The sequence below is a fragment of the Sorex araneus genome, chromosome 3 (genome assembly GCF_027595985.1).
Source record: "Sorex araneus isolate mSorAra2 chromosome 3, mSorAra2.pri, whole genome shotgun sequence".
Classification (NCBI taxonomy): domain Eukaryota; kingdom Metazoa; phylum Chordata; class Mammalia; order Eulipotyphla; family Soricidae; genus Sorex; species Sorex araneus.
In genome coordinates, this window is record NC_073304.1 from 216390808 (window position 1) to 216456822 (window position 66015).

At 60.1% G+C, this 66015-nt stretch overlaps 5 protein-coding genes and 1 non-coding gene across 15 annotated transcripts in view; 3 read left to right on the top strand and 3 right to left on the bottom strand.

Moving 5' to 3' along the window:
* Nucleotides 1–3961: 3961 nt before the first annotated feature.
* On the top strand, nucleotides 3962–26154 carry MLLT6 (MLLT6, PHD finger containing). Of its 7 annotated transcripts, XM_055130613.1 has the most exons (21): nucleotides 3963–4480; nucleotides 5737–5816; nucleotides 6207–6261; nucleotides 6468–6577; nucleotides 7786–7889; nucleotides 8136–8229; nucleotides 10325–10459; nucleotides 11423–11521; nucleotides 14951–15130; nucleotides 15161–15200; nucleotides 15791–16405; nucleotides 16985–17166; nucleotides 17384–17492; nucleotides 19459–19525; nucleotides 19697–19842; nucleotides 20416–20613; nucleotides 20704–20792; nucleotides 21971–22299; nucleotides 22606–22693; nucleotides 23206–23565; nucleotides 24150–26154. In XM_055130613.1, exons 1-21 carry the CDS (start codon nucleotides 4372–4374, stop codon nucleotides 24189–24191), a joined length of 3231 nt encoding a protein of 1076 aa, XP_054986588.1. In that variant the 5' UTR covers nucleotides 3963–4371; the 3' UTR covers nucleotides 24192–26154. The 7 variants fall into 7 exon arrangements, with proteins under 7 accessions (XP_054986587.1, XP_054986589.1, XP_054986588.1 ...); XM_055130612.1 differs by having other exon boundaries at nucleotides 3962–4480; nucleotides 10328–10459; nucleotides 14951–15200; XM_055130611.1 differs by having other exon boundaries at nucleotides 14951–15200.
* Nucleotides 26155–27766: 1612 nt separating this feature from the next.
* On the top strand, nucleotides 27767–30705 carry CISD3 (CDGSH iron sulfur domain 3). The gene is made up of 4 exons (XM_055133048.1): nucleotides 27767–27957; nucleotides 28176–28211; nucleotides 28594–28713; nucleotides 30366–30705. The coding sequence occupies exons 1-4, from the start codon at nucleotides 27919–27921 to the stop codon at nucleotides 30585–30587; spliced, it is 417 nt and encodes a 138-aa protein (XP_054989023.1). The 5' UTR covers nucleotides 27767–27918; the 3' UTR covers nucleotides 30588–30705.
* Nucleotides 30706–31804: 1099 nt separating this feature from the next.
* On the bottom strand, nucleotides 31805–42199 carry PCGF2 (polycomb group ring finger 2). 4 transcript variants are annotated; one of them, XM_055133047.1, is made up of 10 exons: nucleotides 42081–42199; nucleotides 36582–36732; nucleotides 36101–36197; nucleotides 35801–35856; nucleotides 35671–35721; nucleotides 35416–35578; nucleotides 35180–35234; nucleotides 34994–35089; nucleotides 32803–32883; nucleotides 31805–32363 (listed from the first exon to the last, which is right to left on the bottom strand). In XM_055133047.1, exons 2-10 carry the CDS (start codon nucleotides 36691–36693, stop codon nucleotides 31986–31988), a joined length of 1089 nt encoding a protein of 362 aa, XP_054989022.1. In that variant the 5' UTR covers nucleotides 36694–36732; nucleotides 42081–42199; the 3' UTR covers nucleotides 31805–31985. The 4 variants fall into 4 exon arrangements, with proteins under 4 accessions (XP_054989022.1, XP_054989021.1, XP_054989020.1 ...); XM_055133046.1 differs by lacking the exon at nucleotides 42081–42199 and adding an exon at nucleotides 40496–40628; XM_055133045.1 differs by lacking the exon at nucleotides 42081–42199 and having other exon boundaries at nucleotides 36582–37430.
* A 2823-nt stretch (nucleotides 42200–45022) lies between these two features.
* TRNAN-GUU (transfer RNA asparagine (anticodon GUU)) lies at nucleotides 45023–45096 on the bottom strand. Its single transcript has one exon. It is a non-coding gene; the product is annotated as a tRNA-Asn (tRNA).
* A 688-nt stretch (nucleotides 45097–45784) lies between these two features.
* PSMB3 (proteasome 20S subunit beta 3) lies at nucleotides 45785–53019 on the top strand. The gene is made up of 6 exons (XM_004608717.2): nucleotides 45785–45974; nucleotides 46261–46445; nucleotides 49412–49519; nucleotides 50511–50688; nucleotides 51703–51797; nucleotides 52909–53019. Exons 1-6 carry the CDS (start codon nucleotides 45972–45974, stop codon nucleotides 52955–52957), a joined length of 618 nt encoding a protein of 205 aa, XP_004608774.1. The 5' UTR covers nucleotides 45785–45971; the 3' UTR covers nucleotides 52958–53019.
* Nucleotides 53020–57389: 4370 nt separating this feature from the next.
* PIP4K2B (phosphatidylinositol-5-phosphate 4-kinase type 2 beta) overlaps nucleotides 57390–66015 on the bottom strand; it is a 32849-nt gene continuing 24223 nt past the window's right edge. The window contains exons 8-10 of the mRNA XM_004608718.2: nucleotides 61905–62163; nucleotides 61158–61261; nucleotides 57390–60669 (exon numbers count right to left, since the gene is read on the bottom strand). Coding sequence (XP_004608775.1) covers nucleotides 60589–60669; nucleotides 61158–61261; nucleotides 61905–62163 — 444 coding nt within the window. The 3' untranslated portion in view covers nucleotides 57390–60588. The remainder of the gene's footprint in view (nucleotides 60670–61157; nucleotides 61262–61904; nucleotides 62164–66015) is intronic.

Sequence of the window (66015 nt, forward strand, 5' to 3'; positions counted from 1 at the left end):
GTGTCCATGGCCTTCACGTTAGGGGAGAGGGACCCAAGTGCGCCCCATTTGACAGATTGGCAAACTGAGATGACGCTATGTCCCGTAACAAGTGAATGGTGGAGACAGGATTTGACACAAAATACTATACTCTTCCAGTAAAGCCATCTGAAAAGCAGAGTCCCTCTACAATAATCATCGTTGACTCTTGGCCCAGTGCTTGGGGAATTCCCCTCCCTCCCACCAGTTCCTCTTCCCTTGCGTCTCTCTCTCCCTCTCATCTGACTGAGGAAAACCCTGTTCACGCACACTCGCACCCCAAGCCGGGTGGAATCATAACCTTTGGTGGGGAAATCACCCATCCGGGTGCGGTGGCGGAACCTGACCGTGTCCCTGCTCACGTCAAGCCCAGCAGATCGGCAGCGCCGTCGCCAGGCTGGGCGGCCGAAACCGAGAGTCTCTGGGCCAGCACTGCCTTGCCGGCACGGATGCTGGCGCCCCCCCACCCCACTCTCTACCTAGCCAGCCAGCCCGGCTCTCCCCGCGTGGCTGGGTCACCTGGGCAAAGGATCTTAACCTCTCTGAACGCCGCCAAGGTCAGCGGCTTGGCTTTCGCGAGAGCCAGCGGTAACGCCAAGCAGCCGCCGAGCCGGGGGCGCCAAGGCGCGCTCCTTCCCCGCCGGCGCCCGGGGTTCGCTCAGGACCGGGGCGAGGCGGCTGCGCGCCGGCTCCCGGCGAGCCAGGAGCGAAACGTCACCGCGCCCGCAGCCGCCCCGGCGCGCGGCGAGGAGCCGCTCGGCAGGGCCCGCAGGCAGCCCCGCAGCCGCGCGCGCCGCCCGGTGCGCCCCGACCGCCGGGCCGGGAGGCGCGGGCGCCGGCGCGGTCGGGCCCGAGCAGCAGCGCGACGCGCGCTTCCGCCCCGCTCGGCTCCCGCGGCGGCCGCGGCGGCCCCACAATCCCCTTCTGGCTCCGGGGACGGGCGGGGCGGGGCGGGGCGGGGCGGGCCGAGCGGGCGGAAATAATTTTCTGTTTGGTCCTGGCGGCCCCAGTCCCTTCGCCGCTGGACGCGCAGCCCGGGCGAGGACGCCAGAGGCGGGAAGCGGGAGCGGGAACGCGCCGCCCGGGCACGCTCGGCGGCGCCGAGACGGGGCTTGCGGGCCCCGGGTGCCGACTGTGCACCCGGGTGTTTCGTTAGCGCCTCGCCAGGGGGTGCTCGCCAGGGGGGCGTCCGCCCGCGGAGTCGGTGAGGTTGAGTCACTCGCCGAAAATGGCACGGCTGAGGATCGGCGGACACCCCGTCACCGCCAGGAGAGCGCGATGAACTTGAACCGTCGCTGCCTCTCGTTTTGAGTGAGCATGTAGTAGGTGCTCAGGAAAAACAGGCGGAGAGGGCAAGAGCGCTTAACCGCGCCCCGGGGGTGTCGTTTCCACCCGCTCTGCCCTGCCCGCACATCCAGCCCCGCTCCACGAGGCCCCGTACCCGCGCGAGTCCTGGACGGGGCGTCCCGGATGAGGGGCTGATTTCCCAGGGCGCCGCCTGGCAGAGCTCCGGTTTCGCGGAGGACCAACTGGGTTCGAATCCCTGCTTGGCAGTCCTCAGGCTGTGATTCGGGCAAACCTCACCGTCCACCGGAGCCTCTCTTGTTCCACCCATCAAGTGGGGTAACTAGGGGGCCGGTGAGATGCTCGGGTGGGGAAGGCACTGGTCTTGCTTGCAGGCGACCAGGGTTCCCTCCCCAGGCCAGCAGGGATGGTCCCTGGAGCGCCCCCCCAGGAGTGATCCTGAGCTCAGAGCCCCCAAACCGACAGCCACCCAGAAGCTGTAGGGAGTTAGATTAAACGAAAGACGGTTCCGAATGCACTTGGTCAACTCACAAGTGTCGCTTGGGTTTAGCTGTGACACCTGTGAGCCGGTGCATCCGAAACAAAAGGCTGTGCAGGGCGCGCCCCGGTGGTCCCACTCCTCTCAGCAGGGACTTCTCCAACGAAACCCGAATTAGCGGCTCCCTTGGTCGTGGCGGGTCCCCTCGGCAATTATTCAACTTTTTCGAAACTGGTGCCCTGCTCAAGGGGCTGGCATTTGTGTTTGTGTGTGTGTTTAATTTCCCTGAAAATGTCTTCTTCCCAGTAAAGGAAAACGCTGGAAACTCGTGAGACGTCGCGTCTGGGTCGTGCTTAACTTTTCGTAGGAACGGATGTCTCGGATGTCTCGCGGTATCCTCGCAGGGATTCCGGCCCTGGGACCAGCGGGCGACACCCCCCCACCACCACCCCTTTGGCTCTTAGCCCCCACTCCCAGACAAGGAAGCATCACAGACAGCCCCCCGCCCCCACCCCACCCATGCAGACGGAGCCCCTCATCCTGGCAGTCCTCCCAGGTGCCGGCGGGAGAGGGGCGACCCGGCGGGGGCTGCAGCCCAGAATGCAGCTTCTCTCGACCTCCCCAAACTGCAGCCTCGCGGGGATTAAGGGAGTAAATCCCTGACGCCACAGACCAGGTCAAGGACAAGTTCTCCCCCGCCTCACTCCCCCCTCCAGGGCGGGGACTCACCCCCCCCCCCTTCCCGGATGAAAGGTACTAAATAGAGGCGGAGGGAGGGGTGGCGGCGGCCCCGGCCCCTTGATGTTCCGGTTGAACAGGTGCTGGTGAAAAGGAGGCGGTGCCGGCGGAAGAGTCGGCCAAGGGGCCAGTGCGCGAAGGGGGGGGCTGGCCTCCCCCTCCCCCTGTCCCCCTGCGGGTCTTCCCCCTCCGCTCCGCCGCCCCTCCCCCGCAGGAAGCGTCCCCAGCCTCGAGGTCTTTGAAGTGTCGCGGGTGCCCCGGAGAACTGCCTTCTCCCCACCTCTCGCCTCCAGAAAGTAACCTTTGGTCCTCGAGGGCCTCCATCCCCCCACCCCTCTGGCAAGTAGCGGGGTGTGACCACGTCCCCCTTTGCCCACACAAGTCTTGGGGGGGAATCATTTCTTCCCCAGATCCCCCACTTCAGGGACTTGCATCTTGTAGGGTGCTGTGTGTGAGTTAACGTTCGGGGTGTGCTTGGTGAGCATCCGCGCATCCGCAGTCGTGGGTCTGTAACTCCCGGGTTCTCTAAGTGCGCCCGCAGGGCTGGACCCAGGGTTAGTGTCTCCTCGAGGCAGGCTCAGGAGGTGTGGCTGGGAGGGGATGGGGGGGCGGTGTCGGTGTGCCTCCAAGCCCCGGAGTCGCAGAGAGCCTGCGCGTCCGTGAGCTGGACTGGAGGCGCCCCGAGGGCCGGGGTGCCCGTTTGTTCACTCTCCCCGCGCTGCGCCTCGCAGTCCCTCAAAATTTGTGGAAAGAACAAATGCCTGTCTTCCAAAGGGGCCTCCGAGCAAAGAGCCCTGCGGCTACCCACAGAGGACACCCCACCCCCCCGCCCCGTCCAAATCGGGAGATGACTCAAGGGGCGGGAGCGAGTGCTTTGCCTGCGGGAGCCGCGGGTTCGATCCCCGGCCCCGCCAGCCCCGCCCCACCCCAGCACCAACGGGAGCCGGGAGCGATCCCCGAGCACCTCCAGGTGGGGCTCCACATCCAAAAAGAAAAATAGAAAACTCCACCCTCCCCTCCAGAAAAAAAACCAAACACCCCAACACAAAACACCTCTCCCGGGACCCAGAGGGTGGAGCGGTCCGCGCGGCTCCAGCCAGTGGCCCCTTTCCTGCTCTCCGTCCCCCCCAAGTTTCCTGGCGGGGGGCGAAGGGCAGACCCCCGAGCCCGCGAGTTGGCGGGAGGGGGGGCTGCGGGGGTCGCACCCCGGGCCGGCCGAGGAGGGCTCGGCAGTGCCCGGCCCGAGTCGCAGAAAGAAAAGCGGCGAGCCAAAAGCTCCCTACCCAGCCGGGCTTTGTTCCCTGAACCGAAGACTTTACCCGGCGGCGGGCGGGCCGGGAGCGAGCGGAGGCGCGCGGCCATGGCTGCCGCGGCCGGGCAGGGGGGCCGGGGGGGCGGCGCGTGAGCGGGCGCGGGGCGGGCGCGGGGCGGGCGGGCGCCCGCGATGTGCCACTCGGCGCCTCCCCCGCCGGGCCCGGGCTGCGCGGCTGCCGGGCGGCGCTGGTAGCGGGGCGCGCGGCGCCGAGGGGGCCAGCCCGGCGCGCGCGGGGCTCATTGTTGGGGGGGGCCCGTCGGGGCATGAGGGCGAGAGCACCGCGGGGGGGGCGGCCAGACAGAGCGAGCGAGGAGGAGGAGGAGGAGGAGGGGGAGGAGGAGGAGGAGGAGGAGGACGCCGAGGAGGAGGAGGAAGGAGGAGGCAAAGAAAAGAAGCGGCGGCGGCGGCGGAGGAGGGAGCGAGGAGGCGCGCGGCCCCCCGCTCCCTCCCTCCCCCCTGACCCCCGACCCCCGCCGGCCGGCCCCCCGCCCCAGCCCCGGAGGGAGCTCATGGGAGTATGAAGGAGATGGTAGGAGGCTGCTGCGTATGTTCGGACGAGAGGGGCTGGGCCGAGAACCCGCTGGTCTACTGTGATGGGCACGCGTGCAGCGTGGCTGTCCACCAAGGTACGGGGGTGGCCCGCGGGGACGGGGCGGGGGGGGGGGCGACGGGACCCCCCCGGGGGTGGCGCGCGCGGGGCGCCCCCGGCCGCGCCCTCCGGAGACCTCCCGGGGCTCGCGCGCCCTTCCCCCACCCCACCTGAAGGGAAGGGAGGCGTGGGGGGGCTCCCCCCGCCGGGTCCTGGAGGACCGGGTCAGGCATTGTTTTCTTGCCTATTGTTCCAGCCCCGCGCCCCCCACCCCAAGTTGAGGGAGTTTGGGGACAGTCTAAGGGGGCCAGGCGTGCACTCTCCGCACCCCGCCGCGCTGGTGTCGCGGCCGTGGGGCCAGTGTTTACCTGCGAGGTGTCCCCCTCCTGCCTGGTTATTTTGGTCTCGGCTCCGGGAGGGAGAGGTCAAGAGGGGTCATCCCCCCCCTTCTGCTTCCGGAGGCTGGGAGGAGCGGAATCGGGAAGGGAGGGAAGGGTCCCCAGGGAGAGGGACGCCTCAAATCCTCCGGGAGGGCTGCGCGCCGGAGAGGTGGCGAGGGGCCCGGCGTGGAGGAGAGGTTTGGAGTTTCCCCCGGCAGCACATGGTTCGGGAGTTAACTCCTTGAGGAATCTTGCCGAGGGCGCAGGCTGGCATCTCCCGCCTGTCTGGCACAGCCAGCTGGGCCCCCACTTCCTGGGACAGCCCTGCCGGCAGGCGGCAAGGCTTCCCGCCGCACTCCATCCCTGCCCTGCACCTGCCTTTGGCCTTGACTTGAGACCGGTACCTGCTGCCCCGCCGAGGCCGGAGATGAGGTCCCTGGACCCCCGGCTTCCCCTGCCTCTTCCCTCACTGGCCCTTTAAGAAATGCCCCCCTCCCCCCCATAACAACAAAACGTGTTTGACTACCTAGAAAGTTGTGTGGGCTGGTTTTTATAATTCCCCAAGAGGAGGAATGGACCCCCGGCCTAGGCTGGAAAACTGGGCTAGAAAGATCAGGGTGAGGGCATAGGGGGGTAGGGGGGGGCTAGATCTTTCAGAAGTTTAAGGTCAAGGGTTTGACTTCCCACCCCTGCTGGAGTCTGGGATGTGTGCTTGCTGGCTGGTCAAGGGCTGTTGGGTACAGCTGCTGCTGACCTGGGTCCAGAGGGACCCCCAGACACGGGAGCAGCACCCCCGCCCCGCCCCCTGCTGGAATGCGCTGTGGTCCTTCCCTTCCGAGGCCACCCTTTCCCCCACTTTCCCTGGGCAGAGCCACTGGCTGACCGGGTTGCTCCTTGGCTCTCCTCCTCCCAGCTTGCTATGGCATCGTCCAGGTGCCCACGGGACCCTGGTTCTGCAGGAAATGTGAATCTCAGGAGCGTGCGGCCAGGGTGGTAAGTTGGTGGCCGCCCTCCCCAGCCCCTCCCCTGAGCACCTGTGTGTGTGGGGGGGGAGCTAGGGGGACTCGGGCTAGGGTGGGACTTAGCTATGTCACAGGACTTCCTGTTTCCTACACACCTGTCTGCACACCCATTGCCCGCAGCCCCACCTCACCGTCCCTCACCTCAGCCTCGGGCCTGTCATTCGTGCGTGTGTGTGAACTTTTCTGGTGGAGCGTAGACAACCTGTCAGAAACTAGAAAGCTGTCCACCCAGGGCCCTTCTGCTTCCTCTGAACCCCCTCTCTCCCAATATCCTTTCCCCCTGGGGCCCTTGGATATGTTCAGGGAGGACCCAGCTCCACAGGCCCCCCCTCAACCCCTGTGCCCCCCCTTGCATTGCCAGAGGTGTGAGCTGTGCCCACACAAAGACGGGGCATTGAAGAGGACTGACAATGGAGGTGAGGGGGTCCCTTAGCCCCACTGTGGAGGTCAGCAAGGGCCCCTGAGCAGGGTCGGGAAGGCAGGGACAGACGGGGGCAGGGTGGAGGCCGGCTTCTCCCTCCCCGGCTGTCCCTGGAGTAGGGGCCTGTGTGCAGTGTGGGGGCTGTGGGACCGGTGTCGGGCGCTCCCCGTCACTGCTGAGGCTGGCCTCACACTGCCCCAGGCTGGGCCCACGTGGTGTGTGCCCTCTACATCCCCGAGGTGCAGTTTGCCAACGTGCTTACCATGGAACCCATCGTGCTGCAGTACGTGCCTCATGATCGCTTCAACAAGGTCAGCGCCCCCCCCCCCATGGCCGTGCCCAGTACCAGCACCCCTCCCCACCTCCCGCCTCCCAGCCACTCCTCCCCCCCCCCCCGGGGTCCCTCCAGCGCTCTCTGTAGCCAGTGTGATCTGATTTTGTCCAGCTGACATGTTCGGGGAACTCAGGAGGCAGGGAGGCCCCTTCCACTGACGGGCCAGGGCTTATGCATCTGCTCTGGAACTCTCTAGTACTGGACTGTCTCATGGCCATCAAAGCCCCAAACTGCTCGCCCCTTTCTTCATTTGAAAAACACAGTGTGCCCATTCCTGGGTGTGGCACCAGACATGGGGCTCAATAGTAATGAAGACTGCCCTGCCCCATGGGGTTCACACTAGTGTCTGTGTGTGTGTGTGTGTGTGTGTGTGTGTGTGAGAGAGAGAGAGAGAGAGAGAGAGAGAGAGAGAGAGAGAGAGAGAGAGAGAGAGAGCGAGTGCTCGCACTGTCCATGCCAGTAACTAGGCGAACACAGTGAATGTAAGTGCTGTGAAGAAAGCAAACCAGGTACCCGATCAAGAATACCTCATGAAGAGCCAGAGAGATAGCTCAGTAGGTAGGGCACTTGCCTTGCACTTGGCTGACCCAATTTCAATCCCCAGCATCACATATGGTCCCCTGAGCCCTGGCATGAGTGATCCTTGAGCTCAGAGCCAGGAGTCCTCTCTGAGTAACGCCAGGTGTAGCCCCAAAACTAACAAACCAAAAAAAAAAAAAAACATCTCCTGAGGACTTCCTTTAGATAAGCTGGTTAGGGAAAGACATATTTTGCCTGGGTGCTGGAGATAGAACCAGCCTGCAGGAGGTGGGGTAGGGGTGCCAGGTCCCAGGCAGCAGGAAGAGCCTGTGCAAAGGCCCAGAGGCAGGAGGAGGCTGGCCAAAGAGTAAGACAGACAGACTTACCATCAAGGTGTCTGCTCCAGAATGCAGTAGCCGCAGACCTTGGGTGGCTGTATAGACCAATCATAGCTAAATAGCATTTCAAAGCCATTCCTCTGTCACACTGGCCACATCTGAAGCACTCACCAGCCTGCGTGGTTGGTCAGAGTAGCTTAGAGCATTTCCATCACCATCCACCTTCTGTCAGGAAGCCCTGTCCTAGCATGGAGGGGATGGGATGGAGCGGGGAGGCTCCAGGACACCCAGGAGGGGGAGGAGGGGACGATTGTCCTGTGTCCTGCAGACATGTTACATCTGTGAGGAGCAGGGCCGGGAGAGCAAGGCCGCCTCAGGAGCCTGCATGACCTGTAACCGCCACGGATGTCGGCAAGCTTTCCATGTCACCTGGTGAGACCCCCGACTGTCCCCGTGTGTTCCCCACCCCCTCCCCAGTTGTCTGGGATCCCAGGCCAGCTGGACCAGCCCCTTTCAAGGTTTGCTCAGGTGACTGGCTCGTTACTGACTCTGGCGGGTGGCAAGGACTGTGCTCTCATGGGTGGCCTTAGCATTGCTCCCTAGGGTCCAGGAGGATGGCAGGGAGTGGCTGGTCTCCTGTGTGGCTCTGTCCTTCTGAGACTGACACCTCTCGGTTAGTGCCCAAATGGCAGGCCTGCTGTGTGAGGAAGAAGTGCTAGAGGTTGACAACGTCAAGTACTGCGGCTACTGCAAATACCACTTCAGCAAGATGGTGAGTCCGGTGTGCCGGAAGTGCGCATGGGCCAGCCGGCCCGGGGTTAGCGGGCATGGGCCCTGGGCCAGGCGGGCGCCTGGTGGCGGGAGGACAGAGCTGGAGAGAGCTCAGTCCCTGCCCTTGGCTCTCTGTCGGCTGAAGACTGATTTGAAGTTCAGGCGTGGGGGGGGGGGCGGTTGGCAGGACCCAGCCTCCAGCCCTGCCCCTGCCGGTCAGTTTGGGCAGAGTGAAAGGGCAAGCGGAGTGGAGGCGGCGAGGGCAGTGCCTGCTCCATGGGGAGGACCGTGGCTCGTTTGGCACATGGGTTCCACGGAGGAATCGGCCTGATTGGAAAGGACTTGCAGGCAAGGGACCGACAAATCCTGAAGTGAACTGCAGCAGCCTGTGTGTGTGTGTGTGTGTGTGTGTGTGTGTGTGTGTGTGTGTGTGTGTGTGTGTGTGTGTGTGTGTGTGTGTGTGTGTGTGTGTGTGTGTGTGTGTGTAGGTCGGTGGGGGGGTTGAGGGGGCCTGTGTGTCAGGGTTGGGAGTTCTGCAGCAGAGCCTGAGCTGATGGGAATGGCTTCCTGGAACGATGACCTTGGCAGGCTCAGCTGGGGTTCAGGTGCTTCGGCTGGTGGCTGGAGACAGCGGGGAGAAGGCTGTGGGTGAGCTGGACTCTCAGGCTGTGTCCAGATAGACTGGCCACGCATGGGGCTGGCTGAGCAGCAGAACTTGGGGGTGGCCCGTGGGGTTCAGGCTCTTGGCTCTGGGCAGATAGAGCTTGAGATCTTGGGGTGCTGTGGCCAGGGTACGCAGCAGCTGTTGGTTGGATGTGCCTGTAGCTACCCCCTCTTCTTCTCGGAGATGTTCGGTCCAGGGAGTCCAGGTGAGCCATCCATGAGTGCCTTGGTGTCTGGCGTTTGATAACAGGACACGTAGGACAAGGGAGGGAAACTGAGTTTGGTTTCTAGATGGTACTGAGTGGCTGTGGTCAGGTGACTGTCAGGTGATGGCAGCTCTGGGTATTTAAGGCCTGGGCCTGGGTTCCCTCGGTGCCCACCTAGGTCAGGGGTCAAGGTGTAAAGGGAATGTCTGAAACTTTCTCTTGAAGGAGAGAGTCTAGAACTTTGCAAGGTTGTATGTATTGTGTAAGTGCGTGTGTGTGTATGTGTGTCTGTGTATATGCGTGCGCGTGCGCAGGGCTTACTTTTAGCTCTGTGCAGGGATCATTCCTGGCAGGGCTCAGGGGACCAAATGAGGTCCATGTGTGGTGCTGGGGATCAAACCTGGGCTGGCCATGCACAGGCAAGTGCTTTGACTCCTGCACTCTCCAACTCCCCCCTTACAGTGTTGGGGCCAGACCTGGCATTGTTGGGGACAGGGTTGGGAGGGATCTGCTGCCCATGCTCAAAGGTGGCTTCTGGTCAGAGAGAACCAAGGGACTGTATGGTGCCAGGCACTGAACCAAGCTCTGGCATTCAAGGCCTGCACTCCTGCCCTTTGAGCTGTCTCCCAGCCCCTCAGCAAGGTGACTTTGGGTGCCCATGTCTGGGTAGCGATTTATTGGAACAAGGGCTAGCGTTCCTCCTAACTTGGTGCTCGGGAAGTCAAGGGGGACCTGAGAGGCAGCAGTGGCAAGCAGGGGGGAGCTTAAAGGTCGTTGTGGGATTGGGATGTTGGCTGTTTCTTCCTCTTCTTAAGGGCACCTGTCCTTGGGGAGAATAGGATCTGCAGGTAGAGGGGGTGGTCGGTGACAGAAGGCGAGTGGCTGGAGGGCGGAGCAGGGCAGGCGTGCTGGGGAGTGGCATTTACCGGGGTGCAGGGCAATACAGGCCTTGAGAAAGGGGTCCCAGATGGCTGTGGGCGGGGGGCACCGTGGAAGGAGGTGGCCAGTGGGGTCTGGGCGGAGCTCCTCCGCAGCGTCCTGGCTGACTCTGTGTCTGGCTAAGTGAGGCTGTGCTGGGGGTTGTGACTTTGGCTGAGCCGAGCATCAGAGAGTACCGGGGTCCTCTGTGTGACCAGCAGGGTAGGAGGGACCCACCCCAGGCACCAGGCCCCGGGGCCCTCCTGTGAGCTGGTCAGAGGGCTGCAGGCCTCCTTGTTTTCTCCTCAGAAGACATCCCGGCACTCTAGCGGCACGGGCGGCGGTGGCGGCAGTGGCTTCATTACTGGCCGGAGAAGCCGCTCAGCTTCTCCGTCCACCCAGCAGGAGAAGCACCTTTCCCACCACGAGAGGGGCCAGAAGAAGGTAAACATTTCCCTCCTTCCAGGCCAGAGTGCTAGTACAGCAGGGAGGGCGTTTGCCTTGCATGTGGCTGACCCGGTTCCATCCCCAGCATCCCATATGGTCCCCGAGTACCTCCAGGCGTGATTCCTGAGTGCAGAGCCATGAGTAGCCTCTGAGCACCACTGGGTATGACCCAGAAAGCCAAACAAAAATTTTCTTCCTGTTTCGCCTTTGTACTCTGCATGCACGCACATGTGCAGATGCATGTGCACACATGCACACAGATGCATGCACACGCACTCATGTGCTTGCACACATGAGCTGACATGTATTCATACATGCATACATATGCACACATATGCACCACACACGGATGCATACATGCACACACATGCACTCACGCACAGATGCATATACACACAGGCACCCTCACATGTGCTCACAGATGCATGCACATGTACACACAGATGCACATGCATGCTCACACAGATGCATGCACACACATGTGTTCACACACAGATGCATACACACGAATTCACATGCACCCATACAGCTGCATACACAGAGATACATACACACATGCACACTCACATGCTCACACACAGATGCATGCACATGCATGCATTCACAAATGCATATACATGGATGCATAGACACATGCGCACTCACGTGCTCACACCAGATGCATGTGCACAGATGCTCACAATCAGGTGTATGTACACACACAAATGCACATGAGCAGGGGCATGCTCATGTGTGTGGCATGGTGGCACCGTGTGATAATGGGATGAGCTATTTTTAGCAGGCAGTTTTGGTGGGGGAGGGGTAGCTGGTTTTGTGAGGCCCTGACTCTCTACTCACCATAGTGTGTGTGTGGGGGGGTGCATGCCTAGAGAGCCTGCCTCTGAGAGGGTGCCTGCCCCACTTTCGCCATTGCATCCCTTGATTGTTCCCCACCCCACACTGCTCACTTCTCATCCCCAGAGTCGAAAGGACAAAGAACGCCTTAAACAGAAGCACAAGAAGCGGCCTGAGTCTCCCCCTAGCACCCTCACCCCACCCGTGGTCCCCACTGCTGACAAGGTAGGGCCGCGCCCCGCCCAGCAGCGGGAAGAGGGCTTCTGGGAGGGGTCCAGCAAGTGGGGGACCGGGCTGCTCCCAGTCAATCACCTCCAGCTTCCAGCCTAGCAGAGGGGCTGGGTCCTCAGCCCTACCCATTACTGGACAGCCAGCAGGGTATGGGGGTACTACCCTCCCTGCTGGCTGTCAGATGTCCCCATCCGCCTCTGTCCAGATCCGGCCTCAGTTCTGGGCTCGGGGCTGTGGACCCTGTCCTCAGGCTTGCCGTCCCAGTTCTTAGGACCTGGTGTCCCGGAGAAGTCAGGGAATGTATCCCCACTCTGGCCTGTCAAGACACTGCTGGTGGGGGGGGGCAGAGGGCGTAAGCACAGTGTGCAAGCGGGGCTGGCAGGATTCACCCCACCCTGCCCAGTAGGAGCCTGGTATGTGGGGCCTGGCTCAGAAACAGCCACCAGCTTCCTGAGCCAGCGCAGGCCCTGCCCCAGGCCAGGGAGTGGTTCATGCTGCCTGCACCCCCCACTCCGGGAAAGGTGGGGGGTTTGCAAAAATGCCTTTCTGCAGGGCGCCATGATCAGCCCTGTCCCCTGCACCCGCCTCAGGAGGTTGGCAGAGCCCTGGGCATCTTCCGAGGCCCAGGTATCAGGTTTCCAGGGTGATGTCACTGTCCCAGTAACCCTGTCCCCTCCCTGTTTCCCAAGGCTCACCTGGGAAAGCTCCATCCTGTGCCCTGTGCCCTCTCTCCCAGCCATCCTGGGTGCTCCCCAGGGGCCTGGGTGTCCTCCTGGACATGGTGGAGCCCTCAGCCCCCGCCCCTCTGCCCGCCCCAGCATGCCAGCTCCCCTCCCCCTCGCCCCTCTCCTCCCTGGCTCAGAACCACATCTGGCTCCCTTCAGAACTCCAGCTGTGGAAAAGAACAAAGAGGAGACAGAGACCCGGCCCCATCCCGGGAGGGGCAGCGCTGGGTGCTTCCCCGGCCAGCCTCGTGGTCCCTGCCAGGAGGAGGAGAGCCCCCTGGGGTACCAGGGAGCCCCACTCCTCATCCAGGCTGTCTTCTAGAACAGGGACAGTCAGGGCACGGGGGGATTAGTTGTATAATCCTCTAAATAATCCCATGAAGTGGCTATTTTAATAATAAATGAAGAAGCTGGGGCGCAGAGAAGTTGAATTTGCCTGAAAGCTATGAAGGGAGGGGTCAAGGTTCTGGGCCGGAGGGTTGGTAGGAGGCCTGGATAAGGCTCTTGGATCAGGTGCTCCTTATCTTGCCTGCAGCCAGCCCTGGTTCAATCCCCATATAAGGTCCCAGGAACACAGAGGGAGGAGTAAGCACTAAGTACCGTGCACTCCACCCATCCCCCCAAAAAATTGTGCCCACGGATCAGAGAGAGAGGTCGGTGGGCTGGAGCCCATGCCTTGGATGTGGGACATCTGCGTTCCATCCCCAACACCGCATACTGGTCTGAACACTGCTGGGAGTGACCCTTGAGCACAGAGCCAGGAGTCACCCCTGAGCACCACCAGCTGTGGCCCAACTTCCCCTTTCCTGCCCCCCAAGAGTTTTCCGTCCATGGCACTGCGGCATGTTAGCCACAGCCACCAGGTTTGTCACCAGTGACAGCTCACTCTGCCTGCCATCGTGCCCTGACAGGCAACAAGTAGGCACACTGCAGGGTGGGCGCGAGACCCGGGCCCAGGACCTGGCAGGGTCTGGAAACCGGGGGGCAGAGGGCTGTGTCTCGGGAGAGGGGCTTCCGAGCTGGAGTGTCCCCCTTTCCCACTGTTGTCGCAGTGACGGTGGCTCTGCTGCCCAGGCCACAGGGCTCATGGGACTTTTCATTTTTAATTAATTTTGTTTGTTTGGGGCCACACCCGGTGGTGCCCAGGGCTACTTCCGATCCTCCTCAGGAATCACTCCTGATGGTGCTTGGGGAAGCACATGTGGTGCTGCCGGGGACCAAACCGAGGCTGCCCACGTGCAGGGCCAGTGTCTTAACCCTGTCCCGTCTCTCCGACCCCATCGCTTGTCTCTTCCGGTGGCGTTGGCCGAGCAGAGCGGCTGGACCAGGCCCGTCACAGATGGGTGGCTTTGGGGTCATGCCTCATGCTTGCACTTCTGGGCAAGAGCCAGCTCCGACTACCCCACCCCCCACCGCCAAGCTGGACTTTTTGTTGTTGTTTTGGGTTGGGGGAGGGCCACACTCATTGGCGCTCAGGATCTGTTCCCGGCTCCGTGCTCAGGAGACCAGGCAGAGCTGCTGGGGTTGGAAGCAGATGTCAACCCTGGGCCTTCCACATGCACAGCCTGCCCCAGCCCATTGAGCCTTCCCTCCAGCCCGAGTCCTGTAAGGAGTCAGGAGCCATAGGTGGGGCCCTCTTAAGCCTCCCTAGATACTCCTTTTTCTTTTACTTTTCAATTTATTATTTTATTTTTCGGGGGGGGCACACTCCGCTGTGTGCAGGGTTTACTCTTGGCTCTGCACTCAAGGATCATTCCCTCCTATACTCTCTGGCCTCTCTGTCTCTGTCTCTCTCTCTCTCGCCCTCTCTCCCGCTCTTCCCCCCCGCTCCGTATCCTCCCCGCCTCAGTATCCTCTCTTTCTCTGTCTCTCTCTGTCTCTCTGGGTATCCTCTCTCCTTCTTTCCTTCCTTCCTTCCTTCCTTCCTTCCTTCCTTCCTTCCTTCCTTCCTTCCTTCCTTCCTTCCTTCCTTCCTTCCTTCCTTCCTTCCTTCCTTCCTTCCTTCCTTCCTTCCTTCCTTCCTTCCTTCCTTTCTCTCTCTCTTTTTGTTTTTGTTTTTGGGCCATACCCAGCTAGCTCCTGTGTCTATGCTCAGGAATCACTCCCGGTGGGCTCAAGGGACCGTATGAGGGATCCGATCTGAGTCAGTTGCATGTAAGGCAAGTGCCCTACCTGCTGTACTACTGCCCTGGCCGTCCATGGGTGTGTCTTTCTTTCTGTTTCTGGGCCACCCTCAGCAAGGCTCAGGGGTTACTCCTGGCTCTGCACACAGGAACCACTCCTGGCGGTGCTCAGGGAATCCTATGGGATGCTGGGAATTAAGCCCAGGTTGACCGCACGCAAGGCAAGAGCTCTCCCCGCTGCACCATCACTCCGGCCCTCCCCAAGTGTTTCTTAAACGAAGAACCCAAGAGAATGGACAGACATGACACTGCTGCATCTGTCCCCGCCCTCCTCTTCCCTGCGTGAGGGCCAGACAGCACTTCGGGTTTAGAGCACTGCCCTCTCCTCAAGGTCCACAGTTGTCTCCCCATCTCCTGGCTCTAGGGGCTCCCTGTCCCCCCATTCTCCCTGGCCTGGACTTCCTGAAGCCAACCAGGAAGGACATGAGAGTCCAGCTCCACGGCCACGTCCAGACGAGCCTACACCCGGGCAGCTAGCCTTGAACCTGCCTCCCTCCCCCGCCTCCATCCCTCAGGTCCCCTCGGCTTCTGCTTCCTCCCACCACGAAGCCAGCACTCAGGACACCTCGGAGAACAGCCGGGACCCCAAGGGGAAAAAGTCTTCCAGCCACGGCCTGAGCCACAAGGGCAAGAAACTGAGCAGTGGGAAAGGCACCAGCGGGTTCACTTCCGCATCCGCATCCTCTTCCTCCTCCTCCTCCTCCTCCTCCTCCTCCTCCTCCTCGTCCTCCTCCTCCTCTTCTGGGGGACCCTTTCAGCCTGCAGGTGAGTAGGGGTCTTCTCCAGGAGACGGCCCGCCCGTGAGCTGGTGCTTCTCCAGCAGCAGCTTCTGCTTGCCCCCATGCATACCGTTTGCTCTTCACCTGAGCCGGGGCCCTCCCCACACACTCCCTTCACTCCGGGGCCCACTTCTCCAGCTCCGTAGGGGTCTTCCCAGCTCCAGCTGCGAGGTGCCCAAGGTGCTGTTTTTAAACGCAGCAGCGTGGCTGGAGGGATAGGATGGCAGGTAGGGCACTTGCCTTGCATGCAGCTGGCTCGGGTTCGATCCCCAGCACTCCATACGGTCCCCCGAGCCCCACCTGAGTAGTTCCTGAGTGCAGAGTTGGAAGTAACTCCTGAGCATTGCCGGATGTGACCCCCAAAACGAAGAGAGTACCAGCCCTCCCTCCCATCCCATGAGGCCCTGAGGCCAGCCAGCCATTAGGGGTCGCTGCCGGTGGGCAAGCTGGAGGGGCACACTCATTCCAGGACACTGGCATAGTGGGGGGCTGGATCAAGACCCCAGGCAAGCCGAGTGCGGGGTGGCAGGTGGGTCAGGGGATCTGGCCCCACAAACTCCCTTTCCCTGTGTCTAGGCTCCTCCGTGCAGAGCTCCCCCGACTTCTCTGCACTCCCCAAGCTGGAGCAGCCGGAAGAAGACAAGTACTCCAAGCCCGCAGCCCCCTCCCCGCCGGGCCCCCCCTCGCCCCCCGCCCCCGAGCCCCACAAGGCTGACCTCTTTGAGCAGAAGGTGGTCTTCTCTGGCTTTGGGCCCATCATGCGCTTCTCCACCACCCCCTCTGGCTCTGCCCGGGCCCGGGCCCCCTCCCCTGGGGACTATAAGTCTCCCCATGTCTCGGGGTCCGGGGCCTCCGCAGGCACCCATAAGCGAATGCCCACCCTGAGTGCTGCCTCTGTGCCTACTGAGGAGCCCCCCGAGACAGGCCTGAAGGAGAAGAAGCACAAAGCCAGCAAGAGGAGCAGACACGGGCCAGGCCGCCCCAAGGGCAGCCGGAACAAGGAGGGTGCGGGGGCCACAGCGGCCCCCTCACTGCCTGCGGCCCAGCTGGCGGGCTTCACTGCCACGGCTGCCTCCCCCTTCTCCGGAGGGTCCCTGGTCAGCTCCGGCCTGGGTGGTCTGGCCTCCCGTACCTTTGGGCCTGCCGGGAGCCTGCCCAGCCTGAGCCTGGAGTCCCCCTTGCTGGGGGCAGGTGAGTGAGCACCTGGGGGGGGTTTAGTGGGGGCCCAGAAGGAACTCTGGTAGAAACTACTCTAGGGCGTGACTCAGGACAGATAAGGATGGAGCCCAAGGTCACCTCCAACCCTCTGAGGGGTGGCGGTAGAGATGGCAGATTGCCGGTAGGACTCCCTGAGTTTCGTTGGAGAAGCGAGTGAAGCTTGAAGCTCCCAGGCCTGGGGTAGGGAGGTGCTTGCCTGGCACACAGCCGGGAGTTCAGCTTCTGGCACCCCAAAGGGTTGCCCAGCCCTGCCAAGAGTGATCCCTGAGCGCAGAGCCAGGAGTAGGCCCTGAGCAGTGTTGGTATGGCCCCAACCCCAACCGCTGCCACCCCCCAAAAAGTGCTCCCGAGCCTAGGCAGGGCAGTCTCTGAGGCGGGCATGTCTGACACCCAGGCAGGAGTGGCGTTCCGGCTCCGGAAGGTTAGACTGGCAGTGAGGGTGGGGGTGTGTATGGCCAGATCCAGCCTGAGAAGGGCTCGGAGGCCCGACACCCTTGACCGTGGGCTCTGTGGGCAGTGACTTCTGCTTTTCCCGTGTCCGCGCGCCCACAGGCATCTACACCAGTAATAAGGACCCAATCTCCCACGGCGGCGCCATGCTTCGGGCTGTCTGCAGCACCCCCCTCTCCTCCAGCCTGCTGGGCCCCCCAGGGACCTCGGCCCTGCCCTGCCTCAGCCGCTCCCCATTCACCAGCACCCTCCCCTCCTCCTCTGCTTCTATTTCCACCACTCAGGTGAGGTCTTCCTCCTCCATCTCTGGGGCAGGAGGGGGACATGCTGCCAGGACCCCAGCCCTCGAGGACCCGGAAAGGTCGGACTGATCCCCACAGGAACGAACAAACGCTAGGGCTTCCCTCGTAGCCTGCCTGATCCCCACCACCCCCGTCTACACTGTTGCGCCCTAGATCCCAGAATAACCACCAGTGGGACTCTGCCTCCTTCTTCCCTTAGGTGTTTTCTCTGGCTGGCTCCACCTTTAGCCTCCCTTCTACCCACATCTTTGGAACCCCCATGGGTGCCATTAATCCCCTCCTCACCCAAGCCGAGAGCAGCCACACAGGTATGTGACCCCATCCCCCTTCCCAAAGGCCTGAGGGGACCAACCCGTGCCCCTGCATGTCACCCCCAGAAAGGATAGGAGGGTTTTCTGGCTGCCCCCTCCCTCCGGCCGTTGCCCAATCTGAGGGGAGGGTGTTATGGGGGCCAGAGAGATAGATAGTACAGTGGGTAGGGCACTTGCTTTGCATGCGACCAAACCAGGTTCAGTCCCTGGAGCCCCATGTGGTCCTCCAAGCCCACCAGGAGTAATCCCTGAGAGCTGAAGCAGGAGTAACCACTGAATACTGCCAGTGTGGCCCAAACAACAAAACAGAACAGAAAAGCGGTTTTCTTTTTTTTTTTTTTTTCACAGACAAGTAACTTGCATTTTAACCTTAAAACTGGGTGGGTGAGTGGGGGTTGCAGGGGAGGGCTGCAATGGGTAGGGTTCTCATCTTGCACTGGGCCCAGCCTGGCACCACATGTGGTCCCCTGAGCCCTGCCAGGAGTGATCCCTGAGTACAGCCCAGGTGCTGCACCCCAACAAACAAAAAATCCGAATGGGTGAGAGCTGGACAGAATCATTGCTCCATCTCCCTGGAGCTCACAGCAGCCAAAGTAAGTAGGGAGAGCAGAGTAGAGGGCAGGCTTGCTTATCCTTGCACCAGAGCTGCTCACTGCCTCTTAGAGGCCTTTGGGACCAGCACTTGCTGTGGTCCTGGCAGCTGGGCAACCCGCCCTCCAGACACTTAGGAGTTAAGGGAGCGGCTAGTAAGTGGTACAACCCAACCCTAACAAGCTGATTGGTGTAGAGGCACCTTCTGGCCTGCTAGGGAGGCGGGGCTAATGCCCACGCCTGCAGTTCAGGTAGCCTGCTTAAAGGGGCCTACTCAGCCCAGGATCAAGACCATCCCCACCCCCCAGGAGGTCGTTTTCCAGGTGGTTTCAGTAGTAGAACACATGCCTAGCATGTGTGAGGGAATCCCTGAGTTGGATTCCCTTCATCCTAACACTGCTGGTTGCAGGGTAACTGGCCCAATTTTGCCTCCTGACTGAATTTTTTAAAAAAAATCTGACAAAGTTGTCTATGATAATTGCTAGTTTGCTGCATGCCAGCTAAAACCCTTAGCACCTATTACTTTATTATACTTCTCATAACAGTCACCACAGAGAGGTTAGTTTCATGCCCAAGGCCACACAGCACATACCAGGTACCACTTCAATCTAGGTAGATCTGGCTTGATTCCAACTCTATGACTTTAGCTCTTCCCCTCCCCCCCAATTTTGGGTCACATGTGCTGGAGTACAGGGTTTATTCCTGGCTCAGCGCTCAGGGATCTCCTGGCAGGGATCGTGGACCATATGTAGTATCAGGACTTAAACTCCTCTCTGCGTGCAATTCAAGTGCCCTCCTTGCTGTACTATTGCTCCAGCCCACAATTCAATTCTGTAGCTTAAAAAAAAGATGGGTGGTGAGGGAGGGCTAGAGATGCTCACTGAGGACTTGGTGAGACCCAGTGTTTGATTCCAGGCACCACAAAAAAAGAAGAAAGAAACTGGGAGTTGGACTTGTAGTCGCTTGGGCATGGAGCTTTCCAGCTAGATTCAGAGCAAGCAGGGTGTCCGGGCTGGAGCTGCCAGTGGCTGACCCAGATCTCATCCTGGGCACCACAGATGGTCCCAGAGCCTGCCAGGAGTGATCCCTAAGCTGAGAGTCAGAAGTCAGCCCTAAACACAGCTAGTTGTGGCCCCAAAAACCAAACAACCAAGAAAGAGAGAAAGAGAGAGAGAGAGACAAGATCGCTTCTCTTAGCCTCCCAAGGGCTCCCAGCGCCTTCTGGAGCTCTCACTACTAATCTGGGATGGGAGATCCCTGGGAAGGGGATCTGCCATAAGGTCCCAGATCCTATCCCTACTTCTCTGGCAAGAGATCATCTGGGATCTGGAGCCCTTTCTCCACTGATTCCTGTCCCCCTTCTCCTTCCAAGAGCCAGATCTGGAGGACTGCAGCTTCCGGTGTCGGGGGACCTCCCCCCAGGAGAGTCTGTCTTCCATGTGAGGGAGGGGGCCCTGGGAGGGGGTTGGAACCACAGTCCACTGGGAAGGGGGCGGAGAGTGTGGGAACCCAGGGGGAGGGACCCGGAACCCCTGAAGGGGGAGTGTGGGAGCTGGGAAAGCATGGGGACTTGGGGGAAGCCTGAACCCAGTTTTCCCTTCCGAGACCAGGTCCCCCATCAGCAGCCTCCCGGCGCTCTTCGACCAGACGGCTTCTGCTCCGTGTGGGGCCAGCCAGCTGGACCCTGCGGCCCCCGGGACCACGAACATGGAGCAGCTCCTGGAGAAGCAGGGTGACGGCGAGGCCGGTGTCAACAGTGAGGAGGGGTGGCAGTGGGCTGAGAGACCTGGCCCCAGACCCGCCCCCAGTGCTCCCAAGGCCCCCAAAAGCCTTTAAACTAAACCCCCAGTGTTGGGAAGATGGCTGGAAAGCTGGGGGGCACCAGGGCGTGCTTTGGCTCCCCAGCCTGAGCACCCTTGGGTGTAACCCTATCGACTTTCACTCCTGCCAGTACGAAGCCACCTTTCCTCATGCATAGTTGCCCGCCCTGCTCTTCCTGACCCTGTATCCGCTCTGTCGGCTCATGCTTCTCCTGACCCAGACCTCACATCTGCCCATCTTTCTTAGGATTTATTTATTTTTTTCCCTTCCTTCCCCAACTCACCCGCGGCCGGGCACTTGCTTCTTGCCACCTCGGCCCCACCACCCTGAGCAATCTTTAGCAATCTCAGCGCCTTCACCCCAGCCTCTATGTCTCCCCGACCCATCCCCAGGTCTGCTAGGCTCGGTCTAGAACCGGGACCGCATCCCTCCAGGCCCCGCCCCTGGCCCCGCCCCTGGCCCCGCCCCAGCCCCGCGGGGCTCAGCGTGCCCCGCCCTCTCTCTGCAGTAGTGGAGATGTTGAAGGCGCTGCACGCGCTGCAGAAGGAAAACCAGCGGCTCCAGGAGCAGATTTTGAGTCTGACGGCCAAGAAAGAACGACTGCAGATTCTCAACGTGCAGCTCTCTGTGCCCTTCCCCGCCCTGCCTGCCGCCATTCCGGCCACCAACGGCCCCGTCCCTGCACCCTATGGCCTGCCTCCCCAAGGTGAGGGACCCACCCCGCCGCGGAGGACGGGGTCTCTGCTGGGCTGTCGCTCAGCCCCGCACCTTCGTCGCCCCTCATTCCCTCCCCCAGCCGGCAGCAGCGATTCCGTGAGCACCAGCAAGAGCCCCCCAGGGAAGAACAGCCTCGGCCTGGACAACTCGCTGTCCACGTCTTCCGAGGTGGGCGTTGCAGGGAGAGAGGGGGTGGGTAATGAGGGAAAGAGGTGGCAGGGGTCTCTGGGCCCATCTCGCTTCACGGCAGTGAAGGGACAGGCCCTGCACTGGTTAACTGATCGGCCAGTGTATGGGTTCATTCCTTAAATGCGAAGCAATTAGGAGGGACCTACTTTGTGCTTGGCTTAGTAGTCGGAGCCACAGTCCTGCTTCAGGAGCTAGGCTAAATCGGAGAAGACAGTCCATAATTACAAACCAGGGCGAGGGCCAGGCTAGGAAGAACTGGAGGCGGGGTGAGGGTGAGGGAGCGGGCGGGGGCGGGGGGGCATTCTGCTGTCAATGGTGTGAAGGTGGTTGGAGAAGGCTTTTCTGAGAAGTGTCAGTGAAGGGTTTATTACAGTGCCTCACACGAAATAATCCCTGCGTAATTGGTGGCGGTGGGGGTAGCCCACGCTATTGTTATATTGTGGTTATTACTGAAGTTAAAGTGGGTTTTGGTTCTCCCTGCCGCTTACTGTGCTGTGGGGCTTGGGCAGTAATGATCATAATAACAGCTCGCATTAATTGCACTTGCCCTTGGCCATGCCCTCTGTGCTGAAGGTCTCCCAGCGCTGGTTCACTGAGTGTGAACAGTAGCCTGTGAGATGGGTGCTGCTATTACGCCGCAGGTGACGGGGGAGCTGACTGCGCAGCCGCCCCGGCCACGGAGCCCCGAGCCTTTCCCTCCCGCTGCCGCCCTCTTGCCTTCCGAGTTTCTAAGCTTTAAGAATCAAGGCCCTGGACGTAGCTCAGGCACCTGCCTCGCATGGTGAGGCACTGGGTTCAATCCCGCGCACCACCCGAAAATAAGATACAGTGATCTACGGCTTCCCCCCTAACGTGGGACTGAGAAGCTCGTACAGGTGGAGCGTTGGCCCCGGGGTCCGCTCCCTGATGGTCAACCCTGTCCCTTTATTATGAACAAGGATGAGGAGGAGCGCTGGGCCCCCCCCACCCGGGAAGTGGCCTGTTGCAGTGACTAGTGAAGATGATTTGGGGATGGAGTGACCCTGGCTCCCTGGGCCTTGCTTCTTAGTCCTGGGGGGCTGTGCCTGGGCGCGAGGGGGGCGGGGAGTGTTAGTGGGTGCTGGGCCAGGGGCGGGGCCCTCTGCCCCTCTGACCCCCCCTTCCCCCTCCCTCCCCAGGACCCGCACTCAGGCTGCCCGAGCCGCAGCAGCTCGTCGCTGTCCTTCCACAGCACGCCCCCACCGCTGCCCCTGCTCCAGCAGAGCCTGCCCGGGGCCCCGCTCCCGCCGCAGAATGGGTTGGGCCGGGCATCCGGCCGGGCACCCGGGGCCGCGGGGCTGGGGGCGCTGCCCATGGCTGAGGGGCTGTTGGGGGGGCTGGCGGGCAGCGGGGCCCTGCCCCTCAATGGGCTTCTGGGGGGGTTGAATGGGGCCGCTGCCCCCAACCCTGCAGGCTTGAGCCAGGCTGGCGGGGCCCCCACGCTGCAGCTGCCAGGTTGTCTCAACAGGTGAGGGAGAGCTCAGCCCCGGGAAAGGGCAGGGGAGGCTGGCTCTGGGAGGGACCCCCCCCAAAACACCTGTGGTCCCCAAGAAGATGCCCCCACCCCGGCTTACAGGGTCTCCACCCAGGGGGCGACCCTAGATGCCGGCTGGCAAGTGGCCTCTCCCCCACCTCTCCTGGCCAGGCTCTTCCCTCTCACGCCCCTCCTGCCAGGTCTCTCGGGCCCTCTGAGGGAGTCGGGGGCTTCTCCCGGGGTGGCAGGGGGCCGCGCGGCCAGGCTCCTTCCCATGTGTGGGCTCTGTCCCCGCCGCAGCCTCAGCGAGCAGCAGAGACAGCTCCTGCAGCAGCACGAGCAGCTCCAGCAGCTGCAGCAGCTCCTCGCCTCGCCGCAGCTCACCCCGGTAACGCCCGCCCGCTGCCCTCCTCCGCCCTGCCCCGCAGCTGGAGCCTGGGGGCGCAAGGGACAGAAAGCGGGGAGCTGGACATGGCTTGACCTAGTTTTGTGCTTCTCAGCTTGGGGTGATACCGCCCGGGGCTACTTTCGTGACTGCCAGAACAGCTGGGGGGGGGGCAGGTAGGGCCCCAGGGAGTGGACACCCGCCGGGGCACCACTTTCCTGGCCAGGCTGAGGCAGAGGGAAGGTGGAGACAGGAGGTGGACGGAGGTGCCCCATGGGCCGGAGCGATAGTGCAGCAGGTTGGGCACTCGCCTTGCATGCAGCTCACCCAGGTTCGATCCCCGGCACCCCTTATGGTCCCCCGAGCCTGCCGGGAGTGATCCCTGAGCACCACCACTGTGGCTCCAGAACAAAACCAGAACAGGAGGCTGAATATGTCTGGCGGGGGCGGGGGGGCGCGGGTGTCTGCCCAAGGCTCCGGCCTGGCACCCCATCCCTGACTCTGGGCCCTTGCAGGAGCACCAGACCGTGGTCTACCAGATGATCCAGCAGATCCAGCAGCAGAAGCGGGAGCTGCAGCGACTGCAGATGGCCGGGGGCTCCCAGCTGCCCATGGCCAGCCTGCTGGCAGGAAGCTCCACCCCGCTGCTGTCTGCGGGCACCCCTGGCCTGCTGCCCACGGCATCGGCTCCACCCCTGCTGCCCGCCGGGGCGCTGGTGGCCCCTTCGCTCAGCAACAACACAAGTCTCATGGCCGCGGCAGCTGCGGCCGCAGCGGTGGCAGCCGCGGGCGGACCTCCGGTCCTCACTGCCCAGACCAATCCCTTCCTCAGCCTGTCGGGGGCGGACGGCAGTGGCAGTGGCCCCAAAGGAGGGGTGAGTAAGGCCAGGCTGAGCTGTCCCCCTTTTCTCCGGGCAGAGCGCACACGGCAGATGGTAGGGTCACAAGTGGCCCCGAGGCCAGCCTGCCGAGCTGAGAAAGACGCGCGCTGACCTCAGAGGAGATCTCGGGGTCAAGGCCCCAGGTTAGAAGGCACCTGCCTCCGTGAAGACCCATGCTGGCGGTGGCGCTTCCTCCCCCGTGCCCCACCTCAGGGCTAGAGCTGAAGACTGGGTCCCAGAGCCCTGCCTGGCTTGAAACTGCCCACTGTGGGGTCCGAGAGATAGAACAGTGGGTAAAGCTCATGCCTTGCAGGCAGCCAACCTTGGGTTCTATACCCAGAATGCTTTTGGGGCCCCCCAAGTCCCGCCAGGGGTGAGCCCTGAGCACTGCCTGGGCTCAAAAACCAAAGGGAAAAAGAACAGGAAGATGCCCACCTAGCCGGGCCCTTCACTCTGGATGACTTTCCCCCACTTCACCCCATTCTGCAGCCACCAGAAGCCCGGCGAGGGGGGCCTGGCGGGGTTTCCTGTGCGGGCTGCAGCACAGGGGACCCCAGCCCGCCTCCCTCTCTTTGCAGACCGCTGACAAAGGAGTGTCGGCCAACCAGGAGAAAGGCTAAGCCCTCACCTCCCGACTCCCCGATGGAGGAGACGCGTCCTGGCCTGAGGTGGCCCAGCTCGGAGCAGGCCCGCGCCCAGACACTGGAGAGCCTGGGGCACGTGGGGCGCTCCTAGTCCCGAGGACAGACGGAGAGGAGAGCGCCTGCCCCTGCTGGCCCTTCCGCGAGGGGCTAAGAGGGAGGACAGGCTGCAAGCCCACCCCAGGCGCACCCGTGCTCAAAAATGTTTCGAGGTCCCCAGAGAGCAGTGGGCCAAGGCGTAAGTGGGGGGGGTTGGTCGGACCCGCCGCACAAAATGGATCAGCACTTGCATGGGAAGGAGTGGGGGGCCGGCAAGCCGGGGAGACGGGGGCCTCCTTCACGGTCGTTCCTCCCCAGCCTGGGCTGAGGGCAGCAGGGAGACCCCCTCCCCCCGCCCTCCAACCAGGGTCACAAGCTGAGCTTGTGGGAAACCCTCCCATGAGGGTCCCGAGGAAGGGCAGGTTGGTCAGTCCCGCCTCCGGGGGGCCCCTCGTGCGCTGCCCCTTGTTTGCACTATTGGGTTTAGGAGTGCCGAGAGGGTGGAGAGATGGAGCTGCCTGACTCAGCAAGCGTGTGCGTCTGTGTGTCTGTGTCGGTGTGTGTCTGTGTGTCCCTGGGTCAAGGGCCGCTGAAGGCAGGGATGGGAGCCAAGCCCAGACCCGGCAGCGGCCGAGGTGGGGAGCCCTCAGCTCTTGTTCGCCCTCTCCCCACCTCACCAAACTGGTCCCTTCCCGGGGCATGACTGGTCAAGAGAAACCAGGGCAGACCCCCAGTCTGGGAGAGAAGCAGGGCTGGGGGCTTCCAATCAGGGTAATTGCCTCCCCTCCACTACCGGGTCACCTGCTGCGCCGCCCCCCCCCCCCCGGGGCTGTCCTGTCCTTCCTCACACTGGGAGTGGCTTCCCTGGCACCGGGGAGCTCCAGAGGTTGGGGGGCTGGGGTGGAGGTGGGGGGTAAAGTGCCACTTTCTCTAGTGTAAAGGTCCCTCCCACATCCCTTCACCCTTGCTCACCCGGGAGGATTGAAGCTTCACCTGGCTGTCCCTTCACCCACCAGCTATAACTCACTCACCCCCAAAGCTCACACCTGAGTTGGCACCTGGCCACAGTCATTAGTGACAAAGGCTTTGGGGTGGGGAGAGGGCAGACGGCCTGTGTGTGTGTGGGGGGGGCGTGCACCGGGCACTGGGCAGTGGGACTGGGTGGGCAGGCGGGTGCTTTTCCGGCTTCCCCTGATGCTCTTGTCTTGTTTGTCTCTGCATGTGTGGATTTCCTGTGTGTGTGTGTGTGTGTGTGTGTGTGTGTGTGTGTGTGTGTGCGCGTGCGCGAGTGTGTGTTTCTGTTTGGGTTTTTGTTGTGGGTTTTTGTTTTCTTACTTTTTTTTTTAAATAAAGAAAAGAAGATGTGTCTATTTTTGGCAACGACAGAAACGTAGTGCAGATATATTTTTGCCTGTGCTGCTCAACTGGTTTTTTTCTGATACTGAAAATAATATTAATATTCCTGTTGATAAGACTTTGTAAGACAGATGGGAGCTGATTGTGCCGGGGGGAGGGGGGGTTCCTGCAGAAGCAATTTCTTAGGCACGTGCAAGGGCTGTGGGGGGAGGGGGGCAGTTGTGATGACCTCAGACATACTTTTTATTGATGCTAAATCTCAGTTAGGAAGAAATGATAGACTTCAGCAGCATTTTCTGCATCTTCTTCTCAATGCTCTCTGACTCCCTGCCCCCGCCCCGCTACCACTGCGAAGGATCTTTCCTTCCGGGATGCTTAGAAGACTGCTCCTTGCCCAGGGCCGCCCACTTGGAACCAAAGTCAGCTCCCACTCTGGATGGTGAGGGTGCCCTTCCCCCCCCAAGGGCGGGGTCGGGGAGAGGATGAGGGCTCCAAATGATTTCGTGCACTGGAACCGAGCCCTCCACTGCCCCTCCCGCCCCACCCCTTCTCATCTCCCAGAATCTGAGTTCTCCCGCCTTGCCCAGGCTCGGGGTGCAGGGGCAGGGAGTGAGGGGAGTGAGGGGAGATTTGAAGGGGCCCAGGCTGGATTAGATTGGTGCTTTCTCTCCACCGGGGCTGGGGGCACAAGGGAGGTGGTGGTGTTGCCTCTGGGGGAAGATTGCTATCTCCTAGGCAGAGTCAGGAGACGCCCCCAGAAGGGAGCAGGCCCCCTTCACTGGGGGGACAAAACTGAGCCCCCTCTCTGCGCTACAGCTTTGGGGGGGGGGCAGGCGAGGAAACCGTGGGAAGTGACACAGATTTGCAGCTCTGTCTAGGGGAGGGGAAGGATGTGGTTTGCAGGGCAGACGTGGGGTGTGACAAGGCCCGAGTGCCTGGTGCACCCTCCCCTCCCCGAGAGCAGCTGCCTGCAGGGCTGGGGGGCGGGGGTGCAAGCTTTCAGGGGCGGTCTGAGCCTGCTCCTCACTCCAAGCTACCCGCCAGGTATCCCTGTGTGTGTCTGTGTGTGTCCCCGTGTGTCCCTGCATGTGAGGGCAGAACTGTGTCCCAGGAAGGCAGGTGCCTGGGCACAGCCAGCCACAGCTCTGAGCTTGGCGCACCCTCTCCCTGACAACAGACACTTTAAAGGTGGCCTTTCTGTTTGGTTGGTTTCTTTCCTCTCGGTGTGTGAATTTCCCCCTTCAGGTTCCTGGGTGCTCCCGTGCGCCCTGCCCGGTCCTGTGCTGAGTTCTAGGGGGGGTGCTCCGAGGCAGGGTGGGAAGGGAAGCCCCTGGGGGTCAGCTCTGAGGAAGGGTGACTCCACACTTCTCAGCCCAAACTGGAAACAAAGGCAGGCACTGGCTCCTCTGCCAGCTTCCAGCACCTTCCTTGGGTGTCACACGCAGGCCAGGCAGCGTTCCCAGGTTCTCCGGGACCCTAACTTATTTTCCTGGGGAGAGGTGACCCCCCGGGTTAAGGTCAGTTCCACTCATCACATCAACCCAGATGCGAAGTGTGCCTCTCCCGGGCCACTTTGACTTGATCTACTGAAAAGTTGGGGACTGAGGGGGGGGTGAGTCCTCGGTTGCTCTTGGACCACTTTCTCCGGCCCAACAACTCGGACCTCGGAGGAGGGCCTGGAGATGCAATCCCCGCCTCCGCGGGCCCTGCCCTGTCCCCCCTCTCGAACCTCCCCCCCTCCCGCGGTCTCCATGTAGCACGGGGGGGGGCGGGGGGCACTGGGGGGGTGGGGGGGCTTCTCCGTTCTAAAAACCTTGAAATCCTCAGCCCCCAAGGCAATGTCCACTCCCGCCGCCTCCAAGCCTCGAATTGTGCATAAACCCGGATCTTGTATCTTTGTATAACGGATGTCATTTGTACGAAGGGCAGTTCGTAAACAGCACTTGTTCTTTTAATAAAAGAATGTTTTACAAAAAACAAACAAAAAAAGAATCCAAAGAGATCCTGCTTTGTCTGGCTGCACCGAAGGGAGAGGGAGGTGGCGGGGGTGGGGTGGGGGGGGTGGGACCGCGGCCTCTCACATTTTCCAGCCGCGCCGAGCCCCTTACCCGCGCCCCGCCGCGCGCCGTGCAGGGAGGCACCGGGCGGCCAGGCGGGCACGCGCTGGGTCGCAGCGCCGGGTCCGGCCACACCCGTGCAGCGCCGGGGCCGGGCCGGGCCGGGCCGCGGCTTCCGGGCCAGGGAGGGGCCTGCTGCGCGCGAAGGTGACCGCGCGCGGGGCGGAGTCGGCGCGGCGCGGCGAGGGGGCAGCATGCGCGGCGTGGGGGCGCTCCTGCGGCCCGCGGCCTGGGTGAGCGGCCCACCCCCGCGCCCCCCGCCCCCCGCCCCCGCGCCCGGCACTGCCCCCATCGCGCCCTGCTCCTGACCCGACCCCGCTCCTTAGCCTGGATTTCCTCCCACGCCCTGTGCCCTCCCGCAGCCTGCCCCCGGGAAGTCCCCCCGCGTTCCACTGATTTTGTTTTTCTCTTTCCAAACCGCGGTCTCGCGGGGCCTGCGGGATCCTTGCAGGAGCTGAGCCAGACGAGGGGCATTTTCTCCTGGCTGGTAAGTCGCCCCCTCCTCCCCCAAGCCTCGAGACCCAGAGTTAGAGAGCCGAAAAACTCAGGCCGGAGAGCTCCCTGCCAGGAGTGGTCCCCGCGCGCGCGGGGACCAGGGTGTGGTCCCCAAACCGGAAAGGGCCAGGCCGGGCTTCCCAGCCTCCTTAGGGAGAGGGTTGGGAGAGAGATGGACGCCAGGGCACAGCGCTGGCCCCGGGCCCTGAAGGAAGGGCTTGCAGCTCAGTTCCCTCTGGCGCTCCAGCCCTGGGGAGATGCTCTGGGGAAACCTGCCGTGAGCCACGGCCAGTGGCCAGCTGGACAAGGCCATAAGCAGGAAAGTGTTTCCAGGGTGTGGGTTGACCTTTGGCCTCTTGTCTTCCCCTCCACAGGCCCGATGGTTCCCCAAAACCCCAGCCAAGCCTGTAGTGGCCCTGAAAACACCCATCAAGGTGGAGCTAGTGGCTGGGAAGACGTACAGGTGGTGTGTGTGTGGCCGCAGCAAGAAGCAGGTGAGAGACCCGCCCCCTTCCCACGGCCTGTCTCCCGCCGTGGCGGGGAGACTCCTCATTCCCCATGGAGGGACAGAAAGGGAGGCGGAGGGTGAAGGAACGGTGTCCCCCATGGGCCGGGCTCAGGGATACAGCATTTACCTTGAGGTCCTGGCACTGCAAAAAAACAAAAAACCCACAAACTATTCATAGGCCAGCACCTCCCTGGAGCCTGGGAGAGAACAGAGAGGAACTGAGTCACAGCCAGGCAGTGGGCCCAGGACTCCTGTTCCCATGCTCCCTTTTCCTTGCCTGTCTCTGTTTCTGGAACTTTCCTGGCTGCAGGCAGCGGGCCAGCTCCTCCCTGAGTGGTGTTCCCATCAGGCGTGCTGCTACATTGTTACCAGGCAGGTCCCCAGTCTCCAGCCCTGCTCAAACGGACTTTGACCTGGTCCTCCTAAGGATGGGCAGGGCGATGGGAGCCCAGCCAAGTGTGGCAAGAACCCTGGGCAGTGTCCTCTGCCTTGTGCCCTCTGAGGCACCCGCTGCAGTGTGGGCACACTCAGGCGGCCGTGGCCCCTGCTCTCAGGACCGAGCAGGCCAGGCCACCTTTCTGGGCTTCCCTGTGTGTGTGACCCAATCTGCCTGAACCACTGCTGGCACGGCGGGCAGCCCGCTGCTCGGAGCCACTCGCTAGAACCAGCCCAGTTGTGTCCCAGAGGAATTGCCCAGTGTGACAGCACCATGAGGATACAGTTCTCTCTCCACCCTGAGAAACCTTTGGTTTCCATATGATGCTCAGAGCATCAGCCCGGGCCTCTCTCCTTCGAGCCTGTCCATCACCCTGTGAGGCTCTCTGACCCACTCTGAAGAACAGGAGCCAAGAAAGAACAGAGTCGGGAGCCAGTAGAAACTCAGAGCCACTGAAAACAAAAACAACTGCTGGAGAGGTAGTACAGAGCACTTGCCTCGCACAGGTTCATTCCTCGGCATCCCATATGGTCCTCCAAGCCCGCCAAATGTGTTCTTGAGTGCAGAGCCAGGAGTAAGCCCTGAGCCCCGCTGGGTGTGGCCCCCAAAAACAAACAAACAAAAAAATCAACCTAGACTTGATTGGTCTAAAACAGTTTCTCAGATTTATCTGGCCTACTGCCCCATTTGCAGTAAAAGAAAAGAAAAGAATTTCTCTGTGTGCCTGGTAACTTACCTTCTTTGCATGGAGACACCCATGGCTTCTTGGTGCAGTGGCCCTGTGGGGGCGAGTCACCCTCTGGGAAACAGTCCTCTAAACACTGCTGATACCTAAGAGCTCATCTTGTCTTTCAAGTTCTTCTTGGGGCTGGAGAGACAGTACAGCGTAGAGGGCACTGGCCCTAAACATCACCAACCTGGGTTCGATCCCCATCGTCCTGTAAGATCCCCCAAGCACTACCCTAGCATCGCTGGGCGTGGCCCCCAAACAAAAGAAAGTTCTGAAGTGCTGGTGTGGGTCCAAGCGGCGTCTCCGTGAAGGCCCTCACTGGGCACTTGTGTGCAGGATGCCCAGTAGCCACCTGGGATGACCCCCCTTGGGTCCATCACACTGCAGGGGTGCTTTACTGGGTGCCCTGAACCCCCATCTCCCCCAGCAGTTGGGCTGGGGTCTCTGACACAGCATCTCCTTCCCTCATCAGCCTTTCTGTGACGGCTCCCATTTCTTCCAACACACGGGCCTCTTTCCACTCAAGTTCAAGGCCCAGGAGACGCGCACCATGGCCCTCTGCACCTGCAAGGCCACCCAGAAGCCGCCCTACTGCGATGGCACCCACAGGAGTGAGAGGGTGCAGAAGACCCAAGTGGGCTCCCCACTCTGTGAGGACGACGAGGTGCCTGCGGTGGGGCCCCAGAGGCCTTAACAGCTGCCTTGTGAGAAGGAAGCCGGGTCTGTAGCCCTGGACGCAGCCCGCCGTCCCTGGGCCCTTCTGCCTGTAACCCCCGCCATTAAACAGACGTGCCTGCCCCCACCCAGAGCAGTCCTGTGGTCCTTGGCACCTGGCACTGACCTAGGCCTGCCCCTGCAACCAACTCGGGTTCATTCCAGTGGTTCCCCCACAGTGGCCATCCCGCTGTCCCTGCAGGCGGGTCCATCCCTGCCCCACCCTTTTCCAGGAAGAACGACAGGCAGGAGAGTATGCAGTGTTTATTACAGAGACAGGAGATATGAAAGCCCTGGGGTGGTTAAGTCCCAGCATCCTTAGCCGCAGGACAAGGTGTGAAGACCTAGAGCCCTGGGGTGCTTCCACCCCCAAACACTCCGCCCCTTCTTGTGAGGTGTGCACTGGAGACAGGTGGGCAGGGTCTGGCCGCAGGGGACACTCCAGTGACCTTAGCCTGGCAGGTTCTTGTGCTTTCCGTGATGCCTCTGCCCTCCTGTCTTGGCCCCAGTGGCTAGGGGTGGGGAGGGGACTGGGGGGAAGGCTACACTTCTGGCAAAGCCTGGGGACTGTGCCCATCTCAGATTAAGCCCCACTCTGCCTCTCCCCCTCCCCGCCCGGCCTCCATGCAACATCTTCCCACCAGCCCTGCAACAGACAGGGTTCCTGGGAAGGGGCAAAGCAGTTCAAATCCTGAAACGACAGTGGGATTCCAAGGGCTAAGGCGTCCATGAGACGCACTATGCAGAGGCCGAGCACAGAGGCAGGATGACCTGCTCTGCACAAGGTTCCCGCTGCCCGGGAGGTAGCAGAGGTGGCAGCCCCAGAGCCCGCTGGCCCCTTAGAGCCCAGGGTGGAGCTGCCTCTGCAGAAGGCACGGTCTGAGCGACACTCGGGACATTCAACGGGGGGAGTGGGGCACGCAGGTACGGGATACGCTGGTCACCACAGGGCTGTAGCCAGGATGGGGAGAGAATAGGGAAGACCCCACAGCACCTAGAGCCAGTTGGAGTGGTACCCCGGGAGCTGCTGGAGCCCCCCAGCATCCTATCTGCCTTGGGAGATGGGAGGACGGGGCAATCCCCCAAAAGAGAGCAGAGCCAATGATACACGATCCCCTACAAATGAACACCCCACTCCCCACACATACACACACACATATGTTGTTTCCTGTGGCATTTAAATTAATCTGACTGGTCCATAGAAAATAAGTATGTATATTTGGTTTTTCCTATGTACATATATATATAGATTTATTTATAAAACCCACCCCCCACCCCTAAGGTGGGAGGAGCTGGGGAAAGTAGAAGAGGTGGAAAAGGGGGCCCAGAAAAAAGTGGAGGGGTGAAGAGGCATGACTGGGAAGAAAAAGTGTCCCTTTCAAGTTAAGGGGGGCACAGGAGCTCCGTTGACAGTCATCTTGCGCCCCCTGCTGGTAGAGGATGGTGTCTGCAGGCAGTTTGAGGTGCCCCCATTAGCGGCTGTGGAGGCCCCACTGGCGGTGGGAGTGGGTGTGGGGGAGGTAGGGTGGGTGGCTGGGGGCCCGTGAGAGCTGGGAGAGCCATGGGAGGGGGTGGCGGGGCTGGGCAGGGAGGAGGAGGTGGCCGGCAGGGTGGCGGGGCTGGGAGCCTTGTCGCTGACCGACTCACACTCGGATGCCCCACTGGTGTTGGTGCCCTCGGAGGCTGTGGGCGCAGTGGGCAGGGACAGTCTCTTGCAGGCCGGCTGGACGCGGTACTTGAGGGGGAGAGGCCCGTTCTGCAGGGGGCGGGGAGGGTGTCAGGAGAGAGAGGCCGAGGAGGCAGCTCCTCGCCTCTCTGCCCAGTTCCCATGAGGAAGGGAGATGCCAGCTCAGCATGGCCAGACAGACTCCGCTAGAGATGCAGGGTGCACCGGGGCTGAGGGAGTGGCCCCGGGAGGCCACAGACTGGGGGAGAGACCCAGAGTCAGGGGGACTCCCCTTTCCCGCCCCCAAACTGGTGCTTGCAATCTGCCAGAGAATCCTTTTTCTCTTCTATTTGGGGGGAGGGGTGTTTAGGGAATGGGGGAGGCCTATTCCTGGCTCAGTACTGGGGGTCCCTCTCAGGGGTACTAGGGATCCGAACTGGGGCTCCCGCATGCCAAGCACATGCTCCAGCCCCTCAGGCCTCAGATGCACTGAGGTTAGAGCAGGGGCGCCCCCCAACCCCCTCCTCACCCGCCGCCAGGGGTAGATGTAGGCGATGTCCATGAGCGTGTAGTACTCCTTCAGCGGCTCGTCCTCGTACAGGACCTCCACCTGGGGCAGGAAAGCACGGACGCTGTGACTGGAGCCACACGCAGGCCTCGAGCCTCCCCAAGTTCAGGGGTGGGAGGGCACTTTGGGGTCTCTCCTTATTCTGGGCTTTTAAATATACATTTTTTTTATTGATATATATCAAAGCTTACATCACACAACTTTAACAACTTGTTAGTATCCTATAGAATGTCTTTTTTTTTTGCTTTTTGGGTCACACCTGGCAATGCACAGGGGTTACTCCTGGCTCTGCACTCAGGAACCACCCCTGGCGGTGCTCAGGGGACCATATGGGATGCTGGGAATCGAACCCGGGCCGGCCACGTGCAAGGCAAACACCCTACCGGTTGTGCTATTGCTCCATGGGCTTTTAAATATTTAAAAAAACAACAACAAAAAAACGGGAGAGGACAACACCATACCTGGTGATGCTCAGGGACTACTTGGGGATCATGCCAGGTAGTGGTCAGAGAACCATATGGGATGCCGGGGACCGAGCCCAGGTCAGCTGTGTGCAAGGCAAGTGCCCGCCCGCGCCACTGTGCTGTCTCCAGGCCCTATTCTGGGGTTTCATGGTGGATTACACTTGCCCGCTAGCGGCCCCAGTGGAACTACTGACCACGGGGTGGGAAGGGATTCTGAGGCGACACCCACATCTTTAATGCCCATGCCCCCTGCTGTCACTGACAGGCCTCCCCAGGAGCTAATGGGCAAAAGGCCCAGGCGAGAAGGATCTGGAAAAGTACTGATCTCAACTGGTGCAGGGTAGACACACCCAACTTTTATTTATTATGGTTTTGGGGCTACACCCAGCAGTGCTTTGGGCTTATTCCCAAAGGCCTTGGGGTGCTGGGGAGTTGAACCCCAGACAGCCATGTACAAGGCAATCATGTCCAAAGCAAGCAAACGCATTACCCGCTGGACTATCTCTCCGGCCCAGAATCACTCAACTATTTAAAAAAAAAAAAAAAAAAAGGTCAAAAAACAATGCATGGGGGCTGGAGCGATAGCACAGCAGGTAGGGTGTTTGCCTTGCACGCGGCCGACCCGGGTTCGAATCCCAGCATCCCATATGGTCCCCTGGGCACCGCCAGGGGTAATTCCTGAGTGCAGAGCCAGGAGTAACCCCTGTGCATCGCCAGCTGTGACCCAAAAAGCAAAAAAAAAAAAAAAAAAAAAAGCATGGGTCACACTTTTTTTTTTTTTGCTTTTTGGGTCACACCCGGCGATGCACACGGGTCATTCCTGGCTCATGCACTCAGGAATTATCCCTGGCGGTGCCCAGGGGACCATATGGGATGCTGGCATTCGAACTCGGGTCGGCCGCGTGCAAGGCAAACGCCCTACCTGCTGTGCCATCACTCCAGCCCCACAGATTCTGACTGGACTGCCGTGAGTGAGTTATAATGTGAGTTGTTTGTAGCAGGCCTCATAACCAAGCCACACATCCCATGAATAGACTTGTGTTCTTTTGTGGGGGCCGGGGAAGGTCTGGGTCACATCCAGCAGTGCTCAGGCGTTGCTTAGGGAACCATATGTGGTGCCAAGGGATTTGAACTGTCCTCTCTCTGCACCCTTCATATCCCCCCCGCCCACCGCCAACCCTTATGATCCTGAGATGTGGCAGAGCTGGAGACCCTTGATATTAGAGCCCCGGACCTCAGACTGGCGTGTGCTAGAAATGGGCTATCTGGGAGATTAACCTACGTTCCAGTGAGGCCTCTGAGGGATTCCAGAGGCAGTAAAGTCTGAGAAGCAACATCCTGACACTCCTTTGCAGTTTCTTTTTTTCTTTTTGGGTCACAACAGGCAATGAACAGGGGTTACTCCTGGCTTTGCACTCAGGAATTACTCCTGGTGGTGCTCGGGGGACCATATGGGATGCTGGGAATCGAACCGGGGTCGGCCGTGTGAAAGGCAAACGCCCTCCCCCCGTTGTGCTGTCGCTCCAGCCTCCTACTTCGCAGTTTCTTCAGGACGGCGTCTCTTCAGCAGAGCCGGGCCAGGGCCTCGGTTGCACCCCACCTGGTCTCAGGGACCCTTTCCCCGGCTCCGTGGGAAGCATATGGACCCTAAGCGGCGACGTGCGGGGTGCTGGGAGGCCGGGACCCACCTTGTACTTGCTGGGCACGTCCATCTTGTTGCGCAGGAACTTGGCGAGATGCATGACGGTCATGGCTGCCGGGCACCGCAGGAAGCGCACCCCTGTCTGCAGGGGACAGGCACCCAAGGGCTGGGGTTCGTCCTGGCGCTCTCTCCCACCCTCCTCATCCCCACTCCTGGGCCAGCCCTGCCCCACCTTCTCCTTGTCCCCATCGCCATTCTCCAGGGGGCCCTTCTTCTCATCCCGGTCCCTGCAGGAGAGGAAAAGGACGAAGTGAGGGAGCGCCCCCCCCCGCCCCTCCAGCAGGAACCTCCACCCACATCTGGAAGTGCCACCCCCAGACCATTTCCTGCCAGGGGAGTGGGACCAGGTGACAGGTGCAAGGATGCCACCGCCTAGGACCCTGGAAGGCCGGGCAGGGTCAGACTTGCCTGGCGCCTTCGTAGAACTCGATGGAGAGGCTGACGATTTCGTCGTCACTCAGGGCCCCCTTCTCCTGCTCCAGGACCTCGCCGCGGTCCTCGTTGGAGCCATTGGGGACTGCGGGAGAGGAACGGGGCTGGGGCGCTGGCCTCGTGGCACGTGGGGGGGCAGCTACCACACACACAGACAGACACACAGACCCAGATGTGCGGCTTCCCAGCACGCGGAGGGGTGCCCCGCCCCCTCCCGGCGCGCACACCCACCTTCCGTCAGCGGATACGCCGCGTAGAAGTCCCGCCGCCGCTTCATCTCATCTGGAGGAGTGAAGCAGGGTGAGGAAGGGGCGAGGGGCTGGGGGGCAGGGGCTGGGGCCAGGGGAGGAGAGGGGGGCACCTTTGAAAAGCCCAGGGACCAACTTGTAGACGATGTCTTGGAGAGTTTTGTCAGACCTGGAAAACAAAACGGGGGTCTGTCAGCAGTCTCCCCGACCCCCAACTCTGACCCCCCACCTGGGGCCCACCTCCCTCCTCCCTCCTCCCTCCTGTACCCCACGGCTCAGAGAACAGCAGGGGTCAAAGGACAGCAGCGGGGCAGGACCGCAGGGGAGAGGGGCAGGGGGACAGCGGGGAGAGAAATGGGGACAGGGGCAGGGGGACAGCAGGGCGGCTGGCCAGCAGGGCTGCGCACGCCCACCTGATGCTCAGCAGTGGCCGCGTCTTGTGCACCTGCACGTCGCACATGGGGCAGTACTTGTTGGTCTCCAGGTAGCGCACGATGCAGGTCTTGCAGACTGTGGGGGAGGCGGGAGATCAGGGCCCCCCATGACTAGGAGAACCCCAGCCCTCTGCACCCAGTGGGTCCCACCAGGCCCTGATGGCAGAAGGACGACGTACGACTGTGGGTGCAGATGCGTCTCGGGTCAGGATGTCGGACCCACGGGGAGCCCCGAGTCCCAGCACCTTGCTAGACCCCTCCCAGGCCCCTGGCCCTCTGCCAACAAGGTCCCCTGAACGCAGGGGTGGCCGGAGAGACCCTCCAGTCACAGAGGTTCCGGGCTGGGGGGATGATGACACAGTTTCAGCCTGGAATCCCTGAGGCGACTTCAGCGTGACCACCTCTGGCCCGCCCTCCCAGGCCGCCTCGCTGGGACCCTCCTGCCCTGACCCCCACTCACAGGAATGCAAACACTCCACGATGGTGGTGGCGTCGATGAAGTAGCCCCCACAGAGGGCACACATGAGATGGGGGTTCAGCTCCGTGATTTTGATCCGTGTGGTCCGATGCATGATGGCGGGGCAGGGGGCGGGGGGCTGGGGAGCGTCACCCTGGGGAATGAGAACAGGAATCAGAAACCCAGGGATCCGGAGCCGCTCGTCCACGACACGCTCTCCCGAAACCCAAGGCCCTCCTCTGGGCATCCCCCCCTAGAGCCCCAGGCCAGGCCCCGGGCAGGAGAAAGGCAGAGGTCAGAGGTGAGAGCACAGGAAGTACCCCCAAAGCCCAGAGGGTGTGCTGAGGTAGGGAAGGAAAGAGAAAGGGGTTTGAGCTTGGGGCCGAGAGCCCGTCACAAAGCTGCTCTCTGTCGGGGGTGTGGCCGCCTTCTGGGAAAGGGGGACCCCATTTGGACACTCTGCATGTGAAGTGACCCTTGCGAGCCCACTGGGTGTTGACCAGGTGGTCTCCAGGCCTGCTGCTTAGGTGAGACACAGCGGGGTCCCGCAGGGAACCCAGAGCGGGGAGCCCACACGTGCCCCCGCTCGTGGCTGGGAACCAGCGGAGGGGAGGCCCCGAGCATGTTCCAGGGTCCTCACCAGTGTCCCCTGGGGCTCGGCCACCACTCACCACCTCCCACCTGGAGAGGCCGCTGTGACCTTGCCCAGGCGGTCGGTCACACTGCAGGCTCTGGGGCCCGCCCGTGGAGCTGCGTCTCCAGCCCCACCTATCACTGCGAGACCCGGCTCCCCTGGGCGCCCCCTCCTTCCCAAGGACCTGCCTGAGGGCTGGGGCTTGGAAGGCGCCTTTACAACACCCACCCTCCTCCCTGCGCCAGAAAGATTTCTAAAGCTGCCACATTGGGTTTTCTAGGACCAGAAATTCACCGCCGGGATCAGCAGTTTCTATAGAGACCCTGGGATGAGTCTGGCTGGAGCCCGGCCAGAGACGGGGAGATGGAGCCACACAAGGGCCGACAGAGCGCACAGACCCAGCCAGAGGAAGGAAGGGGGGGTCCTGTCCCCTCAAACGGCGGCCTCACCACCCCTCCCTGCCGGGGTCCCCCCTTCACAATTACGCAGAGAGCTTGTGGGTTACTCCACTGTTTGGCTGTTTCCATGACAACCTACCCCTGGCAAGAGGCCCAGATTTCACTACAACCACCCTGAGGAGCAAACACGCCCCAATGGCTGTCTTGCCAGTGTGCAGTGTCCGGCTGACACACCGTGTGGTTGTGTGGTTGTGTGTGTGTGTGTGTGTGTGTGTGTGCTCGGTGTCACCTTGTATCCTCTGTGCCCGCCCGTGTATGAGAGAGGCCCGAGGGGCAGGCACAGCTGGAAACCAGGCCCGTGTGCTGATGGGGCAGGGCTCAGGGCTCTAACGGTGCCGGCCCCCACCTCTCCCTCACACACGTGTCTTGAGAAGCCCGCTGGGGCTTCTCCCGGTCTCAGCCACTTCCCACACTGGCTCTTTCCAAACAGGCCCCAGAGAACAGGACAGGGATTAAGGCACTGGCCTTGCATGCAGCAGGCCCGGCTCAAGCCCTGGTGCCAGCCGGTCCCCCAGGCCCTGCCAGGAGTGAGTGAGCCCTGCGCACCGTCTCGGGTGTGGCCACCAAACAAAGACGCACTCGATTCAGGTCCAGGCAGGGGTGGCCCCGACGCGCAGGAGCAGCAGGGGGAGCAGAGGGCTCTCCTCGCGCGCCCATCTGGAATCAATCAGGCTCCAAGCTCCCCTCTAGGCGCGGGGCCTGGGAGGGGGCAGCCCCCTCAGACAGGGCTGGGCATATGCTGGCATTCGGAGGGCCTGAGTTCAATCCCTGCCCCACAGGCCCCCCCCCCCGGCCGACACTGCTGAGGAGACAGCCCCCCGTCCCCCCGCCATCTCCCTCTCCCCCAAAGTCTTCCTCCTACCCCTGAAGATGGCCCTGGGGCTGGAAAGCTAGCACAACACATTGGGCACTTGCCTCACATGTGCTGACCCCGGGTTCGATCCCGTATGCCCCTCCTGCCCCCCAGCACCGTCAGGAGTGAGTCTTGAGTGTAGTGCAGAGAATAACCCCTGAGCATAGCCAGTGCCCCTCCCCCCAAACAAACAAACAAACAAGCAAACAAAGAAGCCCCTTGCAACATTCTCGGCTCCTCCAGCATCTCCAGGGGCCCAAGCCAGTACCTCTGGGGCTGCACGGATTGGCTCTCACCTGGTTACCATGGTTACCTGCAGGCAGGTGCCAAGAAAAACTGTAAACAGAAGCTCAGTACCCCACCATTGCTCCCCTCCCCTTCCCCCACCCACGAAGGCCCCCACATACCTTCCTTCCTCGCCAGCTGCAACTGGCAGCTGTTTTGGGGGGCAGAAGAGAGAAGCGAGGTGACGGAGGCTCATCATGGTAGAAGAGCCAGTGGGAAGTGGAGCTCTGGGTACCATAAGGGCCAGGCCCAACTATAGCACCCCTGGGCCTGTGAGTCGTCTTCTTTCATCCCGACTCTTTCCTCCAAGGGGCCTATGTGCATGCGCCAACTACGGTCCGCAAGCTGGATCTCCGCTGCAGGCCGCCCAGGGGCCGGCCGGGCACGGTGCCCATTCCTCCTGCCATTCAAGCCTGGCAGGCTTCACCCCCCTCCAAGTGCCCCACTGAGAGGGACCACCCTGAATCTCCTCTCCTGGAAGAGAAGAAATCTCTTTCTTCACTTTCCCCTGCAGGGTCCACCGGGGAATGCAGCCTCTGCGCTCCCTCCAGCCCTGGAGGACACACCTGCCTCCCTAGAACACCTCCAAGTCTTGGGGAAAGGCACGCAGGGCTCGGGGAAGGTCACGTGCACATCCAGAAACCGCGGAGGTAAAGCAGTCTTCAAAAGCATCTCGTCCAAGCCTCGCAAGCTGGGTGAAAGGAGCCCAGGAGGAACTGACTTGGCCAGAAGGATAGTACTGATAAGGCACTTGCCTTGCACGAAGCTGACCTGGGTTCAATCCCTGGCATCCCATAAGGTCCCCTGAGCACCTGAGCGCAGAGCCAGGAGTAAACCCTAAGCACTGCCAAGTGTGCCCCAAGACAAAAACCAAAGCAAACACCAAAAGGAGTGACTTGTCTAAGAGGCCGTGTAACAACAGACAGAAGCTGCACCTGCTCCCCACTGACCCCCACCGCAGTGTTCTTCACCTTGTCACCCAGAGACGGAAGCCGCTGACTCCCATCCCAGTGCTCCTCACCTTGTCACCCTGACAAGCTGCCTCCCCATCAAAGGACGCCAAGGACTGGTTGAGGCAGGCTGCAGGCAGGAGAGGATGCCCGCCAATAACACACTATCTCCCCCTAAAGACAGAAGAAGAGGCAGCGGCTCCAGTGTACAAGAGGGAAACTGAGGCTCCATGGAGGTAGTGAGCCAGAGGGCACTATTCCGAAAAGCCATGCCCCCCAGCTGTGTTGTTGCAACTGTGAAGGGATCCCCCCTCCTGTCCAGCCCCCCAGCAGCAGCAGGGAGGTGGGGGGGGGTACTGCAGTCATCCTAGGGACCTCTACCTTGATCCCTGACTCTGGGTTAAAGATGTGCTCCTGGGGTCCTCTCGTTCCCTAACAGTCCATCATCCAGGCCTGCTCCACCTCTCACGGCTCTGATCAAAGACAAGACCCCCAAAACACACACAGCTTCACAGCCACCACATGCACACTGAGACACACCCCTTCCACCTCTCCATACCCCCCCACCACCCCCCAGACGCTTGGCCAGAGACACACGCAGACGCCCTGGCCAGACACAACCCGTCACGCTGACAGCCGGCCCCATGCCAGGCCCACTTGCCAGATGCACAGGCTGCCCGCCCGCTCCGGGGCAGCCCCACAGCCCTGCCTGCAGCCACCGTGGCACATACACTAACCTTTTGTGCATCCCTGGTCCACCAGGGCACATGAGAACATACGTCTTCCAGCAACAAAGGCAGTGCAGTGGCGGCAGGCAACCTCCACTCTGGGGGCCAGGGGCTGGAGGAGTGGGCCGGGCATCTGACCTCTTCCTGCTCAGGCGGCTCTCCGTTCCCATGGCAACAGCTCCATCACCCAACCAACTCCAGGGGGCAGGCCCAGGGGCACCGGAGAGCCTTCCCTGTCAGCCCATCCTTCCCCCAAGACTTCAACTTGAAGCGCTTCTAGCCACACACACATGGGGGCCGGGGGTCTGTTTCCTGCCTCATTACAAAACCAGCTCTCAGACTTCCACCCCAATCCCTGCCCCATGCCAAAGAGGGGAACCCCAGGGAAAATCTCCCCACCAAAAAAAAAAACAAAACCTGGAACAGAACTGGCTTTATGCTCAGTATCCAAGTCCTGACACCTTGGAGAGTGGAGAGCGGAGGGAGGAGGGGGAAGGAGAGTTTCAGGAACGGACAGAAAGTGCAGGAGGCCCCCAGGAGGAGGCCCAGCTGCCTCCCACACACACCCTGAGTCAGGGACCCCCGGAGAGACTGAGGCAGCGGAGGTGGGGGGTTCCCTGGGAGACAAAGAGCAGGGGGATGCAGCAAGCCCCCCCCACTTTTACAGTCCATTTCCCCACCCACAGGCCTCCTTCCCCACCTCCAGCCATCAGGAGCAATTCTGGGCAGATGGGGACCCACGGGATGGGGAGGGGGTGGAGGCTGGACGGAACAGGGTGTCAGGTTGGTCAAGGTTTCACCCTGAGAACTAGCAGCAGGAGGGTCTGGGGAAGGTGGGTTAACTGGACAGTGCTGGTAAAGGGCCGCCCCAGCCTTCCCACCGGGGGCAAAAGCTCCAGAAATCTCCCAGCTCGCTCCCCCTCCGGAATCAGAGGATCAAGGGCACCAAGAGCGGCGGCGGCTCCTATCTTCCCGAGAGCCAAACTTTCGGCGGGGCCCATGGAGGGGTGCGCAGGGGGGAGGCTCTGCCGAGGTGGGGGACGGGGGCCCGCCGCCCGGAACCGGGATGGTGGGGGGAGGTGGCCGAGGACTAGGGGCCAGGCAGGAAAGGGCGCCCCCGTCCGGACCCCGGAGTCTCCCTGCCCCGAGTGCCCCGCGCGCCGCGCCGCCTGCAGCCCCCCCAGGGGTCCGGAGGGGCAGAGCGCGACCCCTCCCCAAGACCCCAGCCGGGCGATCGGGCAACACCAGGGGCTTGCTCTGTCTCCTGGGAAGAGCTGGGCTTGGGGGGGGCAGAGCCCTACCCCAGCGCCGAGTCCCTGAGACCCTCCCCCCCGGCGCTCCGAGGGGTTGCGGCACAAAGAGGAGGTGGTCGCGGGAGACGCCGAATCATTCTAGGGGGGAATCCACTTCGGCCATCTTGGAAGGCAGGAAAGGGAAAAGGGGAGAGAAAAAGGGAGAGCGAAAGGCGGCCGGGGCGAGCCGGGCCGGGGCCGCGCGCCGCAGGGGTCAGGGGCGGCCGGCGGGCGGCCAGCGCGGGGCCCCGGCGGCTCCGGGGCGCGGGGGGCCGGGGAGAGGGGAGCCCGCGCCCGCTTACCTGGGTTCGGGGTCCGGTGGGGCCCGGGGAGGGGGGGCGGGAGGGAGGGAGGGAAGGGAGGGGAGGGGGCCGGCAGCCGCGCGGCTCGCCCCGGCGGCGGGAGGGGAGCGACCTGCGGTAAGAAAGGAGTTTGTGCGAGCGGCGCGGGTGGGAGGGGGCGGGGCGGGGAGGGGCCGCGCGGGGGGGGGGGCACAAAATGGCTTTTTTCCTCCAGACTAGAGTAGGCCCGCCCACTACTCACCCACGTGACCTCATTCCTTCGGGGTGTTTGCCGAGAGGGGAGAGGAAAGGGGGCGCAGCGAACGCGGCGGTTCCCCCACCATACGTCGCCCCCCGCCCCCCATGAAAATTCCCAACGACTAGGACGGGGGCCTCTCACCCTTCCCGGATGACCCCGGAGAATGAGTCCTCGCCGGGCCGTCGCCCTCCTCCACGGGCTCGGTGCGCGCCCCCCACCCCGGCCACCACCGCGGCCCCTCGGCTGGGCTCCCGCCGGACGCCCGAACGCGGACGGGGCTGGACTGTGGCTCGGGGCCGCGACCCCACGGCCCCGGGTGCGAGCGGGCAGCGCGCCTGCGGCCACGCGTCCCGGGTATTTTCATTCACTCTCGGCCACGCTCCCGGAACGTGAGCGACGGCAGGTCCGGCGAGCCTGGCCACGCTCCCGGCCTGCTCCCCACGGCGCGGCGGGGGTCCCGCGCGCGCCCCTCGGGTGCCGCCTGCCCCAACAATGGGGAAGCCACGGATGAATCGGAGGCGGCGGGCCCTGAGCGCGCGCCCCTGCCCCGGGCCGGCCTGGACCGCTGCCCGCACTGGGTGCCCGCGGAAACCGGCCGGTGCGCGCCGGCTCCACCCCGCGCCCCCCGCGCCTCCCGCCCGTCTGGCGCCGGCCAAGCCGATCGATCCCGTGTTACGGCGCGGCCAGGACAGCCTGCCTATTAGGGCGGTCGATTCGCCGATTCGCGATTCAGTATCGGGGATGGGCACTGGGTCGGTCTCCCCAAAGGGCCCGATTATCCGGCCAGAAGCGCCTTTAAGTGCGGTGGGTGGTTCCACTTAGGACTGGAGCCGACCCAGCCTTGCGCTCCCGGACGCCGCCTCCTGCCCAGCCCCGGCCCACCCGAGGCTGGGAACCAGGGGCTGGACCTTTTCAGCCTTTGGCCAGCGGCCCGAGGGAGCCCAGCTTCAGCCTTTTTGCCCGCACGGGTCGAGCGGAACGCAGGGAGGAAGAGGAAGGGCGGGAGAGATTTCCGCTCAGAGGGGGGTTTCGAGAACCCGCTGCAGAAAGGCCGAGCGGGATCCGGTCACCTGCTGACCTGTTTCTGGACGCCCGAGACCGGGAGACCGCTCCCCCAGCTCACATTCTTGGAGTGGGCACGCCCACTGACCCTAGGGCACGTGGGTTTCCTGCGCCGTGGACGCGGGCATCTGCCTCTGACCCTGCCTCAGAGAACAGCCGGATCTCCTGCCCTGCCGCTCAGTCACCTGAGATCCCGGAGCAAGAGGAACCCGGAGGAGCTTCTGGAAGATCTGGTCTCAAACACAATCCACACGGCACCCGGGGGCTTCAAAGGGGGTGAGGGGAGAGGGCAGACATTCCTTTGAGACCCCATGGTGGTGGCCCTTTAATCCTGGAGTGTCTCCCAAAGTCTTGGGGGATGCGGGGACCCCTCCACTCATTCCTCAATTTAGGAAATGCAAACCACAGATATAGACCCCTCGTTGAAGACCCCCGAGGACCCTGTAAAACTTCCTTGCAATCATACCTGTTCTAGGCGACCACTCCCCCAATGCCCTGACTTTATGCCCTGCAACTAAGGCTGGCTTTTGCCCAAGGGACTCTGTCCTCTGAGCTGCCATGGCACCACGGTGCCAGGTGAGGGTAGGTGAGCACTGGGAAGCCTTGGGGAAGAGGCTTTTGTGATGAAAATAAGTTTGGTTGGAGGTCTTTGAGTCCCATCTGGAGGAGGGACCAGTCACTGAAGGGAATTACTTGAGAGACAATATATTGTGTGACTTCTCCAACGGAAGAAAGAGGTTCTGGTGCTCGCAGTGCCTGGGACGCCCCTCCTTAGGTACATCCTCCTTAGATGCCCATCGGACTTGAAACCCCAGGAAGAAAAGATGCCCCGACATTGAGGTCATTAATCCCTTCCTACACAGAGTCCTGGGACATGAGCTCTGCTCGGAGGATAGGACTCAGTGGTATATGGCAGTGGGGGGAATGGTCATGAAATGTCTGTCTCCCTACGGAATCCTTTCTTTCTCCTCCTAAACTATGTGCTTGGTCAGTCTCCATATTCCCCATCTTCCTGCCAGCTTCTGCATGTGTGTATCTGGGAGCGTTTCAGTTGGTCATTCTGTCTCGAGGCTCCCCCTTTCCTCAGGGTCTTGCTCACCCTCACTCACCGAGGTCTGTCCCCTCTCCTTTCTGTCTGTAACAGCTGCAGTCTCCCTTTCTCACCTTCTTCTTTATCCCGGCTTAGCTTTAGCTCCACCTTTGTCTCTACTTCCCCAACAAATACATTTCGTGATTGCAACAATGTTTTTAACAGTGTTTCAGGCAGACAATAGGGAACTGTTCGAACTCCGCTCTAAATTTATTCTCAGAGCCATAAAAGGGAGGGGAGGGGGGAAGCAACCTGAAAGGAATTGCACTGTAAGACAAAAACCTCTACCTTTCCAGCAATCCAGTTTGGGCGGGGTGAAGGGGAGGTGGGGGCGGTGGAGGAGGGACCAGCTGGTGGATTGAAATCAACCCATCATGGATAGAAATTCAACGTATTCTCATCACAGTGACTCTCTGATTTGCTAAGGGGAAAAAGTGTTCTCTCTGCCAGTTCAACACAAAATTTGGATGTTTAGCGGCTGGGGTGGGAGATTAACGTTTAGGATTCCCTTTCCCTCCCTTTTAAGTAGGAGTAGGGGGGTAGAAAAACTTGCGTCCCTGGGTGGGCTCGAACCACCAACCTTTCGGTTAACAGCCGAACGCGCTAACCGATTGCGCCACAGAGACGACGGCGAGTGCCTGTGTGGCGGTGAGTTGAGTCAATGGGAGCGAGTCCGCTGCGGCGCACAGCGCAGAGTAGCAGCGGGCGCCGCGGCGGGCAGGGGAGAGTCCGGCACGCCGCTCCGACAGGATCCAGGAGGGGTGGGGGCTGCGCCCGGAATCTAAGCCGGGTCCGTGGGAGCCCGGTATGTCCCTTCTTGAAGGTGATCTGAGATGGTATTCGTGAAGTGGAATTGCTGGAAGTCCCCCTAAATACAGAATCCGTCTCGGCCTGCAAACCTACCCCGCTCAGCCGAACCCCTGCAGATGGAGCACATCCGCACGCCCTCCCGACTCCCGCTCCACGCTGCGTATCGTTAAATAAGCCCTTTAAGGGCACCTCCTAAACATCACACATCGTCTTAGGCAGGGAATAACCGGAGACTCTCATCTTGCCCGACACGCGACCACTGTAAGGATTTCTGGATTGAAAAAAAAAAAATCATAACACGCTAGTGTGAGGAATACGGTAGACAAGCACAGCTGGGGGCAGAGCCCAGCGCCTGCCGCTTCACCTGCCCACGTGCGTACAGGTCCCGCCTCCCATCCCCGCGGGCCTGCGACCCGGTCCTCCGACGTCCCGGCGTGCACCGCGCCGCCGGGCGCTTCCGCATTCACGGTGACTTTTCACTTTCCTCGGTCCCATTTAGGGTTTTGCCTTCTCAACCAAACCTCCGGTGCTGGTGATTGACGGGGCCGAGCAGCCAATAAAAATCCAGAATATACCGGAAGGGTTAGCCTCTCTGCCCAAGGAGAGCGAGCAGCGAGAGCGGTTGTGCAAGTGCGGGTCTGAGCCGCTTGGTAGTAATTACGGCGATTGTGGGTCCCAGTACACCGCAAGCATGGTGAGTTGGGGGCTTCGAGGAGCCGCGACACCCGGGACGGATTGAGGAACAGGGTGCGGGGGGGAGTCATGGAAGCTTGGCAGGCGGAGAGTGCCTGCTTAAAGGCGAGCGGACCGCGATGAGGACGGGGGTGGGGTGGCACGGGGGCACTTCCCGGACCGGAGTTTTAGGATCCAGGCGCCCTCCGGAGTGGAGGAGAACGCGTGCAGATCCATGAGGGGGCTGGGCGGGGGCTCCGGCCGAGTTTGGCCCTTGACGCTGAGCTCCCCCCGCTCTGTCTGCCCAGTCTATTATGTCCTATAACGGAGGGGCCGTCATGGCCATGAAGGGCAAGAACTGTGTGGCCATCGCTGCCGACAGGCGCTTCGGGATCCAGGCCCAGATGGTGACTACGGACTTCCAGAAGATCTTTCCCATGGGCGACCGGCTTTACATCGGCCTGGCCGGGCTTGCCACCGACGTCCAGACCGTGTAAGTTGGGAGGGTCCCCGCCCACATCCCGGCCTTATCTTGGACCATCGTTGCCTAGTACTGGAGTGACCAGGGCAGTCAGAGATGGCCCGATCCTGTGTTAGAATCAGCCCCAGTGGAACTGACGTGGCTGAACTCCCAAAGCGAAACAGCTGTATCCTAACTTTGACCTGCGTTTGCTTGGTGCCAGCTTTTCCGGTGAGTTCCATTCTTTTCCGGACAGTGCCAGATTGGTGTCCCATTTTGCAGATGAGGAAGCTTGAAGGTGACAGGAGCCCCTTGCCCGGGCCACTGGTGGATCCAGCCAGAATCTGGGCACAGGTGTCTCTCGGGCCCCAGCCGATGTTCAGTCCCTAAGCACTGTTCAGTCCCTAAGCACGGCTGAACTGCTTGGGAAAGAAGCACTTAACCCATGATGACCTGGTGCCTATTTGTCCACTAGAAAGAGGGCTTCGGAGAGATTAACTGGAGAGCTGTGGTGGTGGGCCCAGTAGTGGGGGCCCAGTGGAGGAAGGGGATGACAGGGTCACTTTCTGAGGGTTCTTGTGGCTGCCTGGATATTGGGAGGCCAGTAATCTTGCAGATTACTGGTCCGGCTCTGCATCCTTTGAACTGTTCCTCATATGTGGTGCATGGCATTACGTAGGTGATTCAGAAATGGTTTTTGTTTCTTTGCTTTTGGTTTTTGAGCAACACCTAGTGTGCTTAGGGGGCACCATCCAAGTACCAGGGTCAGGTATGGGGCTCATGCAGGTCTTGCTGTTACAGCCCTTTTAGCTGGCTTCTCAGTCAGAGATATTCTTAGGATTTCTGGTTTTTGTTTCTGTTTGGGGGCCACACCCAGTGGTGCTCAGGAATCACTCCTGGTGAACCTGAGATTATGTGGAGTGCAGGGGATCCGAATCTAGATCAGCTGCCTGCAAGGCAAACACCCTTCCAGCTGTACTATCTCTCTGGCTCAAGATAATTTCTGATTTGAGGATGTTGAACACAATGTAGGAATTAGGGATCGCCAGAGAGCTCAGCGGGACCGGGGCAGATGCCTTACCACACAGCTTGGTCCCCTGCTGGATGAGACCCTGGAACACCAACAGGTGTGGCCCACATGACTCCCTGAAACCCCGCCCCTTGCCCCTCGGAAAAAATTTAAAAAAAGGATTTGGGAAGAGGAGTTTTATATAGTTTCGGTGCCAGGCACCTCAAACCTGTGCTCTGAGGTTAGTTCTAGGGAAAACATTGTGATGTTGAATTTTGACACTAGTTTGAGGAGACAGGACATGTCAGGTAGAAACATCATGTGAACCATTGGGGTCTTGGAATTCTGTCTCAGGCCTGGTGAAGCCTGGCAGTGTTCTGGAGAGAAAGAGTAAGTCCATTCTTAACTCCCTGAGAAGAGAGGGCGGCCAGGAGCTGAGCTGGCTGTCTGGTGGGGGAGGAAGGGAGGCCAGAAAAGAGGGAGAGACTGCGGCTGGCCTTTCACCAGGTGGGAGAAACGGTCCCAGGTGGCAGGGCCGGTGGGATGCTGGTGGCCTGGGGAGCAGCAGGGCCTGGGCTTCTTCCTTAGAAGCGTGAGATGGTGATGAGATAGCGGGTGACTAACATGTTTGCTAACATGTCTGGGAGTGGGTCCGAATATTGTTTTCCTTAAGGCCCCCAGTTTCCTTAACAGAGCAGGTGGAAGTTTCTCCCAGGCCCCAGCAGCCCTGTGGGTGCTGCTGGTGGCATCAGGAGCGGGTCGCTGAGCGCTTGCCAGCATCCAGGCTGTCCTGTCCTTCAGGAGGCATTGCCCACTGGGTTCATCGGCTTGCGAGCCGCCTTTGCTCACCTTGCCTCCGTTTCCTCACCTGTGTGATGAAGCTAATGTTGTATCTGAGGCTTTCGGTGCTGGTGGCCTGTGGCTGGCTATGCTTGGGCCAGGGGTGGTGTTGCTCCGCTCCCTGCAGGGACCGGCCCCGGGCTCTGGAGAGGGCAGGGCAGGAGGTGTGGCCTGTTCCTTAGGCACCTGCCTGCCCATTAGCGCCGCTGCTGCTACTTATTAGCACACAGGAGACAGTTGCAGATTTGCAAGCGCCTTCCCACAGACCTAGACGCTATCTCATCATCGGGTGATTAAGTTTGTCCCCATTGAACCGGTGGAAAAATTCAGTGGGAGGAAGAAGGCCGAGCCCGGCCCAGCTCTCAGTTCGCTGCACTCCCAGCTGTGAGTTGCTGAGAGGCCTTGTCTGCAGGTAGGCCCCACCAAGATCGAGATGGGGCTGTGCACCTGGGGGGCGTGGGTCTCCCACGCGGTGCCAGGAATCAAACCCGGGGCCTCCTCAGGCCAGACATGCACTCTAATTCTTTGAGCCATCTCCTAGCCTAGAGCTAGGCATTATTGTTTTTGGGGGGTGGGCTTTGGAGCCACATCAGTAATGCTCAGTATTAGCTCCTGGTAATGCTCGGGGGAGCAGGTGGTATTGGGGTCCGCTGTATGACAAGCCAGTGCCTAAACCCCTCCTGTCTTGTCCCTTTGGCATCCCATATGGTCCCGTGAGCTTCTCCAGGTGTGACTCCCCCACCCCATCCCACCTCCCAAAAAGGAGATGAAGAATTCACTTTTTTTATTTTTCTGCTTTTTGGGTCACACCCAGCAATGCACAGGGGTTACTCCTGGCTCATGCACTCAGGAATTACTCCCAACAGACCATATGGGATGCTGGGAATCGAACCTGGAGTTGGTTGCACGCAAGGCAAACACCCTACCCGCTGTGCTATCTCTCCTGCTCCAAGAATTCACTTCTTAACTCTGTTTTCCTCCCTTCAAGGAAAAGTGTGGGCTAAGAGTAAGCCGAGGCGTGATCCGTACTGGTCTGCCCGGTTGCTGGGAAAGGCCCCGAGGCGTGTGGGCAGAGGCTGGCCTGGGGTCTCCCACTTCCTCCTGGGCACATTCAGTGACGACTCGCTCCTGCGCTTTTCTCCCTCCACAGTGCCCAGCGTCTCAAGTTCCGACTGAACCTGTATGAGCTGAAGGAAGGGCGGCAGATCAAGCCTTACACCCTCATGAGCATGGTCGCTAACCTCCTGTACGAGAAGCGGTGAGTGCCGGGTGCCGGGGACGCAGCCTGTGGCGGCCGGAACCAGTGCTTGGCCAAAGTTGTCATGGGATTACCTGGAGCCTAGGAATCGAGTCTGTTCATTTCTGTCCATTCTCTCTGAGGAACTGATTCCTGCCAGGTGCCAGGTCTGATGTGGACCTCTAGCATACAAAGCCTGTACTGGGCCCGTTGAGTTGGAAGATTCTTTTTTCATTTTTCAAAACTTAAAAAAATTAAAAATTTGCGTTCTGTGGGGCCGGAGCGATAGTACAGCGGGTAGGGCGTTTGCCTTGCACGCGGCCGACCCGGGTTCGATCCCCGGCATCCCATATGGTCTCCCAAGCACCACCAGGAGTAATTCCTGAGTGCAAAGCCAGGAGTAACCCCTGAGCATCACTGGGTGTGACCCAAAAAAGCAAAAAAAAAAAATTGCGTTCTGTGTCTGCATCAAAGTGTGCTCAGGACTTACTCCTGGCTCTGTGCTCAGGAATCAATCCAGGCAGGCTTGGGAGGGACCATATGTGGTCCCGGGAGTCGAACCCAGGTCGGCTGTGTGTAAGGCAGGTGCCCTACCTGCTGTAGTATTGTTCTGACCCTTTTTTTTAATCTTTAGGTTATTTATTATGTTCTGGGGGACTTTCATGAGGCACTCTGCCCACTGTATCTCTTGGCCCCTGTTTTGGGAAACTTTTGAAACCCGCTATGCAATCTCTCCTTCCCGGGATCATTTGTTTTACAAAGCCGTAGTTCAGGATTAAGCCCTTTGAGCCTGCATTTAGCACCGAGAGCTCAGAGTTCTTTCTTTGCAAGCTGAGATCTGTGGTTTGATCCCTGGCACCCAAAAGAATAGGTAGGGTGGGGGTGTGGGGAGTCTTCCCAGACCAGTTCTCCATGTGCCCCCAGGTCTGTGTGGGGGCCCCTGTGTGTCAGCATGACCAGGACAGTGCTTGTCCCTGAGTTCCGACTCTTCCCCTGCTCCCGGCCCCCACAGGTTCGGTCCCTACTACACTGAGCCCGTTATCGCTGGGCTGGACCCGAAGACCTTTCAGCCCTTCATCTGCTCTCTCGACCTCATCGGCTGCCCCATGGTGACTGATGACTTTGTGGTCAGTGGTACCTGCTCCGAACAAATGTACGGGATGTGTGAGTCGCTCTGGGAGCCGGACATGGTGAGTTGGTGGCCCAGCGTGGGCTGGGTCCCACAGCTGGCAGGGACTGGAAAGGCCCCCACTGTGGAGCCTGGGACAGTGCCGGGCAGCTCCATGTGCTGGGGTCTCTGTGCACCAGGCTGGTTCCCGGGGAGAAGAGCCCCCTCCCCCCACATCTCTTCCTGTAGGGACAGAGGCAGCTGCTCACAGCGAGTCATCTGGGCCAGCACCAGGTGATCTGTGGGGGAACCCAGCTTCTCTCAGCTTGTTTCCTTGCGGGGGGCTCATGGGGACCTGCCCTAGAGTGGCTTAGTGAGGAGACTGGGGGGACGAGAGCGCCTGTGTCGAGGCTCCCCGGAGGCGGCAGCCTGAGAGGGAGAGGAGGAAAGAAAGGGCCCGGCTGGCCTGCACTCCGGTGAGCACCCCCAGGAGTGGCGGTGACGACGGGCAGAGACTGGCCCGAGCCGCGGCAGGGCCTGGGATGCCGTGCCCAGCTGTGGGCACTTTTTCCTTGGGTCTGGTGGGCAGGTTGCTGGTGTCGCCTGCAGGAGGGTGGGGTCTTGAGTAAATGCAGTGTTGGGCGGGAGGAGCGGGGGGCTTGAGGGTGAGGTGGGAATGGGGGTGTGACTCATGGTCTGGGGGCCTTGCTTATGTGAGATCTGGGGTTCAGACCTGGCGTGGGAGAGGGGGGCTGGGGCGCTTTCGGGCTTGGGGGGGGTACACAGGCAGCGTGTTGAGATGCCTATAGGACCCCCGGAGGGCGGCGCCTTCACAGCTGATGGAGAGTCCAGCGTGGCTGCGGCCTTCCAGAGGGGGACAGAGGCTGGGCCAAGGGCCGTTACTGGGGGGGTTGGGGCCCGGAGTCTGGCTCACTCTCCTGCGTACCCTGCTTCCAGTCCTGAGGGCACTCGGGGAAGCGGCCCTGCTGCCTGGGGCGGCCAGAGCAGTGGACACTGGGCTGAGCCCAGACGAGGGCGAAGAGCCCCGCGGGAGGTGGGGCCCAGGCTGGGGGCTGACGTGTCTTCCCTGTCGCAGGACCCAGAGCACCTGTTCGAGACCATCTCACAAGCCATGCTAAACGCCGTGGACCGGGACGCCGTGTCGGGCATGGGGGTCATCGTCCACATCATGTGAGTGAGCTGGGAGATGCTGGCGCTTTGTAGGTTCCTGCCTCCCAGTGCCCTGGCCACATGGGATTGGGGAGCGGTATCTGCGGTGGGGGCTGAGACTGAGGGGCAGGGAGCCACCCAGGAGACCCTCTCATCCGAGTCCCCGCCCTGCCTGCGCACAGTAGGCAGGGTGCCCCCGAGTGCCCCCCAGAGTCTCAGGGACTGGGGGCACAGAGCTCTTGGTGTGCCTAGAATCCTAGGCTGCGCCCTGACCCTCGTGCCTCTACTATGCTGTTCTGAGCCCTGGGGACAGGCCAGGTCCCCATGGGCCACCTCCTCTCTGCTCCTCCATGTTTGGGCTTAGCGCCAGCAGGGGACATGGTGGGATGCATAGGAAGTATCTCCTCCTCTGCGTCCAGGAGAAGCATAGGGAGAGCCAGCTTCGGTCACCCTGAAAATACGTTGGGGCTGAGTCAGGGAAAGGTTGGTTTGGGGGCCACTCCCAGCTACCCACAGCTCAGTGCTCGGGGCTGCCCCTGGGGTGTCGGAGATCAAACCTGCGCGTCCTGCATGCGAAGCCTCCAGCGCACTGAGCCATCTCTTGGCCAGCACAGAATTCTCTTTTCCTTTTCCTTTTTAAAATTTTGCAATTTGTGGGGGTAGGGGGTTTTGGAAGCCCTAGTGGGATTCGGGGGCTACTCCTGCCTCTGGACTCAGGAGTGACCCTAGTGGTCCAGGGAACTGAATGCAGGGCTGGGATTGAACTTCCGGTCCCTCACGAGCAAGACAGACTCCTTCAGCCCCTGTTACTTCGCCTCTGCTCCAGGATTCTGTTTCGTTCTAGTCTAAACTGTGTATTTACAACAGTGTTAATGTTGATGGCCTGGCGGAATCCTCTGCCCACGGCTCTGTCCTGTTCCCTGGGGTGAAGGCGGCATGCGGATTCCTCTGACTGTTCTCTGAGCCCTTTCCTTGGAGGGCGTCAGCGTCCAGCCCTCAAGGATCTTGATGGGCTCTTGATGGTCCCCCTCAGTTCACTGCTTCCCCCAGGCGGGGGGGCCTGTGCTTAGCAGAGCAGCCCCTGGTCTCAGCCTGGGTGGGTGGAGACCTTTGTGACTCTCTCCCTCTGCAGCGAGAAGGACAAAATCACTACCAGGACACTGAAGGCCCGGATGGACTAACCTGCTCTTCCCGGAGACCACTCCTTCCCCCGTTTTTTTTTCTAATAAAAGTTTCCCTTTCACTCCTGCTGCTTTCTTTTGCCCGTCGGTCCCCGTCTCTAGCGCAGCAGCTGCTCCGAATAGCTGTTGGGTAAAGCCCGGGCTCCAGGGCTCCTTCGTGACACCCCTCAGGTCAGGCCCGTACTCAGACCCTTCCCTGTGCTGCTCTCTGCACGGCTGCTTGACACGTTCCAGATGGGGGTTGTTGGGTTTTTTTTTGTTTTGAAAGGGCGGGGCTGTTGGCTTGGGGGCCATAGCCAGCAACGCTCATGACTCACTCTTTTTTTTTTTTTTTTTTTTTTTTTGCTTTTTGGGTCACACCCGGCGATGCACAAGGGTTACTCCTGGCTCTGCACTCAGGAATTACTCCTGGCGGTGCTCAGTGGACCATATGGGATGCTGGGAATCGAACCCGGGTTGGCCGCATGCAAGGCAAACGCCCTACCCGCTGGGCTATCACTCTGGTCCCCTCATGGCTCAGTCTTTTTTTTTTTTTGGTTTTTGGGTCACACCTGGCGATGCACAGGGGTTACTCCTGGCTCTGCACTCAGGAATCACCCCTGGCGGTGCTCAGGGGACCATATGGGATGCTGGGATTTGAACCCGGGTTGGCCACGTGCAAGGCAAACGTCCTACCTGCTATGCTATCACTCCAGCCCCATGGCTCAGTCTTGATGGGGCTCGGGGGACTATCAGGATGCCAGAGATCGAACCTGGGTCAGCTGCGTGCGTGCAGGGCGAGTACTGCGCCCGCTGTGCTGTCGCTGCGGCCCCCAGCACTTTCCTCTTTTACAAACACCTGCGTTGTTCTGTCCGCTCTCCCCTTCCCTTTGCCCTGTCACTGCTGTTGCCAACTGTGTGCTCCCCGAGCCCAGTCCTGCTTCCGTTGCAGCCTGCACACTTACTCGAGGCACACAGATTGTGATCGTGTTTGCGAGGGACACAAATATGCACACGTGCTCCGGAGGTCGTGGTTCCTGGCTCTGGTGTGCTCACCAGGGGTCACACCCCGCAGCTCGCAAACAGCAGAGTGGCCAGCATCACTCTGAGCACGTTTGGGTCACGGGGATCCAAACCCGTGGCCATTCTCTCAGGGCGGGCTCTCTGCTCCTCATACTGTTCCCTCAGGGTCACTTGCACGAATGGAGCAAAGGGGTAAACCCATGGTCCTTTCCGCTCTAAAGCCTTTGCCATTCAGCTGTTCCTGGGAAACCCTTTCATCTTGTTTCAGTTGGGAATTTAATCAGATAACCACAGGCAGTATCTTTCTCAGCCAGTGTTTATTGTGTGCCCACACCTGGTGCTGGTTCAGGGTCTGTGCTGGGAGTGCAACCCAGGGCCTCGCACATAAGGGCAAAGTGCTCCACCCCTGAGCGTGTCCTTCCGTTAGCTGCACATTTATCACCTTTTATCCTTTTATCTTTTTGGGGGTTTTGTTTTGGGGCCATACCCAGCAGTGCTCAAGGGTTACTGCTGGCTCTGCACTGAGGAATCACTCCTGGTGGTGCTCACGGGACCAAATGGGCTGCTGGGGATTGAACCAGTTCTGCCGGGTTCAAGGCAAGTGTCCTACCCACTGAACTATCTCCCTGGCCTCACCTGGGGTACTTCTAAAACAAATTTTTGGGGCCACAGAACTAGTACGGGGGTAGAGCGTCTACCTTGCATGCAGCTGATCCGGGTTCAATCTCCAGCACCCCATAAAGTTTTGAGCCCCGCTGGGTGATTCCCCTGAACACTCCAGGTTGTGGCCCAAAAACCAAATTAAACACGTTTTCGATCCTGTCCATCGAAATTCTGATTTAGTTGGCCTTTTATTTTCTACAGTTCTAGGGATCAAACCAGATGCACATTCTACTCCTGAACTGAATAACTGGCCTCTTGTATTTTGGGATAACATGTATGGTTTGGGGACCATACTGTACAAGGGGTGGAACCTGGAGCTCCCATGGGCAAAGCATGTTATCTCACCCTCCGGGCCGGGGCCGGGGTTCTTCGACCTTTTTTCCCCTGCTGGGGTGGTTGAAGATCATTGGCCAGGCTCTCCCTGGCCCTTAACTGACCTTTTAAAGCAGTCTGGGCTCTTGTCTTCTATTTTTTTTTTCTTCCGCTTTTTGGATCACACCTGGCGATGCTCAGGGGTTACTCCTGGCTCTGCACTCAGGAATTACTCCTGGCGGTGCTCAGGGGACCATATGGGATGCTGGGAATCGGCCAACCGGGTTGGCCACATCGTGCAAGGCAAACTCCCTGCCCGCTATACTATGGCTCCAGCCCCCTGGCCCTTGTCTTCTAAACACTCTGCAAGTGATGCCAGCTTGCCACCTGTAGGAAAGGACCTTAAAAGCAAGTGGAAAGTTCCCAAGACTCCATCCAGTCTGTTAGGATCACCTGGAAGCTCATTTAAAACCGTAGGAGGCCCTGAAAATGCACATTCCTGATTCCCTCTGCTGCTGATCCAAGACCACACAGAACTAGATTGTTTTGTTTCGCCCAGATTATTTTTTTTTCTTTGCTCAGGAGTGACCTCTGGTGGTGTGGGGGGACCATATGTGATACCTGGAATTTAAACCAAGGTTGGCTGGCAGTGTGCTATGCAAGGGCCTTTACCTCTCTGACCCTCAATATATATGTATTTTTAAATTTAGTGCTGGAGCAGTAGTGCAGTGGGGAGGGCACTTGGGCACTTGCTTTGCATGTGACTGACTTGGGTTCAATCCCGTCATCTTTTTTTTTTTTAATTTTATTTTATCACCATGTGGAAAGTTTCAAAGTTCTCAGGTTTATGTCTCAGTTATACCGTATTCAAACACCATCCCTTCACCAGTGCCCATATTCCACCACCAAAATCCCCGGTATGCCCCCCGCCCCCCACCCCAACTGTATAACTGATGAATTTCACTTCATTTCTCTTCACCTTGATTACGTTCCATATTTCAACACAAAACTCACTATTGTTGTGGGAGTTATACCCCCAAACAAGATAACACTAATAAGGAAGCATTTGATAATTAGTTTTCCATTAAAAGATTGTATGTTTTCAGGTTTTAGAAAAGGTCGTGCGGTTGCATTAGTGGGCGCGCAGCTCGGATGTGTCCCGGTCCCGAATCCCTGAGCCGTGTTAGTTGCTGCTCAGTGTCGCCAGGGCTCCATCTGGAGAAGGTGTGCAGGCTGCACCTCCTCCTTCCGGCTCCCCGGGGCTGTTGGCCCCAATTCAGGTCCGGAGCATTTTCCGGGCCGCGTTGCTCACCAGAAAGCCTGGCCGCTTCTCTGTTGATTGTGGCAAGATGGCGCCGAGGGTGAATCCCGTCATCTTGTACGGTTCGCCAAGCACCGCCAGGAATGAAGAGCTAGGAGTAACCACTGAGCACCACTGGGTGTGGGCCACCCCTCAGAAAAGTTGGGGTTTTTTGGTGGGGTATTTTAAACATAAGTGGACATCACTTATAAGTAGAGCGGGTGGGCCAGAGCGATAGTACAGTGGGCAGGGTGCATGCTGAGTAAGCTGGGTGTGGGCCCTGCCCCCCATGCCCTCCCTCTGCCCAGACAATAGGCAAAGCTTGAGGGCCTGGGGCTACTGCCGTGATGACCAGTTACTCCTGCCTTCAGTGAGACCTTAATAAAAGTGAGAAAGATGTGAGGACTGGTCAGAACAGAGAAATAGCCCTCACTGCAGCCAAGGATTTCCTTCTCTGTTTGGGATCCCAGTGAGCTCGAAGTCTGAAACTCTCTTACTTCTGTCTGATTCTCTGTGTCTCCTGCCAGGCACTGCTCTGTACACAGAGCAATTTGCAAGGGGTTCAAGAGAACAGAAGAACAGTCATAGGCAAACTGCCCATCATATAGAGAAAAGTTATAAGGTATAAAAGTCAAGCTAGGAAAAGTCCTTGGGAAAACGAAGGTTTTTTTTTTTCTACTGAGCATATACTATAAGTATAGATTGCTAAAAAATATCCTGGTATGAACTTGGCTAGGTCAAAAGCCTCCCTCTTACAATTCTTCTAGAGAATATATACACATCGGACAACAACCAAACCAAAATTTAAGACAACTGTGTTTTATTTTTTTGGATCACGCCCAGCGGTGCTCTTGGGCCACTCCTGGCTCTGCACTCAGGAATTACTCCTGCTGGTGCTTGGGGACCATATAGGATGCTGGGGATTGAACCTGGTCATGTAGGTGACATGCCACAGCTCATTAAGGGGGGAAGAGGGGTACAGGGGGTGTTCCCTGGCCATGCTGCCTTTCTACACAGCAGGGGGGGGGCAGAGGCGAGCCTTTCCTCAGTTTATAGACAGCCTGGCAGACCCAGCCCTTTTCATTCCCTGAGGGATGGGGGGGGGGGGAGTAGGGGTGGGAGGTCCAACCTTTCAAAGGACTCACGAAACAGATGTGTACACAAAGCTTTTTGAGTTTTATTTTTTCCCTCAGGTCGAGAGTCATCTTAACATGCATGCATTTTAAAACAGGAACGGGGTCTCGGACAGTTCGAGCAGACATTAGACAAGCACAGGGGGTTGAAAATTCCTATTTAAAAAAATGGAAACTGCAGCGGGAGATCAAGAAATCGCACACGAATGGGGTGATCTGGGGTGATCGTTTATCCTGCTTTCCCCTCCTCCAAAAAAAAAAAAAGTTGACTCAATTCATTCACATTTTTTGACTGCAATGATCTGCCCCGATGCTTGGGGGCGCTGAGCAGCACCAGGCCTGCCCCTAAGGTTCCCAGCGCCTCAGGTCCTGACTCTGAGCAAGGGAAGGTGGGCTTCTAGAAGCTTCCTTTCCCCAGCCTCCAGAAGATCTCAGGACAAGCCCCTGGGAAGAGCAGCTCATCTCAGAGGCTATAGGCATGTGGCATCCCCACCCCCACCCTGCAGATGGCTGGTAGATGGGGGAGGGGCAGTTGCTGAGTGTATTCTCCCTTTGATTCCTGGGCTTGGCTGGAACCCTCCCCCCTCTCTGCCAGGAACATTTAGGTTCCCACACTTGGGAATAACTTTTTTTCCCTCTTCCACCAAGACCTGGTAAAAAGACAAGGTGGGGATGGGGTGTGACTGCTGAGAAGAGTCTTGGGTGGGCCCCGGTGTGGGTGAGCATGGTCAGGAGACCTGTTTGAGGCCTAAAGCTCAGGCAAGAGAAAGGGGGAAGACAAGGGAGGGAAGGAGGGAAGAGCTGCCTGTGTGGGGACTGAATGCCACTGAGAACAGCCCCGGGGGGCAACTTGTGGCACAAGCCACAGGCCATAACCCCTGAGCAAGAGAAGAAGGCGCTCCTGGCCCCTGGGGCCCCTGGGCAGGCAGGAAAGGGGAAACTGATTCAGTGGCTCATCAGTGGTCTGCGAGGAGTCTGCAGGGCCTCGCCGGGGCCAGGCCCTGTGAGCAGATTCTCAACCACAGGCTGTCCGTAGGCGCAGGAGCAGCTGCCAGGTGAAAGGGCAGGGATGGGGCAGAGGAACCTGACCCTCAGCCTCCAGCCCTCCCTGCTCGCCATGTTCTGTTCCGATACCTTTGTTCTCGGGAGGCCCGGAGTGATCCGGGTGCTGTTTTCTTCTTGGCTCCAAAGGGGTCGAGGCAGAAGGAAGAAAAGGGGAACAAACGGGCCAGCTCACTTTCGCTACACTCAGACTGCAAACCCAATACAGCATCTTCACCATCTCACCATTACAAAAAAAGAAAAAAAGGAGAGAAAACTTGTACAAATCAAGATAAATAGCCTTTAAACATTAGAATGCTTAAGGAAGTAGAGAGTCAAACCCATGGTTTTGAAGAAATGAATGACCTTTTAAAAAAAAATATCTGAATCCACCAAATCACAGCTCAAATGTTTCCACCCAAACAATACTGTTAGAGGGGAAAGGGAGCGTTTGAGACAGTGCTACCTCACAGAATGTAAACAATATACTAAAACCAACCGACCAGGAAACAAAAACTCAATGTTAATGAAGTCAGAGAGCTGGTAGGTAACCCCTCCACAACCGTCTCACTGATTGTTTCATTTCGTACAATATGGCAACATGATTCGCAGGCGGGGGAGCCCAGGGCTGGGGGGCGCCCAGCCCCAACAAGTCCAAATGTTCATTCTTGATTAGCAGGTGGGGAAACCAAGTCCAAACATCCTACGACTCCTTCCTGAAGTTCCTGTTCTCACTGGGACCACTGGGCCCAAGGTCTTTCCCCAGGTTGCTGGGTGTTTTGCTAGTGACGCTCAGACACCGGTGTCCCCTGCCTGGGCATGGAGCAGGGTGACCGCTGCCTCTTCCAGTCCCCCCAGGGGTACAGAGACAGTGGGCTCCTGCTCTGGAGGCTGGGCCTGAGCCCCGGGAAAGCCAACTGTCCATTCAGAGGGTTCCACTCGCTTTCTGCCCAAGTGCTGGCCTGTTCCCCCAGGGCTCCAGTTCCTGGAGAGGCAGAACAAGTGGGTCGCTTGCACCCAGCCAGACCAGACATCTGCAGGCCGCCCCGCAGGATCCGCTCCATCCCCAGGCTTGGGGGGAGGCTCAGAAAGGGATGGACACAGCAGGGCGCCCCAGAGGCCTCTCCTGGGGTGGTCAGGGGAGAACATCTGCTCAAAGCCAGGCAGGACCACCTGGGGAGCTCCCAATGGGGACCCCTGCAGCACACCCTCGGGACGGAGCTGCCCCAGGGCAGGTGCCAGACTCCAAGGGGCGGGCACTACTCCCAGCTGGCCACGACCATCCCAGTAAGTGTCCACAGGCACAGGGAGCCGGAGTATCCACGCGGAGCTCTGGACTTCAAGAGGTATCTCTGCGAGGAGCACCCCAAGTTATGGAGATCTGCCCCCACAAAAAGGTCATCTACCAGTGAGGGTGTCCGGGAGCAGGTCAGGAGTAAATGGAGGCACAAGAAACTCCAGTCCCGGGTCCTGTTACAGCCAAGGGCTTTGGTTCCTGGGCCCCAGGGAGAGCAGGTTTACGGAAGGACACTGAGTGTGCAGTTTGGTGACCATCGCGGGCGCTCCAAGGCCGCTCCTGCCATCCCAGGAGGAAGGTCTCCCTCTGCGCTCTGCTCCGAGATGCGGCGGTGGTCTGGAGTGATCCTTTGGGAGAAAAGCGTGGGGAGGCAGACCCAGGCCTGACGGGGCACTTGACTCTGAGGCGGGAGGGGGTGGTGCCAAGGCCGGAACACAGGCGGAGGCATCTGTCCCCTCACTGGTGTCAGCGCTTTGTTCGGAGAGGACCCCGGGCTGAGTCCCTGGGGTGCCTCTTTAACTGAGGGAGCTGACAGCAGGGTGGGGGTGGGGGGTGGAGAGGGTGATGACATACATCATTATAAATAGCAAACTTGGAGCAATGAGAGTCCAGAAACAAAACCCAATAAACCCATAAAATCATCATCTCTAGCCCCAAGGGTTTGTGAAAAGTTACAAGATCACACAGGAAACCCCTTTTGAACCTGGGTCCAAGGGGGAACAAAGTCCCGGGAAAGCAGAAGTCGAGGCCACGCCCTGTTGGCGCAGGGACACTGTGAGGGCCCTGTTGCTCCCCGCCCGCCCGGCTGGCCCCAGCACACCCGCTCCCTCCGCAGGCCCGGACTCCACATCCAGGTCTCTGGCTCTGGCTGAAGCCGCAGTAACTACGTCAGGATGTTGGACATGAACTCGTTGAAGCGTTTGGAGTACTGCTCGGGGTTCACCGTCGAGATCTCAGCCCCCGCCTGGAAGACACAGAGGTCCCCCCACTCAGTGTTCCAGCTGCAACTTCCTGCGCTGGCAGGCCATGAGCAAGGTTCCAGCACCCCAGGGTGATATCCAGAAATGCAGGGCCGGGTAGAGAGCACCCTAGGTTGGATACCTTTTTTTTTTTTTTTTTTTTATCTTTTTGGGTCACATCTGGTGATACTCAGGGGTTACTCCTGGCTCTACCCTCAGGATTATTCCTGGCGGTGCTCGGGAGACCATACGGAATCAAACCCGGGTCGGCTGTGTGCAAGGCAAATGTCCTACCCACTGTACTATCGCTCGGGCCCCGCTCATGCCTCTCACTGGCGGGGACCCCAGTGCCACCGACAGCCGTGGGCCACTGGAGAAGAGTCTGGGCACAGAGTAAAGCTGACATAAGTGGTGCCACCTGCACAGGGGGCGGGAGCACAGCCACACTGCAGCTGAGCCCAGTTCCTGCGCGGGGCGGGGCAGGGCCACTCACCCCGTGCTTCACTGTCTTGGCTGCGTGAGCGGCTTTCTTCTTCGCGTCGTATGGTGTGAGGATGTCGATGATGGCCATGAAGTAGACCTCCTTCTTTGGGGCCCCTGGGGGGGCAGAGAAGAGGCGGCAGGGTAAAGAGCTGAAGGCCGAAGGTGCAGCGCGGCGAGAGGAGACCCCCAGAAGCTGCCACGGAGCTGAGCTCACTTGTTCCCCACCACCACCTGGGCAGATGTATTTGGTTTTTGGGGTTTTTTTTTTTTTTTTGCTTTTTGGGTCACACCCAGCGATGCACAGGGGTTACTCCTGGCTCTGCACTCAGGAATTACTCCTGGCGGTGCTCAGGGGACCATATGGGATGCTGGGAATCAAACCCGGGTTGGCCGCGTAAGAGGTAAGTGTCCTACCCGCTGTGCTATCGCTCCAGCCCCAGGGCAGATGGTACTTGGAAGGGCTTCTCCATTCCACGACCCAAAGCAGACCCCGCCCGGACACGGGGTGTGTGTTTTCTGTCCTGGGGGATCTGACCCAGGGCCTCACACATTCACAGCGAGGGCGCGATGGCTAAGTGCCCTTCCTGGCTGCAGGACGGGCCTGCCAGCAAGAGGGTCACTAGTGCCAACCCATGTTAGAGCCTGGCGCAGCTCGAGGCCCTGATAAATCAGCAATTACTGAGGCGGAGGTCCAGGGACCGGCTGGGGCAGCTGGACGAGGCCTGCAGGGGGAGGACGGGCCCAGGTTCCTGCTTACTTTCGTGGCTTTTCATGGCATAGACGTCGACAGAAGGGTCGAATTCCCCAGGCCCAAAGAAGCGGGGGAAGCTGAGGAGGTTGCCCGGGCTGTCGGGAGGGGTGCCGTAGGAGCAGAGCAGGTTCCCGCCCACGCCATCATTCTCGCTCTCCTCCTCCTCCGCCCGCTCCTCCACCTCCATCTCCTCCTGCTCGGCCCGGTCCACGTCGTGGATGCCCACCAGCAGGCTGTAGTCCATGATCTTCAGCTGCGCCAGGAACTAGGGGAGGTACAGGGAGGAGAGACGCAAGGAAGAGGTCACACGGGACAGCCCGGTGGCCTCTGCAGAAGGTTCATCTCCATCCTCAGTTCCGAAGGACAGTCAGGCCTCAGGGCTCTGCCCCCAGCTGCTCCCCTGGGGCCAAGGGCAGTGGGAGAAAGATGCTGCCCCTCCCCCCAGCCAGAGGGAGATCGAGTCCACACGGTCTGGGCCGGGGCTGCTCATGTCCTCAGAGGACACAGTGCCACCCACTGTGGGAACTAAATGCAGCCCAGCAGGCGGGCACTAGCGGTGGTGACTGTCACTGTCTTACTACGAAACACCATTTGCGAGAGGCGCTCAGACTGCGGAGTGCGAAGCACGGGTAGGGCACTTCAGAGTTGCAGCGGGGGAGGTGGAGGTGTTGGGGGGCGGGGGAAGACATACTTCCGGTTAGGGATCACAAAGTCCAACAAGCTCTGCAATTTGGGTCCGGCGCAATCAGGATAAACTCGGGGGCAGACCAGCGCACAGCACCGCACTCGAGCTGGCAGGGGGCAGCAGCCCGGCAAGCAGGACCTGGGGGACAACTGCGTGCGGTCCAGCCAGGTGTGTGCGCGCACCTGAATCAGAAAGTGCGTGACCCCTGGCAAGCACCTCAACCAGCGCGCGTGGGCTGGGCTCAAACAGTAGAGCACATCGGCCTTTCCCGAGCCAGCCCTGAGTGTGATCCCTGCACAGCTGGCTGTCACCGTGCTGGCCCCCAGCACTGCTGGCTATGCGGGTCCCTGACCCCAAAGAACAAGAGCGCAGCCAGCATTCTCCCCTCTGCACTGGATGAGGGGAGTGGCGAGGCGGCGCCAGGGACCGCTGCCCATCCTCTGTGGCCGGCCGTCGGCCAGCAGTTTCCTTTGCCCCGCTTCCATCTCTCACCCGCAGAGCAACGGGCAGGATGGGGTCAGGTCTTGGGATCGGACTCCACCAGGTGGCAGGGAACAGAGTGTGGGACTGACCCAGGACGGGAATGTCCGGTCCACATTCCAGCTTAGCCAGTCAGGAGGGAGGCCTGTCACGGTCCCGCTCTTCTGAGCCAGGCGGCAGCTGGCGCAGGGCAAGCCTGCAGCCCAGGGACTGTCTGGACGGCCACCGTGATGAAGAGCCAGGGAGGACTGGAGCAGCCTCGACACTGGCCCAGAAAATAACACAAGAGCAGGGAAGAGGCGGCAGGCAGCACCCCCAGGCACCCTGCAGGCCTATCTCCCAGGCCCCTCACCACATTTAAGTGGGGGGTTCGCACACAGCTGGGCTGCTGCTTGCCAGTGTCGCCGTCCTCACCGGGTGTCATCGCCAGTCCCTGGGCATGACATTTTTGTGGGGAAACAGGAAGGAGGGTCCACGCTCCAGTGCCCAGGGGCTATCCAGGGCAGACTGCTCCTGCAAGAGCTGAGCAGGCCAAACCTGAGGCGCTCCTGTTCCCTTCGAGCCATTTCCCTGCTCAACACGGCCGCTGAAGGAAGAGCAGAGGCTGGCATCCTCGAAGAGTCGGGGCACACACCCCCTTCACCCACCTGAATGAACAGTGATGAAGTCGCAGACAAGCAAACACAAATGAATGGGACCCTTAGACGCCGGGCAGGGTGAGAAGGCCAGGACAACCCGGACTTCGGGAGACACAGGTGGAAGAAAGCACCAACAAGGCAGGGGTGAGGCAGGAAAAGCCAAGGCCGGAGAGGCATACGCCGCGTCACCCTGCTCGTGTGTGCACTCAACCGCGTCACCGTGTGCCCTGAGATTTGGCCAGATTCAGGGTGCGCCTGGGCTGATGGCTGGGGTTAGCATTTGAGCAGCCTGAGGAAGGCGGACAGCCCTCCCTTGTCCAGTCAGCTAAGGGCTGCAGGGAAGGAGCCCGCCTGCCCCGACAGCAGCTGTGTCCTGCTGTCAGCTGCGCAAGGAAACATCCGCTCGCTTGCCAGCTGCACGTCTTGGAACTTGTCGGCATCCATGATCGTGTGGGCCAACTCCCTGTCCATCCAACTGTCCTCTATCTACAGCCGAGTTCATTTCTCTGGGCAGCCTTCTAACATGTCAAGTGGCTACCAACGGAGAGACATAAAGGAAACGTGGAAGATACTGACAAAGAAATTTTAGGAAGCCTTAAAAAGGAAGGAAATTCCTAACCGGACTATAACACAGATGAGCCTCGATGACATGACTGTCCTGGAAAGGGGCCAGAGATCAAGGACAATTGTCCTTGGCCCAAAGACTAAAGAACAGTCTGTCCTCAGTATAGCCCTTTTGTTCAGGTTTGCAGGAAGACTGAGTGTGCGTCAGGGGACGGCCTAAGGGAGGGTTTCATTGTTCACGATGACCCCCGTTCCTAAGCTGTGCTTCCCGGCTCCCTTTCGCTCTAAAGCCCCTTCTGGCCAGCAGTAGAGGGCCTGAGTCCTTTAGCTGGTGGCCTGCCAGTCTCAGCCCCCACCCTGGCTCTGAGCCCTCCAGAGGCAGTGAAGAGGCCCCTCGCGGTTCCGGTCACTTAGGTGAGGTGCTTAGAGGAGTCAGCGCCACTCAGAGAATGTGGATCCAGGGGAACCAGGGCTGGAATAGGGCACGGTGGCAATGCACACGCCCGGCAGCCATGACACCTGGGTTTGCCTTCGAGCAACCGCAGAAAAAAGAGAAAAAGAAAAGAAACTATCCAGAGTGGACTGTCCAACACAAGGCCATCCTGAGGCTTCGGGATTCATTCGCTGCCTCGTGCTCTCTTTCACGTACTTGTTCTTTTGGGTTTTCATTCACGACCGTGCACTGTGCTCTAGGAGAGGACAGGGCAGCGGAAGGGCCCACTGAGAAGGAGAGATGGAACTCCAGGGGAAGGTGGGACGGGAGGGACGGTGGTATGAAGGCTGCATTAGTGTGAATGGGCTTAATGCCACTCAGCTGGACCCTTCAAACTAGTGACGATAGTAAATCTTACATTAAATTTACTACAATTAAAAAAATGGTTTTTTGTTTGTTTGTTTTTTCTTTTTGGGTCACACCAAACAATGCACAAGGGTTACTCCTGGCTCATGCACTCAGGAATTACTCCCGGCGGTGCTCAGGGAACCATATGGGATGCTGGGAATCAAACCCAGGTCAGTACTGTGCAAGGCAAACACCCTACCTGCTGTGCTATTGCTCCAGCCCCAAATGTGGTGTTTTTTTTTAAAGGTTTATAGGGCTTGGTTTTCATAAGCAGGTTCCAATTTCTTTTTTTGTTGTTGTTTTGGGGCTGACAGCCACCAGCTGTGCTCAGCTTACTCCTGGCTGTGCTCAGGAATTGCTCCTGGGAAGCTCAAGACACCATACGGGGTGCCAAGGATCAAACCCAGATGGACCACATGCAAGGCAAATGAACGACATGCTGTACTCTCTCTCTGGTCCCAGACAACACTCTTAAGAATCTGTTCTCCTTGAAGAATTACCTTGTTTGAGGGGGGGAGGGCCACATCCAAAGATATCCAGAGCTTATTCCTGGCTCTGCACTCAAGGATTCAATCCTAGAGGGGCTTGGGGGACCATACGCATGTCTGACAGGATGGAACTAGGGTTGACCGCGTGCCCTAGAGGAATTTCATCCCAGGAAGCACCATTCCCACAAACAAGCTGCGGGGTCAGTGGAGACTCAGCGGGAGAGAACTGGGTAGGTCTCCAGAGCTATTCCCGACCCTCTACTTGCCAGGTTGACTCCCCCTCCCCACCCCGCACCCCGCCACCATCAGACCTCCACAGAAAGGAAGGTGCTAGAAGGGATTAGCAGACAGCTGAGAGAAGAGCCTTCCCAGGTGTGTTACAGAGATGCCCTGTGGCACCCTGTGCCCTGGCGTGTTCACG

Coding starts and splice junctions, on each gene's coding strand:
- PCGF2 (XM_055133045.1), bottom strand. CDS start 36,825: ATGCCCAGAGGAGGGCCTTGGGTTTCGGGAGAGCGTGTCGTGGACGAG. Junction 35,579..35,670: donor GGCGTATCCGCTGACGGAAG/GTGGGTGTGCGC, acceptor TGTGTGTGGTAG/CTGCCCCCCCACGTGCCACG. Junction 35,090..35,179: donor GCGATGGGGACAAGGAGAAG/GTGGGGCAGGGC, acceptor TGTCCCCTGCAG/ACAGGGGTGCGCTTCCTGCG.
- CISD3 (XM_055133048.1), top strand. CDS start 27,919: ATGCGCGGCGTGGGGGCGCTCCTGCGGCCCGCGGCCTGG. Junction 27,958..28,175: donor TCCTGCGGCCCGCGGCCTGG/GTGAGCGGCCCA, acceptor GGATCCTTGCAG/GAGCTGAGCCAGACGAGGGG. Junction 28,714..30,365: donor GTGGCCGCAGCAAGAAGCAG/GTGAGAGACCCG, acceptor TTCCCTCATCAG/CCTTTCTGTGACGGCTCCCA.
- PSMB3 (XM_004608717.2), top strand. Junction 50,689..51,702: donor CGCTCTGGGAGCCGGACATG/GTGAGTTGGTGG, acceptor TCCCTGTCGCAG/GACCCAGAGCACCTGTTCGA. Junction 51,798..52,908: donor GGGGTCATCGTCCACATCAT/GTGAGTGAGCTG, acceptor CTCCCTCTGCAG/CGAGAAGGACAAAATCACTA.
- MLLT6 (XM_055130611.1), top strand. CDS start 4,372: ATGAAGGAGATGGTAGGAGGCTGCTGCGTATGTTCGGACGAGAGGGGC. Junction 6,578..7,785: donor CTCATGATCGCTTCAACAAG/GTCAGCGCCCCC, acceptor TGTGTCCTGCAG/ACATGTTACATCTGTGAGGA. Junction 15,201..15,790: donor GGGACCCTTTCAGCCTGCAG/GTGAGTAGGGGT, acceptor CCCTGTGTCTAG/GCTCCTCCGTGCAGAGCTCC.